The sequence below is a fragment of the Pomacea canaliculata genome, linkage group LG11 (genome assembly GCF_003073045.1).
Source record: "Pomacea canaliculata isolate SZHN2017 linkage group LG11, ASM307304v1, whole genome shotgun sequence".
In the NCBI taxonomy this organism is placed as follows: Eukaryota; Metazoa; Mollusca; class Gastropoda; order Architaenioglossa; family Ampullariidae; genus Pomacea; species Pomacea canaliculata.
The window spans coordinates 21,406,515-21,473,061 of NC_037600.1; the positions used below are offsets into that span (position 1 = coordinate 21,406,515).

The 66,547-nt window shown below is 46.8% G+C and overlaps 3 protein-coding genes across 3 annotated transcripts; 1 reads left to right on the forward strand and 2 right to left on the reverse strand.

Moving 5' to 3' along the window:
- Positions 1 to 21,444: 21,444 nt before the first annotated feature.
- Positions 21,445 to 32,735, reverse strand: LOC112576057. Its single transcript, XM_025258281.1, has 16 exons — positions 32,579 to 32,735; positions 31,070 to 31,359; positions 30,672 to 30,835; positions 30,043 to 30,280; positions 29,663 to 29,768; positions 29,424 to 29,520; positions 27,161 to 27,256; positions 26,369 to 26,504; positions 25,671 to 25,730; positions 24,865 to 25,041; positions 24,132 to 24,270; positions 23,725 to 23,833; positions 23,463 to 23,535; positions 22,892 to 23,035; positions 22,063 to 22,199; positions 21,445 to 21,712 (listed from the first exon to the last, which is right to left on the reverse strand). Exons 1-16 carry the CDS (start codon positions 32,637 to 32,639, stop codon positions 21,490 to 21,492), a joined length of 2,250 nt encoding a protein of 749 aa, XP_025114066.1. The 5' UTR covers positions 32,640 to 32,735; the 3' UTR covers positions 21,445 to 21,489.
- A 3,071-nt stretch (positions 32,736 to 35,806) lies between these two features.
- LOC112576059 (coadhesin-like) lies at positions 35,807 to 39,911 on the forward strand. The gene is made up of 8 exons (XM_025258283.1): positions 35,807 to 36,176; positions 36,464 to 36,544; positions 36,921 to 36,952; positions 37,156 to 37,344; positions 37,921 to 38,112; positions 38,559 to 38,747; positions 38,948 to 39,111; positions 39,628 to 39,911. Exons 1-8 carry the CDS (start codon positions 36,109 to 36,111, stop codon positions 39,793 to 39,795), a joined length of 1,083 nt encoding a protein of 360 aa, XP_025114068.1. The 5' UTR covers positions 35,807 to 36,108; the 3' UTR covers positions 39,796 to 39,911.
- Positions 39,912 to 40,816: 905 nt separating this feature from the next.
- On the reverse strand, positions 40,817 to 50,270 carry LOC112576058 (hemicentin-1-like). Its single transcript, XM_025258282.1, has 10 exons — positions 50,081 to 50,270; positions 48,703 to 48,783; positions 47,752 to 47,783; positions 47,074 to 47,262; positions 45,969 to 46,157; positions 45,267 to 45,455; positions 44,725 to 44,913; positions 43,421 to 43,609; positions 42,563 to 42,748; positions 40,817 to 41,767 (listed from the first exon to the last, which is right to left on the reverse strand). Exons 1-10 carry the CDS (start codon positions 50,143 to 50,145, stop codon positions 41,625 to 41,627), a joined length of 1,452 nt encoding a protein of 483 aa, XP_025114067.1. The 5' UTR covers positions 50,146 to 50,270; the 3' UTR covers positions 40,817 to 41,624.
- Between the last annotated feature and the right edge of the window lie 16,277 nt (positions 50,271 to 66,547).

The window sequence follows — 66,547 nt, forward strand, 5'->3', positions numbered from 1 at the left end:
CAAATCTTCATTCTGGTGTTTGATGATAACACAGTATTGCTGGTAATATAGCCATTGACCTTAAAAATCAACATAACTTGTCCACTTGTAACCAAGCACTTGAAATGTGGAAAAGTCAACTATTACTGAAGTAGCCATGATTGAGCGCCTGTCAGTGGCACACAGAGGCAGGGGCCATAGCCCTGGTGGGCTGGTGGCAATCAAACCTTGTGTTTAAACTTGTTGACAGCCAATTGAAACCATTCCCTGAGACTAGTCTGAAATATGGGCCCTCGGAACACATGTCCGTGTGTGGAGAGCATATTTCTACTCGGGGAGAAGTGAAATGTCGGTCACAAGACTTGAAAGGACCTCATCCATGGTGAGACTCGAGTCCCCTATCGCCACACCCGCCAGTGGCTGGCTATCAAGACTGGAGTCCAGACTACAGACAGAATGTGTTGCTACAGGTGCACGACACAGGCAGGGTGTGCTGGCTACCCGACTGTGCACGGCACTACATTGTACTTTGGTTTGGGTAAGTGTTAGTACATCAGGGTGTACACAATGGGAAGCTCGTCCTTCCTACATGTAACCAACACCGGGGACTACAAACAGGATACCCTGATGTCTGCGGGTACATTGTAGGCTCATCACTTTCACTTGTGCTGATTAATGAAGACCATTTCTCATGTTGTGAAGTGCCCTTAACCTGAGCAAATATGTTTTGATGTGGAGTTGTTAGCACACCCTTACAGTGATGTTCCATCTGATTGGATAAAACCCAATGACAGAGAGTCTCGCACCCACTACAACACTTATGGCTGGATATCATTGCACGTCTGCTCCACGTCTGATTTAACCATTTGGAGGGGTATGCTTGAGGGGGATGTCCTGGTACCCTTATGTCACAGAGGAATGCAGGGTCAGGGGTTATGTCTCTGTCTCTGACCACGTGTCAAACGCCTGACAATCAAACTTACAAATAGGAACCTTTGGTATCTCGGCAACGAAGGATACCCGGCAAGCAATGAACAATGGACTTACAGTTGTATACTAGGGTCTTGACAAGCTGTCCATCACTAGAGTGGATAGCCACAGACTACCTCCTACCAATACTGCTGCTGCTCCACAAGGTGGTCAGTCCTCTTGACTACCCGAGTACACCATGACCTCATAGAAAAGGTCAAGTCCGGGTGGAAGATGCCACATGCTCTCTCCCAGTGTCTTAAACAGAACTCGTGTGGTCACATCGGTGACAGATTTTTTGTGTACACAACATTTTAATTTAATATTTTGCTGTTAAATAAGTTTATGTTAACACTTTTGATTCGAATGCACATCACCCAACGATGTGAGCCTGAAATGTTTACCTGAAAATATAGAAACACTTACCACAGTATACTGAAGGTCTTGTGGCTGATACCCACGACAACCAGAATGCTGTCAGGTGGACACACCACAGGTAGAAGGACGAGGGAACAGAGATGACTGTGGATGTGTTGATGTTGTAGTTGTGTGTGGCTGTCACACTTGCTGTAGGTATGTCTGTGCATTCAGGTGTGCACTTGTCACTTCATTAACTTGTTTACTGTTTAATCTGCGGTTATAACCTATGACATTGCTCACACTACGACATTTTCACACTGCAATGGCATGACTGGAATGGTTAGCCTGTGTGGGAAGCTCGGGGTGTAGTTGTAGGAGTCAGCGGCCTAACAATACAACTTAGAGTCCCTCGGATGCTTGAGAAGACCGACATGTCCTCAGTAATCTCCACATGGAATAATGATTCTAGAATGTCCCAGACGCTGCTTACGCAGGTGGAAACAACTGTTAGTACTCGCTGACAATTATTTATTAAAACTCAAGACCTCTACACATTGGAACATGGCTTGGTCCTGCTCAGAACTGAACACACTCCCCCAAACCTGTTTGTCTGTGCTTCTAGAAACGAGTCGCTAGCAGGAAGCCAGGAGGTCCAGGGGAGACCCTGAGGGCCACACGCTGAATTTGCATAATAATGAATAAAGAATTGTCATTGTCATTCGCCGGGTCCCTGACGGTGGGCGGGGCCAGGTGTGGCCCAGGGACAGGGAGGTGGACTGAGAGAACACCAGCCCCGCGTGCTACAACAACACAGTTCACCTGCAGGGGGGAGGATGTCATGACGACTGTGTTGACAGCAGACGACACTCCCTACGACTGCTGCAGTGCAGGACTGTTACAACTGTCATCAGTGACACCAGCAGTTCCAGCTGAACAACTTGAGCGAGTCAAACAGCAACAAGAGCGAGCAACATGTGTCAGGGAAAAGTTCACATAGGTCACAGGTCGCAACGTGTCAGCAAGGGACGCAACCTGTAAAACACCTGACATCTACACTGTTCATATACACGTGTACATCACACACACATACACACATGCATACACATACACACACATACACATACACATACATACACACACACACATACACATACACACTGACAATTCCTCTGTGAAGGAGCAGCTGGACTGCAGCCTCTGTAAGACAGAGTTTTTGTTATTTCATATAGTCGCTTCATGTTTCCCTGTCTAGCTGCTGTCTCTGCTTCCTCTGTCAGTTCATGGATGAAGCGTCTCTTGTCCTCTCTGACAGAACTCTGCACTTGGCGGTTGGCTTCCCAATATTCAGCTCTGACATCTTCCTTCCTTAGAAGGTCTTGACACTGGTTGAGCTTATCTTTAAGTCCCTTCCTTGATGCAGTTTTCATCTCTGGAGTCGTCCATTCCTTGTGTTTTCTTTCCCTCTTTCCTAGAACATCTGTAAAAAGTGTACAGGTTGTCTTCCAAATTCTCTTGAGCGTTGACCAGTGTTCTTCCACTGATTCTTCTGTCAGTCCTGAAAGGGCCCTATACTTATTCCTGACTTCACAGTTATAAATTTCCCTTGTTTCTTTCTTCTTGAGATTTTGAGTATTGAACTTGTGGTGTGGTCTGCCTACTAGATCAGTGAATGACTTCAGTTTAATCTTGAAGACCTCCACTAGGAGCTGGTGCTCTGAAAGCAACATCTGCACCTCTCCTCACTCAGGCATCTTGAAGATTCCGTCTCCACTTTCGTGCAAGTGCTATATGGTCAATCTTGTTTTCTGTCTGGCCATCAGGGGAAGTCCAAGTTGTCTTGTGTATATTCTTGTGTGGGAACGCAGTGCCACCTATGACATGGTCGTTGAAATCGCAGAAGTCTGTGAAGAGCTCCCCGTTTTCATTGCAGGTGCCGACGCCATGCCTTCCCGTGTTGGTGTTATCATCTCCCACTTTGGCATTTAGCTTATTTAGGTCTCCCATAATGATCTTCAGATCTCTTCTTGGTGTATGGTCAAGCACAGACTGCAGGGAGCTGTAGAAGTCTTCTTTTTCTTCTTCCTCTGCTTCATTTGTTGGGGCATAGCATTGGATGATGGCGATTTTCCTTCCATTGGCGTTGAATCTTGCTGACATGAGTCGTGGTGAGACTGGTTAATTGTGAGTAGAATAAGGAATAAAGAAATAGTATAGACTATAGACTATAGACTATAGACTACAGAGGAACTAAAGAACACTTTACAGTCTGCGTTTGTGTTATTTCAAGTATCAACGGCCAGCCGTTACGATACTCACTGTGCTACTACCTCGAGTATACACATCGTAGTTAGGTTTTTGTGTCATTTTGTCATTTGTCATTTTGTTTTTGTCGGGAAAGGGTCTGACCACGTGCAGTCGGCAACGGTAAGACAGCGAGGGAGAGGACATGGACTCCCCCCTCAATGAAAGTTGGTCCCTTTTACGACCCAAGTAGGTCAGGGGGCGACCTTTGAATGCTTTGACTCATTTCTAATCTTAGACATCACCTGGATATCACGTAAACATCACGTAAACATCACGTAAACATCACGTAAACATCATCGAGACAGCACGGCGCTCTAGGGCAATAAACGGGTACATGTCTTGTGGACTGCACCTCGGCCATGACATAGCAAGGGTTTACTGTCTCCTGAAATAACAAACGTCTGCGTCCTGTGGTCTTACTTTAGCGACAACACCGACACCTGACTCTCAAAGGTCACATGACCTAACTGTAGCCTGGTGAGTTCCCTTAATGACATGACATGAGCAAAGGTCAGCAGTGTCAATGAGTGCGCGGCTGTTAATGAGGTCAGTGACGCAGCTCGCTCACATACACAGGTGAGAGGTGGTGCAGGTGACTGGTGGTGTGTGGTGCTGTCAGCCTCTCGTTTCTCACGTGACAGTCACGAGACGTCATGGGTCTCCCCAGGAATCGATGACAGGAGCAGCCGCGCCCTCTGGTGGCTGCTTGTTTACACCCTGAGAGTCGAACCCTGGCGCTGGTCCCCCCCATGACGTCGCCAGGCCAGCCAAGGGCGGCTATTGATTTCCGGGGTGGAGTCAGTGCGAGACGAGGGCAGTAAAACAGTTAACGACGTTACATCGCCATTATTATCCCACACGTCTCTGCATGAACACACAAGTGAGAGATCAATATTTTCACAACAAAATACTGACATGGAAAAGTCTGGAATATTCTGAGGGACTGATTATAAGTCTGAAATCCTTGAGCAGTGCTGTGTGTGTGTGTGTGGCCAACTATAGTACCTGACATAACCAATACCAACTGGTCATGGAAAGAGAGACTAAATAAATAAATAAACAGGACAAAAGTCATCAGTCAGTCAGTCGTCCCATGACGGGTGCCTGTGGTTGGGGGATCACGTGGACAGACTAGCAGCTGACAGGCCGCCATCTTGTCTACTGTGGTCAGCAGGTTGTGTACACCACGACCTCCAGTCTTGGACCTTCGTCAGTCAGTTCTTCCTCTCACCACCCGGTGTGCACCACCCTCCAGGGTACCTTGAAGGACAGCCTTCCACAAGGGGTCGTGCCGGGTCACGTGACCAAAGAGCAGCTTCCGTCGTCTGACTGTTGACAGTAGAGGTTGCTGGTGTCCTGCCAGTGCGGCCATCTTGTTTCCTACAAAATCGTTGGGTGGGTGTTGTCGGTGTTGTCGGTGTTGTCGGTGTGAGACCCGCAGCAGCCTCCTCCGACACGTGTCCGCGATTACCTGGAGTTTACTCTCCGTGTCGGCGAGCAGAGTCCACGTGTCACACCTGTAGAGCAATCGCTAGTGCGAGGGACTTGCACATAGTCTACTGTATACTCCACCTGAGGGCATGGCTGCCCCAGACTCTGTGCCATGTCGCCACAGTCGCTGTTGTTGTCGCGATCCTGATGTGGATATCTGCCGTCCTCAGAGACGGTGGCTCCCTAGTACTTGAAGCTGCTTGTCTCAGAGCTGTATCACTTATATATGTCTACGTCACCACTTACTTGTAATCACAAAAGTACCTACCAGTAATTTACAGTGTTGTTGTTGTTGTTGTTGTTGTTGTTGTGAACTAATCACAGTTGTGATACTGACTGCCGGCATCAGCGCTGGTGTCACCTGACAGGTGTTGCTCACATGGCGGTGTGTCGTCGTCGCTGTTGGTGTCAGACCCTAGTCCATACCACAAGCCAGGGTTTGAGTTATGTCAGCAGGCTGACCACAAACTACAGAGCTGACATTTTGTATTCCCTGTCCACCAGCTGCCAGTGCGTGTGTAGTTCACATTACCATTCACATTTCACAATTCTGTCCGCCATGCCTATCTACAAACGACTTTACAGCCGGTCACGTGACATTCCTGACATTTCCATCAAGTGCAGAGATGTCAGGAGAGCTGTCCAGACTCTCCTGGGCCGAGATGACCCTCTTTGGTCGGGATGGGCATCTGTCCATAAATATGAAAAATGTTCTGTTTTCCCGCATGGTGGCGCCTGTATTGGGGCTTCACCACCATTTGATAGATTGGCTTTATAAGATGTAAGTCTTTCTTGTTCTGAATGAAACATCATTGTATCTCTCTGGGTTACCACTAAAGTCTCCTGTATTACACTTCTGTAATGCGCTCTGGTTGTCATGGTAGCGCCCTTGACCCTCTTCAGGGAGTTCCAGTTTCTCTGTACAACTCATTCTCAAAACACATCGCCGTCAGTCATCGTCACTCCGTTGGCAGTTCTGTCAATCTTGTCAAACAGTGAGTACCGACATCGGCAGCAAGAGAAACTACAGACGCTACAGGAGGTGGAAGTCGCCGGGTCGAAAACGGCCATTTCACAGGACAAAATCTCGCAATACGGAGAAGTATGAGACGGTAGACAAGAAATGTGAACAGATTGGGTGTGAGTAGACTGTGAGTAGACTGTGAGTAGTGTGAGTAGACTGCACATTGGTGTGAGTAGACTGCACATTGGTGTGAGTAGACTGGGTGTGAGTAGACTGTGAGTAGTGTGAGTAGCCTGCACATTGGTGTGAGTAGACTGTGAGTAGTGTGAGTAGACTGCACATTGGTGTGAGTGGACCTCGTCAAACTGTGACTGCACACAGGACGAGATGCTGCAGTCATGTTTCAGGAGGAAGCAAAGGGCTGACTGCCCATCACACAGGACAAAACTTCTCTAATCTCAGGTGTCATGTCCCCGTCTAAAGCAGACGTACCCGGAAATTAAATTAGAAGGTCTATGGAAAATAGTATAAATAGTCAAAGTAAGGCTATGTACGTGTAGGGTTTAAGTGTGGGCGAGGGATGTTCATGTTGGCACGAACGGGTAACCGTATGGGAGAGGTTCAGGTGCGCGGACATGCTCCTTGCGTGGGAGTGTTCTCATGCGTGAAGGGTGTTCAATAATAATGAGGAGGAGGAGGAGGAGGAGGAGGAGGAGGAGGAGGAGGAGGAGGAGGATTGATATAAAACCTTTCCAAAGATTTGCTCAGATCGCTTTACTCGGATCATACAGAGACTACATCACTGACACCTTGCATCCATCTTCACATATAACGGTGTTGGAGGGTGCTCCAGTGTGTGGGAGGGAGGTCAAGTCTGTGGGGAAGGGAAGGGGTTGCTCAGGTTGAAATGGGTTCAGGAAGGTTCAAAATGAGAAAAATGAGAGTAAAACAATGATGGAAGAAGAGAGGTAGTTTTCCGAAGCCATGTGATAGCAGGAGAAAAAGGTGTAAGTGGTTCACCATGTCTACAGGTCAAGCTTCTCTCCCTTGTCCTTCTTTACCTACTCTGAGAAATCACCTGAACATTTTTACCTTAAAAAAATCACCTTCCGCTTCCCCGTCGAGCGAGCTACCTACAGACTACAGTTGCCTCTCCTTGTAGACAGGAGATAGAGTGGGGTAGGTGTTCCATCCCAGGCCCTCGCCTCATATTAGTTTCACATATTGACACAACCTGGTGCTAGTGAGATTACATGACACTAATCTCATATTAGTCACATTACATCACACAACCTCACACCAGTCACATACACCGACACCACCATTGTACTACAGACACGTTGCCACGAACCATCAGTTGATGGAGTGTCCATCATGTATACTATGTCCATCATGTATGACACAACCCTCCAAGCCACGTGACATCAGTAAGGGAGGTAAGAAAGTCCTCTACAGACATCAGTAGCCAACCGGTCGCCGGCTGCTGTGTCCCACAGGGAGTGAAAAGGTCACCGACCTCCAGAGAGACAAACAACGCGAGGGGTGTGGTCACGTGTGTCTAGGGGGGGGGTCTCTAGTGTGTGTCCACCGTGACGAGGAACAAAGCCACTGGTGACGTCGACCTCCATGGTGGAGGTGCCAAGATGTAAACCACGACCTCAGCTGTCATACAGTTCGCCAAAAGATGCTGATGCTGGTGTTGGTGGCGATGTCAGCGACTACCACAGCAGCTGTCCGAGCGGCCCCTGACACGTCACACGGTGTGACGCACAGCCTGACAACGTCACCTTATCAATCATGTAAGCAAGTAAATATGTACACGTGACCTTTGGCTCTGTCCTGCGTGTGCGTCGGCGCATGCTCACGTGTGGGCCTTTCTATTTATAGATAGATATAGATAGAGATAGAGATAGATATAGATAGATAGAGATATAGATAGATATAGATAGAGATATAGATAGAGATATAGATATATAGATAGAGATAGACATAGAGATATCGATATAGATATAGATAGAGATATAGATAGATATAGATATAGATATAGATATAGATATAGATATAGATATAGATATAGATATAGATATAGATACGTATTGTGTGTGGAAGTTAGTACACGTAGTACACGTACGTATACGTCAGGTAAAGAGCATAAAACTAATTGCTAAGTTTTTGTCAACATCTGTCAGGATTGATAGTCATACGTTTGATACGAAACATATTCTCTCAATTCCTAAATTAGTGACTTTTGGTAAAGTTGTTGGTGAAGACGTGGGATTGCACACACCAGTGAACACACACACACACACACCAATGAACACACACCAGTGGACAACACACTCGCTAGTGAACAGCGCACACCACAGGGTAACACACAGGACAGTTTCCATCCACTTACTTACGCACAGACTGTCAAAGACATGAGTAACTCTGACTCACGAGTCATGAAGACTACACGCTGACAGACACGCGCTGATGGCAATGAGAACAATCATCAATCATTGAGGTACATAACGAGCTACACCAATCACTGAGCTACACCAATCACTGAGCTACACCAATCACTGAGCTACATCAATCATCAAGGTACAACTCTAAACGACTTTCAGCGACCCTGACTATACAAGAATGCAAGCCTACAATTTGTTGCCACATTTTCTAAAAGTTGTGCAAACCATTTAATACGACACAAAAATAATAAAAATTCTTTAAAAATTCTAGAATCCAATCAGTTCCGCCGATCTCTCTCTCACTCACACACCCCACCTTGTTGCGTATAATGTTATAATGTTATAATGTAATAATGTAATAATGTGATTACCGTGCTGAATACGATATTTGTTTATACCATGGATGTATTTCTTTCTTTCATTCCCTGTAAAGGGCCCTCAAAGGTCAGGATCCTCTAGAAGCCCCACAAAGATGGAGTCTGGTGATGAAGACCAGTTTAACAGCCGCACTTCACGCCTGTCCTTTGTTTGCTGTTCCCACTGGCGCCATGACAGTTGATCTCACAGCTGCACGCGGGGTCACTGGGTGCGTGTGCACCCCGGCGTGTGACGATGGACAGAGTTGTGACCGCTGCCGCCTGCACCTCGTGAGCCAGTCACACTCGCCATGAGTAGACAGGATGTCCTGCCACCCTGACTCCTTAGTTGAGTGGTTGGGCTGATGAAGCTCAACCTACCGTGGACTTAGATTGTGTCTGGGAGGTCTCCTCGCCTAGCGCCCCGACTAAGGCATCTATGTCGTCGTCGTCGTCGTCGTCGTCGTCGTCGTCGTCGTCTTCGTCCTTGGGCTTGTTTGTACATACGATGTATTCTAGTTTTTGTGAGGATTAAGTTGTCGATTGAAATCCTCCATTACTTCCCTTTTGAACTGGATTGTCTGTGACTTTCTGCTTGTGTCCTTTTGTAACGGCCACGTGAGATGGAGGGTGTCGTTGACTAACGGTCTTCATGTCCTGCCGCCTGCCTGCCTGATCTGTAGCATCCCAACGGCCATTTGTTAACACTTGTTTACTCGATGTCATGCTCCATGCTCTAACTTCTTTGCTTGAAGGCCTTGATGATGATGTGATTGAACAACAACGATTATGTCAAGACACAGTCTGTTATCGTTGATTAGAGTGATCTCCCTTTTGCTGAGTACAGAGAGAGAAATTTCTTTTCCATCTTCTTCTTGGCAAGATGTCCTGCTGTGTTCTTCCTGAGAGAACCTGTCTATCACCGCATTGTATGTATTATTATTATTACTATCATTGTTGTTTTTGTTGTTTCTTTGTGAGACAGAACAAGAAGACAAGCAATTATTTATGTTTCCTTATCCACTCCATCTTACGGATGAGCTGACTCAGTGGTTGTAGAGGACATGAATGTTTGCCATCCCAAGCATAATGAAGTTGGACATTGTTCGCATCAAGTTTGTCTGAAGCAAGACTTTCACGTTGTACAGGACAAATTCATCTGCAGTCAGTCATCTCCACTGTTTAGTCATTAACGACCTGAGTGTCAACGTTTGACGAGAGATACGACAACCACGACACTCACAGCACATGAAGTAGCGCTGAATAATAATAATAATAATAATAATACTACTAATAATAATAATAATAATAATAATAATAATAATAATAATAATAATAATAATAATAATAATAATAATAATAATAATTTCACATTTTCTGCTTTGTTATTAATGTTGTTAATGCTGTAAGTGGCACACGCCAATGTTATTCATCGGACGTTGATAAACACGGTATCAAAGCAAAGCCATGACACAATCATCAACAGTCGACCCTCCGTAAGTTGCAATTCCCCCCTAACTCCAATTCTCAGCATCGACTGGTTGGTTTCCATGACAGCAATGGCCATCAACTTCCGTAGCTGCAGTCGGCCACAAACTTCCACAACTCAAACAGTTGAAGTCGGTCACATGGTGAAACCCTGTGAAAATACGTGGGAAAGTGTAAAATGCTGTACCCCTCCCCCATCCACCCTGCTCTCCCACAGGGTACGGGTGTCTGTCAAAGAATGACAAGAAAACAACATTTGGTTGAAACCAAACGTCCACAGTCAAAAGATTTCATTCTTCGACGATCTTCCTTAACTCGAACCTTCCGTAACTCGCTATTTAATTTTTTTTTTCACAATCAGTCCCTTGAAGCCTGGACTTGCAGAAGTTGGACTTCAACAGGAAACAGAATGTGGGGCTGACACAGAACAGCATCGCACTCAATGTGCTCCTCGTGCTTTAAATAGCAAACAGAAATAATACACAACCTGTTCACAGGGAAATGGATACTAAGCATCAAAGCAAAACCAAAACTGAGGATTCAGACATGGAACCATTTCTGTGGAGTCACGGTCACTGGGTTAGATGTTGCAATAACACCGACAAAGGAATACAAGGGATGAGGGAGAAAGACAGAAAGAACGAAATCCACTAAACAGAAAGCAGTACAAGTATTCTACAGTCATGCTGTATTTTTAGTTTGAATATTTTCTTTTCCTTTTGCTGGAATCTTCCGAGTGTACGAACTATTAACCGCTAGTAACCCCTCGCCCCAGCGGCGGTGAGTGGTTCACTGGGCCCAGTGTGAGACAAACATGGCGACGTGTCGACTGAACCTCGTGTCTCCGCCACGTGACTTTGACGATCATTTTATCATTTGACATCTCGTGACGACTCGGCCAGAGGGCACACAGCTTTGTCCTTCTTGTTTTTAGAAAGCTGCGTTGATGATGTGAAAGTTTGTGGAGGCTGTAGACGTCACGAGCCTACCTGCCGGTAAGTGCACAACGACAAAATAGTTGTTTGTCTTGCCCACCTGATGTCATCACATGTTGTCCTGATTATTAGTTCATTCCACTTGTCTCTAAGTGCACCATCGACAGAGCGCTGCAGTCAAACATTGTGTTCGCTCAATGTCCTGCATCTCTACCCGGAATACATGTGACACGGGTACCTAGCCCTCTAGTGCCGACAAACACCCAACACTTGCCTTCAAAGAATACTGAGAGAACACTAGTACCCGAGACAAGACTAGAGACATTAGTGAGGACAATGTGAGTACTGCACTAGACACTCTCCATGGCAACATTTCTCCTTGTTCTCAAAGTGGTGATGTCATGAGTCATGACGTCACTACACGGTTACTCGCCGGCAGGGTGTGCATGCAACACGTGACACGTGACACGTGTAGACGGCGTGATGACAGCACTGCACACTGGTGTAGGAGTAGCGGGCCTCGCGTACCCGGCGCGACACCTAGCGGCCACCAAGCACACGGGTGTAAGGTACAGACAAGCGGGTGCACAGCCACCCTGCACGCGACAGCACATTTCTCACAACAAAACCTCACCTTTGACATGAAACTCGCTGCTCGACGATGCACCGCCACAACTTCGTCTTCAGAGACAGGCCGCCACATTGAATTGGGCTACGTCACTTCTCTCGCTACGTCATGACAGCACGCGCCCGTGACGACTACTGACGTCATACACTCTCCCGGTTGACTCAGTGGTATACGACGGTCGTCTTTCACATCACTTACTCGTCTACATCAGTTCATCCTCGTCTACATCACTTCATCTTCATTTACATCACTTCATCTTCATCTACATCAGTTCACTCTTCGTCTACATCACTTCATCCTCATTTACATCACTTCATCCTCTTCTACATTACTTGCTCCTCATTTCATCACTTCATCTACATAGTTTACTCCTCATCTACATCAGTTCATCCTCAGCCACATCCCGTCAGTAAGTTTACAAACTGTCAGTTTGGATGTTGCAAACCTCCCGCAGGACACACAGACTGAAGCACGGACACACACGTACACACACGTACACACACGTGAGCAGTGCGCCACCCGAGCTGACAGACGCACTAACGGCGACAGACTTGTCAGCTGCTCTGCGCGTGCTTCTCTGTTTCCTGTTTCCTGTTGCTCTCACTTTCTCTTCCTTCGTTCGCTGGCCATGACGGGCGGGTGGGTGGGAGTGGAAAGGTCGCTCTGTCGCTCTGTCGCTCCGCCCCCTAGTGTCGGTTGATCTCTGTGCGCCCAGTCGCTCCACGGTTTCCTTGACAATAGCCTCCACCCAACCTCGACAACGTTTGCTCAGGAGTTTCAGCCGCCAAACCCAGTGAAGGGTGTAATGTATGCGACTTCTGTGAATGGCGGAGACAACACTGGCTGTCTGTATTGCTCGATGTTTAACCCTTACACACATCACATCAACTCTGCGGTGAGCGAGGTACCCGAGCGTACACACCACCTCTGAGTGAACCGCCACCCGTTCGATCGGATTCTGTGGCGCGTGAAGCCAAGCAGCATGGCGGACGCCCGGGGACTGTCCAACAACAACAACAACAACAACAACAACAACAACAACAACAACAACAACAACAACAACAACATACCGGGGTGGGCCTGGGTTGTCCAACTGTCGGGCACAGACGCACCCCGTGTCTTACTTTGCTCACTCACCTTCATGTTTATTCACGAGGGGCTTACATCTCAGACCTGCTAATCTCCCTTGTATTCACTTCCATGGACAACTTCCTGTAGGACGGAAGCAGGAGTATCACAAAGAAACGTCACTTCCGCTTCGTCTAACTTTTCAGACCTTCAGTGTGCCACGTGTGTCGCCTTTGGTGACAGTGTGGTGACAGTGGACTGTTTAATATGCACATAATATATATAATAGTAACAGGTGTGTGTGTGTGTGTACGTGTACGTGTGCACAGACGTCGGTCCCCTACTAAGTACCTGTAGTGTGTGGAGGACACCTGGAGCTCTAGGCCCCCCCAGGGAGGAGGCTGTAGAAGTACAGAGTACCCTCCATGTCCACGCCTACCTCAGAGAAGAGACTGCATGGCGGACAAGGTATGGAAAGAACACAGAACTGACAGCTGCTGAGTAAACATTCACACAACACCTGGCAACCTGCGGGTAGCTAACAGACTAACAGACTACCACTAACAGACGACCACCAACAGACGGAAACTACTACAGTGATAGACTACTGCTGACAAACTAAGCTGTAGTCGGGCGTCAGCACATACACACACACAAACACACACACATATATATATATACATACACACATACACACACACACACAGTCAGAATGATGACATTCCCACAAGGCTCCGCATGACATTAAAAACTACCTGACAACTTGTTTGAATGTCTTCTCGCTAGGTCCCAAGATGCACTGCAAGGACCAGACAGGAAGTGACGAGCGTCACGAGCAACCTCTGAGCCAGCGTGAACGCCGTGGTGTGAACATTACTGATGTTGAGTCCACGACTTACATGTCATTACCTTTATATGTCATTACATGTCATTACTTTTACACGTCATTACCTTTACGTGTCATTACCTTTACGTGTCATTACCTTTACGTGTCATTACCTTTACACGTCATTACCTTTACGTGTCATTACCTTTACACGTCATTACCTTTATATGTCATTACCTTTACACGTCATTACCTTTCTCCTGGCAGCAACAGGAGCTGGCAAGCTGCGAATATCAAATGACAGGAACATTGCGGGACCGCAACACACGGGTATGTTCAACGGTTGGTGACTGTCAGTGTCAGTGTCAGTGTCAGTGTCAGTGTCACGTCACAACAGTGCTGCCACCACAGACAACTCTTGAGATAATCGCGTGCGCGTGATCCGAGGCGAGCAAAGTAGATTAGCAGAACACTTTGCTTCCACACAACCACAGAGCCAACCCGGGTAGCCAGCTCGCTGGCTGGGTGGATGGAGCCGGGTGCATCCCGTACCCGGATACCGCTTGCCGTGCAGCCATTGCCACCCGCCGACAAGAAACAAGGGGTGTCGGCAAGAACAAAGGCGGGCAGGCAGCGACCTTGAAATGTTGACGCATGCGCAGGCTGGTAATACACAATGGGTGTCATGATTGTCATCCAACTCTGAGTGACTCAATGGACGAGCTTCCTACTCCAGGACGTGCTGGCAACCGGTGGTCACGTGACACGGACGTGTACAGCTGTTGTCAGGTCTGTCAAGTGGTCTATCGATCAACAACAGCAATAGAGTGGAAGAAAAATAGAATAAAACGAAATAGAAGACAAATTTATTGATTCTCCAAGTGCTGTTTCAGGTAAGTGGCTCCATGGCTGAGCAACGTTCACCCCGCCCTCTACTTCATGCAGGAAGACTCCGCCCACAAACACACATCACTAACCCCACCCCCACCCCAGCTACCCAGCTTTGAGTGAACACTCGCCATCCATTGTGTGAACGAGAGAATACAAACACCTCGCACATACACAGTCCAATCAACAACAACAACAACAACAACGACAACGACAACGACAATGACAAGGTGATGTTGATGGTTGAACAGAGCTGCCGACAGTCGTGAGAACAAATGGAAGCGGGTGGCCTCTAGCTGCTGTGCAGGACTGTCAAAGGCAGTCTTGTGGTTCAAAACCTGCTTCTTCTCCGCCCCCGACACTTGAGTGCTCTCCCCTGTTGCTTCCAACTGTCTCAACGTTTGAAACTTTGGTGTCGTGTCGACCCCTCCAGTCCCGCCTCCTCCGTCATCCCCCGTCCACATCATCCATGTTACCCCTGTGTCACTGTGTGATGTATTGCCAACAGTCGGTGCTCCTCCTCCTCCTCCTCTTCCTTCTCCTCCTCATCATCATCCTCATCATCATCACCACCACTCTACCAGTACCTGGACTCTGTCGAAGTACAATACAAGGGACTCATCACAACAAGCTGTTGTTATCTACCACCTATACACCTCAGGTATACTGACGTTTGACTCTGAAGCACCTGTGGCCAGCCCCAGACAGGTGAGGACAAGCTTCCTGCAGTGGAGGACATTCAGAGCATCTGTACCGAGCAGTGGAGGACATTCAGAGCATCTGTACCGAGCAGTGGAGGACATTCAGAGCATCTGTACCGAGCAGCGGCTCCTACGCGCATGCGTGTCCTGTGCTCTCTCAGCGCCGTGTCTTGTGGGGCACACCCGGGTGCCACCCGACATCGTGTTGCCGCTTGCACCTGACGGCCAATGTCACGGTGCTCATGCGCACACCTTGACATCACCGGGTCACAACCGCCTGATGACGTCACACAGGTCACACAGCAGGTCAAACAAGCGACAACAGCGAAGGTCCTGAAGCTTGAGACAGATGTTGACAGGTGTTGCAGTGGCCGTTGTGAGCTCTACAGGTGTAGACAAACAATAAACATGTACGGCTCCACAACACGTAATTAGCAGAGCATACTTCCACTGATGACTGCTTTCCATGCTCAGCTGTCTGTGTCTGCAGCTGTCTGTGTCTGCAGCTGTCTGTGTCTGCAGCTGTCTGTGTCTGCAGCTGTCTGTCTGCACGCCCTCTCATGGAGCCAGTGTTCACTCAAGCATGACAGCAGCGGCAGGTGTCGGTGGACACGCGCAGTAAAAGCTGTGACAAGACATGAACACATGTGTCCCCACATCCATCACATTTGTACCTAGAACAGCTACACACGTAAGTCAGCCTTACCTTGACGAGGTGGTCAACAGCAAGTAGCAGAACACAAAGGTAGCGCGGTAACCAGGGTAACCAAGGTAGAGGAGAGGAGAGCCTGGCTGCTGCTAGCATCAGACGGAGTGGGCCAGCTCCTACTTAGCAACTCATCCTCGTCAGTCCTCGGCGTGAAGGGCATCAGGGATCTGTGGCGGCGGCCAACTGACAACCGGATGCGGCCAACCTGGCCGAGCAGGAAATTCCCTGGGGAACAGAGGACGATACAGGAGACTGACTGCTCGTCACACACTGTCACTTGTGTCATTACATGTGTGTTGTTGTTGTTGTTGTTGTTGTTGTTGTTGTGTACTACACACACAGCAAACATTTGTCAGCAAACACTTTCCAAACAGCGCACCCCTTCGGCTCGCTTGGTGTGTGTGAGGCTGGGTGGGCTGCAGGGTGGAGGTGGCAAGACAGAAGGTCCCTGGTGATGTCCTCCACTAGGTACCCACCAGTTAATTACCACCCAGCTGCGGACCGGCGCCAGATGGCGAGGAAGGCGTTGGTCACATCAGTGGATTCAGTTAAAAACAACCTGAGTGTATTAACCAAAACTATTAATTATCGCCTCTCTTAAGTACCTGTGTGAGAAGGTAGGAGACGAAGAAAAAATGAGACAAGAAGAGAAGTAGGCTGTGACTTCACGCCATCGACACCTGCCATCAGCTTCACGTTGGTACAAAAAGGATTTATGTCCCTTGGCTTACTGGTACCCGGGGGCCGCCCTGCTCGGATACACGGGGGGCTGCACCGCGATTACCGGAGAAAGAGAGGATGTATAGACGAAATAAAAGAGAAAGTAGTGGCAGGAGGGAGAGACTTCGAGTGATTCATCGTCTCCAGGAAACTATTCGTGGAATGTAAATCCAACTCTCATCCCCCCATTTCATGGACACTGAAAAGGTAAAGACCAGGACGTCACCTCAGCCCTCCGCCAGATATTATTACCCGGCTACAATTCTGAATTTTGTTTGTTTGTTTATTTGTTTACCCACTTCATCACAACCTGACTTAAACCGAGGAGCTTGGGGAGACCAGGTGTCAGAGTGAAACGTCCTGTGTGGATGCTGCACGTGACGAGGGCATCGCGTGCACCGAGTGTTCAACACAACACCGCAACACACCAACAACCAGAGAGACAAAGAGGAGAAGAGTGTATAAAACCGTTTTTAGCTAAAAGCTGTCATTAAACAACAACAGAGAGCTTGAGATCCACCCACCGCGACGGGTACGGTTACGGCACGGACGGCGCCATGGAAACGTGTGCTCTACGTCATCGGGTGGGGGAGGCCACGTGACACGGCGCGACATGTCGGAGCGCTGCTACAGTCGGGGTCACGTGTCGGGGTCACGAGGTCAGATTAATGATGTCTCGGACATTCAGATTAGCGCTGGTACTAATTACATGTCACTATACATTCTGTGACAAGACCGATCTGCTGAATATCTCAACAAGTAACAACAACAACAACAACAACAACAACAACAACAACAACAACAACAACAACAACAACATCTGTACAGCGACACTGCACTCAAGTCTACATGCTAGTCGCCGCCTACAATGCTCCTCTTCATTGTTTGTTCTTACTTATGTTGTTGTTTACTTCTTCAGTTCACTTGAAAGTCGTAACCATTCTAGTTTTAATTCGTATTTAAATAGAATTATTTAAACTAAGAAAACATCCGATGTTTATATCAGTCCATAGATACGTATGTTCAATTTTTATAGTTTTATTGTGTTTTTTATATTTTATGTTATTACTATTATTTTCCTATTGAGTACTTTGTGTTATGTTTATATTTGAAGCCGCCAGAGGGCGTTTGAGTATCTGGGTTAACGGGATCTTGGTGAACAGGCCATGTGACCTCAGTTTGTAACAATGTCTGGCGGTGCTGCTCTGACACTTCATGTCGACTGTCAACTGCCAACTACCAACTGTCAAGTGCCAACTGCTAACTGTCAACTGCCAACTGTCAACTGCCAACTGCCAACTGTCAAGTGCCAACTGCCAACTGCCAAGTGCCAGCTTCTGACGACGACGAACGGGTACCCTCGGGTATCGCCTGTCGACACGGCGATCTTCACTCTGTGACCGCTTACCCTCGCTCACCCCCTCGGTGATTGCTGCAACCCTGGTGTCAGTGAGTGCACTACTCGCACATCACAGCGAACGTCACGTCTACTCTTTGTTGCTGAGAAAATATTTTTCCAATATCAAGAATTCTAGCCAAAATTTAGAATTTCAAATTATTGTTTTCATCCTTACAAACACAATAATAAATAAAATATGGAGGACATTGTCTAGACAAGCAATCTCTCTTGCCTGCCACCGCGCCACCTGTCGGACTCAGCTCAGTGGAGCGTGTCTGCCTCTCTGTTGCTGTGGGTGCAGGAGGATTTCCTGACGGCTGCTGCTTGTCCAGTGGTGTCCCTGGTGTGTATGAGGCGTGTGAGTGTCCACATCACCGGAGTGCTTACGTCAACGTCACGTGATCAACAAGTTTTTTTTTTTGTTTTTTTTTTTTTGAAGGCGAAGGTCTTCTCGTCTTATTTATTTCTTTCAGCGCAAAGAGACTTCTACGAGACCGAGACGAGAGTCGGGAGGGACAGCCTTGGGAGCAAGGAGGAACGTTTGGGTGAGACAGAGACCACGTCAGGGGCGAGTCAGGACTGTCGGTCGTCATCACCGGCGGCAACTCGACCAGAGCTTGGACGTCACCGACACAACACACTCTTTCTGGGCGAGCTGTACGTGAGGGCGGGGCCCCCTCCTCTCCCTCGCTTGCCTTACTCCCCCACCCGCTATGTAGTCGGGTACCCAGTCTCATATCTGCGGCAGCAGGTCACCTGTCGGCGAGAAAACTAAACAGGAGGGGAGAGAAGAATGTCTTGGAGAAGCCCTTCGACGTCACACCAGCTACTCCCGAGGTCCATACTCCTCTACACAGTTCAGTGGCACCACCTGAGAGTCAGAACCGCGGGTATTCAACCCACGTGTATGTACCCGTCTCACAGCTCGAGTGATGAGTCTGTGCGTCACTTAATCCACACCAGACGTAACGTTGTCTTACGTCACTCGGGCCACCACAGACGTCACGTGTGTAGTGAAAACAAACAAGTCCCTGTACTCCACTTGTCTTACCCCACAACTGGCTACCGGCCTTACCCCGGAGGTCGAGAGAATGCAGTCTTGCCACAAGCTGGGAGCAAGCCGCTACACAGACCCACCTTGACCTTTGACCTCTTTTGTGCGCCGTCTTCACTATGCACGTCACCATGGAGACCGACACAGCTGTCAGCTGTGGATGACAAAGTGTCAGTCAGGGTGAGGGGTGACAGGGAAGATGACAGTGAGTTGTGGGGCGCATGTCACCGTTGGCTATTTATAGCAAGAGTACGACTTATTTAAACTGAGGATTACTGCACCACCCCCCGCTTACCTCCGCCCGTCACCCCCACCCTTACTTCCTGTCGCTCTGTATTTCTTGAGTACGTAGTCGTGTCTGTGATGTATGTCAGTCCTCGCTACTCGCTGTTGCCGTCGCCGCTAAACTCTGTTTGTCTGTGTGTCCGTGCGTGCGTGTGTATGTGTCTGTGTCTGTGTGTGTAAGTGCATGTGTATGTGTGCGTACGTGTGTGTCTGTGTGTGAGTGAGTGTGTGTGTGAGAGTGTGTCCGTGTGTGTGTGAAAGCTGTGGAGAGTGAGATTGCACAAAGTAAATGACTGCTGACTGCGGGACACAACTCCTGACGAAGATACAAGAAAGGCCAAGAGGACGGACAAGCGGGTGGCAGCCCCACCACCAGCACCCGGTACTCACAGCCGTTGGTCAAAATCTCAAGTCGCCCACCCCGGGTGTTCACGTCTACCCTTGTACAACATATTGCACACACTACCCAGATGTTAACACCTACAAAACATGTTCAAAACAAGAGATGAAAGCCTTCGTGTAGGAAACGATTCATTAATTACTTATTCTATAAATAGCCGGAGGCAATGAGCACGTGATGTCATCGGAGCTAATGAAACAGGTGAGCAGAGCTCAGACCAACTGTATTTATGTCTGTTATGTCGGCTTTGGTAGCCAGGCTGACAGAGAAAGACAGAGGAGGAGGAATGGGGTGAAAGGTGAAAGGTGATGAGGCAAGTGAATGCACGTCACGCCCTCACCTGTCGGCAAGAACAAAAAGTTCTCTGTGTTGCTGCGCGGCGCCGCTCGTGATTGAGTTTCGTGGAACAATAAACTTCATGTTGACGAAACACTCTCAGCTCGCGCAGAAATCAACCCAGGACTACCCGGGTACCCGCTTAGTGAGTAACATAACACATAATGTGGAGTTTTAACAGGGGAGACGACGCTACGCCCTCCGCTAGGAACCGTAACTCTGCTGGCTGCTGTGACGTCAGCGTCGTTGTTACCGTTCTTGATGGCCTCGTAGTCTCCTGTAGGAGGGGGAGGGCACCATTGCTATAAATAAACTTCTCAGCACCTTCCCAGGTCTTGTAATCATTACACGTGATTATTATTTTGCGCTTTGTTGTTGTTGACAGGAAGTGACCAGCAGATGGCGACGTCTGATGAGCTTGCGACTTGCATGACGGACAGGTAGTCGCTCACCTGTGGCTGTGACCTGAGGTCGTCACCCGCGGAGGTTCACTGAGTACAGTTCGCTGAGGTTAGTGTTAGCGTTAGTGACATCACAGCTGTTCTCAGCTGCAACACACGTTTCGGTCTTAGTGTCAGTCGGGCATTTGTTTGTTTGTACACAAGTGGGAGGAGCTACACGATGTAGTGTACATGTCTTATTTACCTCTGTCATGGCGGCTAAGCGGGCAAAGCAAACGTTTGACGGTTACAGAGGCCAAGACTAACCCACTGAGCTACCAGGAATGCTGTGGCATGATGGTGCTTCTTCAATTTGAAATTTGTTTGTTGTTTCATTTTTACTGTTTCCTGCTTCCTCTTTGTACTTTGTAAACATGAGAAAGACAGGAATGTCGTCGCTGGTCCGCCACAAACATCCTCATCCTCAGCCTGTCTAATCAACCGGAACCTAGGCACGATATAACGCCACGCACACACATACACACACACTCACAAACCCAGCATGATGATGACACACACAGTGATGATGACACACACACAGTGATGATGACACACACACACAGTGATGATGACACACACACAGTGATGATGACACACACACGCACAGTGTGATGACACACACACACAGTGTGATGACACACAGACACACACAGAGTGATGATGACACACACACACACAGTGATGATGACACACACACACGCAGCATCAAGTTTAATCCTCCAAGACCGGCGAGCGGCTCTCAGCACGACCTGGAGTTGAGGCTGATGATGGCGCTGCCGGTGGCGCCGATGACGCAGTCCACGGACACAACTTCCGACGCCTGTAAGAAGGTGAAGGTCACCCGCTCTCTAGCAGCGCCACGGACGTGGACAGTGACGTCAGCCCCCACAGTTATTGACGTCACCCGCTGAGGTGAGACCGGAACCAGTTTGGTCAGTTCTCCCAGCAGCAGTGTGGGCGGACTGTTGGACACACAGGTCAGTACATCAGCCAGTTGTACACACCTGTGACGTACTGTTTGTCACGCAGACAGGTGTGTCGTCAGCTTTGTGTGCGTGTGTGTGTGTGTGAACGTGTGTGTCTGAGTGTATGCACGTGTGTCTGTGAGCGTGTCAGTGCAGTTGTGAGCGCATGTGTGTGTGCATGTGTGTGTGCGTGTGTGTGCATTCGTGAGCGCGTGTGTGCATACGTGTGAGTGTTGGAGTGTGCTCATGAGTAACTCAGGCAATGAGTCAGTGAGTGAGTGCTATTTCCTAACGCAGATTTATCTCCCCTTGTGTGTGCTGCGGTATCGTCCCCTGCAGAGAGTTACCTGAGCTTGAGGACGGGAGCCACGTAGTAGATGCACGGCTCAGACCTGTTGCAGCCGGAAATGACGAGCGGCTTGTCAGACCGGAAGTCAGCCATGTCCGACACGTTGTTGGCGGAGAAAACCTTGCTCGTCAGGATCTGCATCAGGAAATGGCCGTTAGAACACGCGGTCAGCGCCACACGCCCGGATGTCCAGCTCTCGTCGACTTCAGTCATCTACCGTCATCAATCGTCATCAACTGTCATTAACTGTCCGGCACTACGTACAGGCATGACCCCCACAGGTCACCACAGTCTACGTGTCTACAGAGTCAAAGGTCGCCTGAACCAAAATCTGCTTTTGTGTTTGTTGTCCGTTGTGTTTATCGTCTTGAAACACTGTTGACACGTTTAGACGGGTATCCAAGCAGACCACGCGTTGTACCCGGCTATGGACACCATTTCTACAAGACTTGAGCCTCACTTTATGACCTCTCCTCCCGTTGTCACGCCATCCCCCCGCCTGTCGCCTCACCGGAGTAGTTTTTCCTCTTTTTTACCCAGGGTAGTATTCTACCCGCAGTTGTCGCCAGGGTCTCACACGGACTGTACTCACCTACCCAGCGGCGGTTTGTCAATTGTTTCTGACCAACGGTGATAAGCAAAACGGTTTTGACACTTTATATTATGTAACTCATGACACATGTGACTACAGTGGTTATCCCATGACATCATGTGACTCCACTATATAACCCATGACACATGTGACGTTGCCATACCACAGTGACGTCCACTATACACAGTGACGCGCATATATACAGGTAAATACAAGGAGCCTGCCAGTGTCGCACCTGCCCAAAGCCAGCCGCCTCAGGTGTGAGGCTGTAGGAGCCGGTGATGTCCGGTGCGAAGATAATGCCAAAGAAGATGTTGGAAATGGCGGTGAAGGTCGTCCACACGTCACCGTTAACCCCACTGCTGCTGCCAAAGGCGCTCTGCACAGACAGACATTGATGGTGTCTGGTGACTTCACACTATGGAGGACAACACAGAGGCCCAGCTGTGACAACAGATGTCATATACACAGAGTCCCAAGACGAGATCTGAACCCCGAGCCGCTGACTGAGAGTGTCAGCAAATATTTCTAATAACTATCACATCATCTCTATTATCTACAACACATTTTACATCTACAACATCTCTAACAGACATCACCACAGAGCTCAGACTCCTCGCTAGGTTGAGATGCTGCTGTCATCGTTCAGACCCTCGTCTCTGTCATCTTGACTGTCGAGGTGTGTCGTGTCCTGTACAGTCAAGCTGCACTCACTCGTTCACTGTCATCGTGTACATCACCCAAGTGTATGACGAAGTCATCGTGTCATGACATGCATCGGACACACTTCACTGTCATCAACTCACTGTGTAAATCTGGTCATCAATGGCTGTGGCTGGCTTGGACGGCTTGAGGATCAAACCCTCGGCATTGCAGCATCTGCAACAGTCAGCGTGTCATTGACCTCTGGTGATGAGGTGACCTTAGTCAAACATCCGGTGTGTGATCAACAAACACATCCACATCAACAAACGGATTTTAACCACATGACGAATGAACGAAAGACATTTTTCAAGTGAACACCAGCTGCTGTCGTCTGTGGAGGCTATTGCCGCTGACGTCACTAACCGCTGAAGCAGGGGGACGTCGGTGCCACCAACCATGTCGCTGGGCCCCACGGGCCCCGTGCTGAACACCGCCACCGCCAGCTGCAGCAGGTTGTGAGGCTCCGTGCCACCTGGCGGTGCACACAGGTGAGAAAGCGTTAACATGTCACAAGTACAAACAATTGTTCAACTGTCTCTACTCACTGACAGTGAATATACACGGCGCTGTCTCTACTCACTGACAGTGACACACACAGACGAAAGTGTCACACACACACGTCACTGTCTCTACTCACTGACAGTGTCACACACACACACACACACACACACACACACACACACACACACACACACACACACACACACACACACACACACACACACACACACACGTCACTGTCTCTACTCACTGACACTGCTGACACTCACCATATGGATTCCCAGGCTGTACAGTCGTCGTCCAGAACGTGTCCTTAAACGGCGCGAGCCCCATGGCGTGAGCAAATATTGAGGACACTCCGATTTTCCATTGGTCAGAGCCCGGGTGATAATCGTTACTCACCCTCACCTTGGCAACACAAACATGTGACGTCATGAACAGGCAGATACTGTATTGTTGTTGTTGTTTATCAGGTAGCTAGGTGTCAGGGACACACAGACTAGCGACACGTAATGTAAACAAGAGAAAGACAACAACTCAAGCTCAGCTCAGCTCACGGTGAGCCGGGACTCAGCACGTCACCCCACATCTCAATGCATTGCAATAACCGGAAACTCACAATCGTCACGTGTGTGACGACACAGGGTTACATGTCCACGAAACACTTCGACACCTCAAGAACCTGCAGCCTCCACTTGACTCCATGAAGACTTTCTGTGAGCTTGAGCAGGCAACTGCCTCATCGCCGCCTGCAGTCCTCTCACAAATACAAGCAACACCGACAACAGAACAAGAGAGAGAGATAAAGATAGAGAGAAGACAGGAACAGCAGCTGGAAAACCGACAAAACGTTGACGAGACAGTGCGAGACAGTGCGAGAGGAAGCAACTCGTCCTGAGCTGCTGACCCCTGAGTACCGAGCTGACTGCAGCAGTTGATGTGTTTGTGTCTGTGTAACACCTGCTGCTGTACACGGGAGGTGCGGCCACGTGACCTGTGTACCTGTGTGACGGCAGGGTTGTGCAGACTCTGCATGACGTGGCGACTGTTGGCCATGCAGTACTGGATGGTCAGCCTGTAGTCCAGCGCCGCGGTCCCCATCTGATTCAGCCACCTGGACCCCAGGTCGATGTCCGTCAGTAAGGCCTCCACACCTGCGAACTCCACGTTCAGCCAGTCCTGCAACACCAGCACACACACGTCACAGCCAGTCTTGCAACACCAGCACACACACGTCACAGCCAGTCCTGCAACACCAGCACACACGTCACACACACGTCACAGCCAGTCCTGCAACACCAGCACACACGTCACAGCCAGTCCTGCAACACCAGCACACACGTCACAGCCAGTCCTGCAACACCAGCACACACACACGTCACACACACGTCACAGCCAGTCCTGCAACACCAGCACACACGTCACAGCCACCCAACCACTCCACTCGCCTGCGCTGTTTATCATCATGCATGGATTCAAATTCAAATTCTCATGACAACAAGACAACTAATCTCTAAATTGTCAAATCCGATTTACTGACAGATAGAAGGGAAGACGACTATTTAAACAAAACTTGTAACAGAAGTAAGGAAGAATGAAGTTAAGAAAAGATGGAGCGAATAGAGAAATCGAGAACTGCGCACAGAGAGACGAGAGAGAGAGATGAACAACAGACAAAACAAACAAAACCTAACAGACGCAGGCAGGTCAAGAAGACAGCACAAAAGTAGACAACTGACAGACATCAGAAGTGAGGTCAAGATAACAGCAAGATAGGCCTGGCTAAGGTCAAAGGTCACACTTCTCACCTGTTCGTACGTGTACAGGCCCCACCTGGTGGCGTTGGCGAACAAGTCGTTCCAGAAAGTCTGAAAAGGTCAGAATACAAAATGAGAGAAGCTCGGTGTCCTGCAATGAGTCGCTGTGTGACCTGAGATACTTAGTAGCAGGACTCTATCGACAGGTGTGTCTACCTTGTGTCCACGTCATCACCGGCACAACAGCAGGCTAGTCATCAGGCTAGTCACCTGGCTAGTCACCTGGCTAGTCACCTGGCTAGTCACCTGGCTAGTCACCAGGCTAATGACTGACAGGAGGGCGCCGACACCAAACTTTCTTTGCGTAGTAGTCAATAAATTCTACTTGCATCTTAGTCATCAATTATATTTGACTATAAGTCAGTAAAACACACAAACATTAGTGCAACATCCTGCAAGTACAAGACAAACAAATAATTGAAGTAGAGACTATACCTGAATGGCAAATTTTCAAAATAAATGAATCAACAAATTGATATATTTTGTAAGTATTTTGACTCACTAGACAAGCAGATAGAGAATAAAATAAAACGAGAAGAAGATCGAGACAAATGGACCTCAGCACGTGACGTGCACACAAAGCCTCGTCACTGTCATCCTCACGTACAGCTGTCACGTGACGTGCACACGATTCATGAACTGTTTGTGTGAAGACTTTGGCATGTGACATGAGTGTCTGTGTGTCACACCTGGTCGTCGGGAACCGCCTTGAAGGTCTCCACCACAAAGTTGTAGTTGCCGCCGTTGTGCCTGGCGTAGGTGGTGTCGCTGGCCCAGTAACGGTTGTGAGCGGACACCGGAAGTGCAGTTTTCTGGTGAACATACCTGAGCAACACAAAGTGATTTACTCACCGCTGTGCTCTGGTGTCTCAGTGTCTCAGTGTCTCAGTGTCAACTCGTCATTAAGCAAGGTACTGCTGCTACACACTCAGTGACGACTTGTATTGGCAAGTGTCAGGCGACATCTCTGACAGGCTAAGCTTTGAAAATGATGATTGATGTTATCCTGTCACAGACAGCGTGTCATCGTCACACAAGTCACGTGTGGTTTGTTGTCACACGGTCTGACTGTCGGTTGCTGTCTCCTAACCCATCAGCACTTAGAGGATATATTGGAACTGGCACTGGTCAGTACACACTGACATTACAGACACTGGCACTGGTCAATACACACTGACATTACAGACACTGGCACTGGTCAGTACACACTGACACTACAGACACTGGCACTGGTCAGTACACACTGACACTACAGACACTGGCACTGGTCAGTACACACTGACACTACAGACACTGGCACTGGTCAGTACACACTGACACTACAGACACTGACACTGGTCAGTACACACTGACACTACAGACACTGACACTGACATTGGTCAGTACACACTGACACTACTGACACTGACACTGGTCAGTACACACTGACATACAGACACTGGCACTGGCCAGTATTAAGGACATGTCACACAGCCACTCACTCAAAGCCGTCGGGGAAAACGTCAGGTCGTGACTCCCAGGTCTTGACGCCATCTTGAATGCTCTTGTAGTACCACCACGAGTCGTACTGCAGGTACCTGGCGCCACACACCGACAGAATGTTTACAAACAAACATGTTGACACGCGTCTTGATGAGGTGAGGTGAGGTGGGGTGATGTGGGATGAGGTTGGGGAGGTAGGGTGAGGTGAGAGAGGTGGGATGAGGTGAGGGCGTCCTCAGTGACACGTTCACTCCTGTCCACCTCTATCTAAAGCAGGGTAGGGAGCCTGTTGACCTGCACGCGCCATTTCGATGTTTATAGCACGGTCTGCGCGCCATACACAGGTAACAAGTTGAAGAGGATGCTGTGTGGTCCAGGTGTAGCTTCGCCACAGTTTGCTGAGCACTTGTACATCGTGTGCAATACCAGCCTACATTGCTGTGAGTCACTACACGCCCCCTGTTGGCAAGAAGGTGCGAGAGCATGCGCAGTGAGCCATGTTGGATGTTTGCGGCTGACAGCAGCGTGACGTCACAGATGTCGTGGGTCGACACGTGCAGCATGTGGCCAACATTGGCTTCACACATGGATGAGTTGACTGTCACAGGTTCGCCCTGTATCCTCCATCAGAAGTGATCCTCCATCACCCAGCAGCTGCACCCTGAATACTACCCTGGGTAGTCACGCCCCACTGACTCTCGCCCCACTGCCCCCGGTCTCTTGTGAAACCCCTCCACCTCCCTCCGTGTGTGGAAAAGCGCGATACACAACCTATTGTTGTTGCTGTTGCTGTTGTTGTCGTCATCCCTCACTTTTATTATTATTATTGTCGATAGCTTCCTGGGCGACAGTTGTTGCTGAAGTCACGCGCATGCGTGTCTGTCTTGTGCATCCGTCCTGTCTCGAGTCCTTGCCGTCCCCCACAGCCTGTCTGTTGTTACTGTTGGCATTCACTGGTATACATGTTTACTAGAAGTAAGCTAGTACGTGTAAATGTTTACTACAAGTAAGCTAGTACGTGTAAATGTTTACTACAAGTAAGCTAGTACGTGTAAATGTTTACTACAAGTAAGCTAGTACGTGTAAATGTTTACTAGAAGTAGGCTAGCACGTGTAAATGTTTACTACAAGTAAGCTAGCACGTGTAAATGTTTGCTACAAGTAAGCTAGTACGTGTAAATGTTTACTAGAAGTAAGCTAGTACGTGTAAATGTTTACTACAAGCAAGCTAGTACGTGTAAATGTTTACTACAAGTAAGCTAGTACGTGTAAATGTTTACTACAAGTAAGCTAGTACGTGTAAATGTTTACTACAAGTAAGCTAGTACGTGTAAATGTTTACTACAAGTAAGCTAGTACGTGTAAATGTTTACTACAAGCAAGCTAGTACGTGTAAATGTTTACTACAAGTAAGCTAGTACGTGTAAATGTTTACTACAAGTAAGCTACCACAGTTACTGAGGTTTGCGATGACCCTGGCGGCTGAAGCCAGTGATCTCGCGGCCGGACATCCACCCACCCACCATCCTCAGCTCCATGTACAACCGGAAGTGTAGTGTCAGTCCAGTGTGTCGACATCATCATCACTGCACACTGGACCCCGGTACTGAGCGTTCACATGCTGCTGAGCGCACTGACAGAAGTGAACGTGTCACTACAACTGAACACACCACTGACACTAATGAACTTGAAGGATGACAGGCATCTGATGAATTATTATAATAATAAATGTAAACTGTGTAAAGTCCACTCACACTCCCACAGACAAGAGCGAGACACGGACACACGAGGGACAGGAGAACAAAGATAACATGAAGAAAGGAAGAATAAACAACCTGCTAATGAAGAACACAATCAAACACAGACAACACAGAGAAAAACCCAGCAACAACTGAGAGAAACAGGAGACAGACGAGCAGGAGGGTGGGACAGAGGACCAGCGGGTGGGACAGGGCGGGACTAGGGGTCATGCTTACTACGTCACCTGATCTCTGGTGTGTCTACAGCCTTGACCTTTTCATGGGGTCACTGCGTCCCACAAGTCAATGTAATGTTTATTGTTGAGCTCGTCTTGTCAACTCATGGACCGTCTATTGAGTAACATGTCTTCTCTACTCAATGTAGTGTTTACTGTCTGTCATGTCTTCTCTACTCAAGTTTACTATCATGTCTTCTCTACTGCATGTAGTGTTTACTGTCTTCTCTACTCAATGCAGTGTTTATACTGTCTGTCATGGGAGACAACGTGACTACGACGCTCACCGGTAGGGGACGTTACTCTGCAGGCTGTAGGCTCGCACATCAAGCATGGTGTCCTGGTAAGTCTTGTTGGGCTCCGTGTTGTAGTAGTAGTAGGCGCCTGTAACGTGCACACACCGGCAGCTGTCACAACTGTGACATCACATGCAACATCATGCTCGTCACTCATCGCCAGTCTTTCATCTTTCATCGAATGGTCAGCTGCTGACTACACGCCAGGTGACAGGTGAGCAACTACCTACCGTTGTCAGTCCAGTAGCCCAGGTAGTTGATGGTGAGGTCATTGCTCACGAACTCGTCTGTCCGGCGGTACAGGAAGCGCAGCAGCTCGCCCCACCCCTGGAAGGCCTGCAACCAGCCACAGACACGTCACCCACGTGACAGGCAGCTGCTGGGTGCGCGCGGAGCATCGCGGGAAAATAGCAAAAATATAGTTACCATAGCTACATAGCTATCAGCAATGATATAGTTACCAGATGGCTGATAAACAGAAAGTCAGCTCCTGGTAAACCTCAAGGTGGATGGTTTACAGGAGCAAACCGAAATGCGATATTTACAAAGTGAGAAGTGTCTTGTTTATCAGCAAAGTAAACATAGTAAATATTTGTGTGTCGTCACCTACCCTGTTGACCCCAGCGTCACCGAAGTAAAGGATGGTGTCTAGGGAGTACCCGGGGGGAACAGTGTCCACTTCCCCCATGATGCCGTAGGACAAGCTGTTGGTGGCTCTGCTGTGACTGTTGGAGGCGGCCATGAAGTTGCTGGAGGGCGAGATGACGAGGGTGGCGCCACTGCCGTCAAAGAGAGCGATGGGTCCCCCCACCACGCCGTCCGCTATGATGAAGGTTTTGGTGGTGAACCTGGAACATGGAGGGAACAGGGGACATGTTCAGACAGGGGCACGGCAGACAAAAACCTCATCCTGCATGATGCAGGGTATGGACAGGAGTAAGGTGTGACGGGGCTGGTATCCTATAAGACATGTATCCTGGTGGTAATACACGCAGATATCGTGGGGAAGGAGGGAAGATAACTGGTGTTACCCGCCGAGCCAGCAAGTCAGGCTGTAGCAGGTTAAACAGAATACACATGTAGAGAAAGAAAAGTGTTCCCGAGACGGGATGTGAACTCAGGTAAGGCAGTCCTCTCTGTATCGGTGATATCCATGTATCGGAGGGACAAGACAAGGAGACAGAGGTAGCAGCCATCAGTGATGTCAAGCCTGCAAGCACTGACTGTCTCCAGACACACCTGCCAAAAGATTTCTCCGTGTCGCCACACATCATCCCACCGTAGGCCAGGTAACCAAGCGACGAGTTCGCCGAGTCCTCGGTGTTGACCGAGAACGATGGGAAACCGGAAATGACATCATTGACGCCGGATGCCTTCGTACGATTGGCTCCGTTAGGGTAGACCTGAAACAAGACAGGAGTAAAGGCTTAGGGCTGGGGTTCAACAAGTTCATGAACTGAGGCAGTGAAAGCCAGACTTGGAAAACCATGGAAACAAATGTAAGGAGAGTAGGAGCAGCTCACATACCTTGGAGACAACACCCTGGACGCGACACTACCTGGAGATAACAGGTGATCAACGACAGCAAGAGAAGAGGGTTTACCGAGAGAAGACAGCAACAGGTGAATGTGACTTACCTGCGAGAAGACGATGACGGGAAGCAGCTCGTAAGTCCTGATGGAGGCGTGGATCTCGTTGCCACCCGCCTGATAGACGAAGGTGGTTGTCTGGTAAGTACCCAGGGTATCTATGCCGCTGCTGCCTGTCGTCATGTTTAGTTTCAGGTTTTTACCTGCCGTAAACACCTGGCCATCCACCCGGAAGAAAGTCGGGGCGTTGCGTAACCAGGTGTTGTTGTTGATTTTGATGGAGTAGCTGCCATTAGTCACGATGTCTACGACTAGCGAGTCTGACGGCGCAGCAAACACTGCAACAAAAACACATTTACTGAGTCGCTGAGTCCCTCAACCAACTGACTGACGGACTGACTGACAGACTGACTGACGGACTGACTGACGGACTGACTGACAGACTGACTGACGGACTGACTGACGGACTGACTGACGGACTGACTGACTGACTGACTGACCCTAGTTTAACTGATTTACTAGTCTCTGCCCTAAATGTTCCAGTGTGTCTGTCTTACGAACAACGAGAGTAAATGAGTAAATGAGGTCGGGGGTCAGACATCGGTCCTTTTGTCGACCAACACTGAGCCTGTAATGGCAGCAGACAATCTCTCTCTCTGTTTCTCTCTTTCTCTCTATTTCTCTCAGTGTGTGTTTGTCTCTCACTCTGTCTCTCTCTCTCCTTTCCTTTGAACCACTCAAGCTTGTGTCGTGGAATATTGTGAGAGGAAAGCGCTTAGTGCGGACACAAGACAACAACTATTTGTGTCGCACTAAGGGAGATAAATGTGCAGTTGCTGCTGACTTGACCACAGTTATGTCCCTTTGGGCTGATCACATGACAGCCCGTGTTTCTATTTTAGGACAAGAGCGTCACAGTGAACAGAGCCGGCAGTCGGCAACAGGGAGTGGACACTATACTGGTGTTCACATGTCAACACACACAGACAGACAGATAGACACACACACACATACACAGATAGACACACACAGACACACAGACAGATAGACACACAGACAGATAGACACACACACAGACACACAGACAGATAGACACACAGACAGACACACAGACAGATAGACACACAGACAGATAGACACACACACAGACACACAGACAGATAGACACACACACAGACACACAGACAGATAGACACACACACAAACACACAGACAGACAGACACACAGACAGATAGACACACACAAACACACAGATAGACACACACACAAACACACAGACAGACACACACACAGACAGACACACACACAAACACACAGATAGACACACACATACACAGACAGATAGACACACATACAGAAAGAGAGACACACACAAACACACAGACACACGCAGACACACACACTCACACACACACACATACAGACACACAGACAGTGGAGTGGAGAAAGAGAGAGTTGTTGTGCAGTGTACACCCAAGTGTCAGTACACATGAAGCACAGAATGCAGGTGCATCTAGCTCTGACCAAGGGGAAGACAAGATGACGGACACACTTACCTGCAGTCACAGCCCACAGGCCGAGGGCGCAGACGACACTGACAGCTGTAGGAGGCGACATCTTGCTTGTGGAGTGACGTCGTCAGGCTCGTGCGGGAAAAGACGAGAAGTCAACAGGTCGCCGCGCACCAATGGAAGGTAAATATGAAATAGACAAGTGCTGTGACGACCCCAGTGTGACGTACCATCACAGTACACCAGGACTCACACCACACCTGTGGCACTCTCAGCCAGATAACCGGGGTAGGTCACGACACGACACCACTGACCCTGACCTCAAGATACACGTGCAGATACAAGTGTAGACAGGTGTACATGGAGGTGTAGACAGGTGTACATGGAAGTGTAGACACAAGTACATACAAGTGTATCTCAGCGCCTCAGTCGTGTGAAGGGACGTCACTCGCTGGCAGACTAAAGGCATTTCGTACTTCCGGTTGGGTGATTTCCCATCAACATGACTTGTGCTGACTTAATTAACATCCCAGATATTACAAACCGTTGTACAAATAAATGTAAGAAAACAATTTGTAAGCACGTTAGTTCTTTAGCCTGAGTTATCTCTCCTTGAAATAAAGGCTGACACGCAGGTGACATTGTGCAAGGGAGACAAAGCCGATACCACAACCAGGGGCACACATCAACACTGGAGGACATGAATGATCCTTCTCACACCAGTCCGCTGATTATGGGATTAAAAATAAGAAGAGAAAGAAGTCATTTGAAGCATCAGTCTGTCTTGACCTCAAGACCAGGCCGCACAAGACATCCACGGATTTGTAAGGACAACATCTGACAATGGCTTCTCACAGCCTGCGACAGCAACACAAAGTCAGAAAATAACAGGACAGTGTTGTCATGAGATTACTGACTGTTAATTAGCTCGTCAGAAGTCTTGTATGAGTCCGTCTCAGGATAAAGCTGAAACATTTTATAAACTACAGATTGTCAGGTAAAAGTGGGGAAAGCTACATGTGTACTGTGTGTGGAGCTGTGTGTGGAGCTGTGTGTATGCAGCTGTGTGTAAGGAGCTGTGTGTATGCAGCTGTGTGTAAGGAGCTGTGTGTATGCAGCTGTGTGTATGGAGCTGTGTGTATGGAGCTGTGTCTATGGAGTGACGTGTAAGCTCTTGGAGACATCAAAGGAACTGACAGGTAGCTGGGTGCCAAGCAGACGATGTCACCAGCTGCGCACATGAAAGAAAACCAAAATAAAACCAAAGACAGTTTGTGAAGGTCCAGACGTGTGCCACGTATTCAACTCTTGTGAAACAAGGAAACCTTACTGAGATAGGAGTAAGTATTGAAAATAAACTCTGGCCTCGTAGCAATGAAAGCATGACAGGCATACCTGTACACCTCCACTAAAACTCATTACATAACAAATAACTTAGCAGCAGTAGTAATACAACCATGCGTTTGTACTTCTGTCCCCTCATTGTCATCAGCAATACATGTCGTCTGTACATTACAGTTACACGTACAGTTACATTACAGTTACATTACAGTTACAGTTACATGCACAGAGCATGTACAGTTGTTTACAACCAACACCAGTCAAAGCTACTGGTGTTGCAACAGCCGCAGACATCAGCCACAGCAGCTTGTAGCTTGTGTGTATGTACACTTGCTCACATCCAATGTCATCGCCAGCTGACTGTGGAGAGGTGAGTCATGGCTTGGAGCCTTTCTACTCACGGCAGTTCTACTCATGACAGTTTTGCTCATGACAGCCACAATCACTGACATTTCCGCCACACAGTCACAACGTGTCAACACTTGTTTCACCAACCAACACAGGAATATGCTAGTCCATCAACACGAACACGCTCACACACACACACACACGACGCGCACACTAAGTCTGTCTGTCCGGACCTGCGTCCTGCTCTCACCTCACTGATGCTGGAGAGACGAAAAGAAAAAGTCGAATTAAAAGAGTAAAAAAGGATGAACTAGAAAGGGAAGAGTGGAGACATAAAATATCAGTCAGCGAGCTAGAAGTGGCAGCCACGCCGTGTGAAGTGCACTCAGCGCTGGTGTTGGGGGGGGGGGAGAGGTCAAAGGTCTACAAGCCATCACAAATCACAGGGAAGGTCGCTGGCTACTGAAGTCCCCATTGGTGGTCTTTGAAGTGAGAGCAGTGGCGCCCCCTGCCTCGTGCTGTGAGCCAATGGGAGGTAATAAACACGTCAGCTCTTGGTGGCCTGACGTCCCCAGCGACACCTACACCTACACTACCGACACCACTGGTGCACAGCCTCATCAAGCGAGGCAGTGGGCGGATGCTAACCAGCGGCCACAGCTGCACAGCGGAAGTGACATCAGCACCGGCAGGTGACGCTGAGGCAGCTTTCCTCGCTGTCAGAATCGTTGAGGGTATCGAGTAGTTTCCACAGAGTCTGTCCACGTGTCCAGGCTGGGAACTGAAAGTTCTTGTCCTTGGCGCAAACTGCGACTGACAGACAGGGCCGCCGAGAGCCAGCTCGGGCCCCGGGACAGACGACCTCTCCGGGCCCCTTGTACTTGTAATCGTAAATTATTTTCCCAGTATATAATGTATGTTTACAATTCGAATCTCAATATTTACACTCAAACTCAACTAATGCTTGGGTGTTCTGTCCTTAGACCTTTCTTTAAAAGAAAAAGAAAAGGAGAAGAAGAAAAAAAAATCCACTGACCAAGGCCGGGCCCCCTTGACAGCCGCGGGCCCGGGTACACCAGACCCCCTGTCCCCCCCTCTCGTCAGGCCTGCTGACAGACTTGTGAGCGGCAGACTGTGATGTCGGCATACTGTGATGTCAGCATCTATTCACCGTGACGTAGGCTTAGGGACGGAGGGGATGGGGGACTCCATGGTGACGATGAAAGACGTGGTACTCGCACATTATGGAAAACAACGGAGCTATGAACTTACACAAGTACACACACACGCACACACCGACGCACACACAGCATGACAACGCACGCGCACACACACACATTGTCTCATTCGTTCTGTGTGTCCGTTTGTTTCTCTACCTTTCTTCTACTCACATCTCACGCATTGGCCCGAGGGTGGAGGGGAACAAAAAGATGCTCTCGCCCTCTGACACTGGTCCCCCTCCTGCTCCCCACGCGACTGTCTGGTTTCTGTGGTCAAAGGTTGGGGAGGAAGCAGCTTGATGTCATTCCATGGTCCACAGGCAATGGCGGGGAAGAGGTTGTGCCCAATAAACACTGGAGGCAGGTGAACTGACCTGTCTAAGACCTTTGATGTTGAAGACCAAATTGAAACTATAAACTAGTGGGGAACCAAAGGCTGATTTTTTTCTCTACCTTTCATCTAGGTACCTCCCTGTCGGCTTTCTTCGCGGACAATGACCGCCCACCAGCTGTCGGACCAATCATCACATCAGGGACATCAGAGCCCCGGATGTTGTCAAGACAGTTCACGACAGGTTTCACGGGTACAAATAGAGAGCAAGCATCGCACTTCCTCCAGTTGCTGCTGTTGTTCTCAAGCACTTTCATCGCCAGATAACAACGTCGATGGCCGCCTCTGTCGTCCTCGTGTTTGTCGGTGTTGTGGCCACCGGCGGCGCCAGCACGACACTCAGGTGACACAGGCTCTCGTGTGACTGTTGCTCGTGTCATCACTTCTGTCACTGCTTCCACACTGACTATCAATGAATGTTTATCAGTGTCGTACTCATGCCATTCGTGAAAACAGGTTTTGTACCGAATACAGCCATCACTAGTGACCGCGTGTGGTTGGCTGCTTGTCTGTGACTGAAATAAATATAAACTTTGAGAAAATATTCGCGAGCAATAAATGAAATGACAGTTTCTAATGTGTTTGTAAAGCTGTGGAGGATGACAAGCTCATCACCGGCTGTTGTTACAGGTGTTCCTACCCCTGCACCAAGAGTGTGGCCTACACCTCCACCTGCGGGCTGTTCAAACTGTGGAACTGCAGACGGCACAGGTAGGAGTTCACTCGGTGTGTGACCTTTGACTTGCACAACTGATGATGTCATCTCACGGGAAAGGTCCCCTGACTCACATCATGTCACACCATTATCGATATCACATCTATCAATGCTCACATTACCTCCACACTCACATAGTCTGATACAAAGTAGAGTGCAGGTGAGCGTGGACTCTGTGTGTGTTTGTGTCAGTGTGTGTGTGTCTGTGTGTGTGGACTGTGTGCGTCTGTGTGAAAGAGAGAGAAGCAAAAGGACAAGTAACATCACAGGTAACATCACAGGTAACATCACAGGTAACATCACAGGTAACATCACAGGTAACATCACAAACAATAACAAGCTCTAGCCCCTGCCTCATTGTGGATGTTTCAGGACGGAGCCGGATGTGTGTTACCGCACTGGTGGTGAGCTTGCAATCTTCTGTCCGTCTACAGACCTCACGATCTCCTCCCTTTGTAACCTCCACAACTCTTCTGTCCATCCTTCCTCTTCGCGTTTGCAGCACAAGTTTGACATGCATACCTGTCATGGTGTGTGTGGGGTGTGTGTGGGGTGGGTGGGTAGATGAGCGGGTGCATGTGATTGTCATTATTCCAACTTCTTTCAGTGAACGGCGGCTGGAGCAGCTGGTCAACTCTTCGGGAGGGAGAGTGTTCCGCTACCTGCGGAGGTGGGATCCGGGTGCGGACATCCACCCGATCTTGTAGCAACCCATACCCCACCTACTGCGGCGTCACGTGTCCTGGGAGCGCCACGAGGAATGAACAAGTGGCTTGCAACACCCATTGTTGTCCAGGTGTGGTGTCGGGTACAGGGAGCCACAACTACCCTGAGTAATAAGGAAGATGTTTATAGACATTGTTTGTTGTATGATTAGTACGTGTATACATCTAGTGTCTTGTATAATTAGTACATGTTTACATCTAGTGTCTTGTTGTATAATTAGTACGTGTATACATCTAGTGTCTTGTTGTATGTTTAGTATACATGTACATCTAGTGTCTTGTTGTGTAATTAGTATACATCTAGTGTCCAACAAACAAGTCTTTCACTGCTACGACCATTTCTGGTTGTGGGAAATGGCCTCCCATGTTGGTTGTCTTGTGTCTGAACATTGGTGTGGTGGTCAGTCTGTCTGTGGTCATCTCGCTGTGTGTGCGTGTCTGTGTGTGTGATGAACAGATGTGAACATCAGGTACAAACTCGCCATCATGGTGGAGGGTAATGTAGGAACTATTGTCTGTTGACGAGGAATGAGACTTGCGATGGTCAACGATCTTCCTGACGAGTGGGGCACCCTGGGTATGTCATGTCTGTGAGTTGAGGGAGCAGCAGCGAGGTGAGGTTAAGTGAGGTTCAATGTCTGGGTCAGGTGATGAGCACTGGTCCAGCTGGGCAGCTGTGGGGAACAGCAGCTGCAGTGTGACGTGCGGCGGGGGACTGCAGAAAGTGACGTACACGAGAGAGTGTAACGTACTGGCCTCAACCTGCGGACCACGAAACTGCACGGGAAACGTCACGATGATCCAGCAGCGAGCGTGTAACACACACACCTGCCCCACAGGTAAGTACCCGACATGACACTGGCATTGTTGGTGACATGACACTGGCACTGGTGGTGCTTACACCAGCTGTGTGACGTGCTCACATATCTGTGTCCGGCAAGTTTTTATCATGTTTGTAAGAAAGACTGAGGACAAGACATGTCTACGTCACAGCCAGTGCCACCTCGGTCACAATAGTCACGCGCACTGAAGAAACATCACAGAGCCTCCAAACTGTGAGTGTGTCCAGTCTCTGGGGCTGAACACTCGCCTTAGTGGGTATCGCGGGTGTCGGTAGCACTGCCTCTAGCTCCGGGGTAAGCAGTGTCTGTGACATCAACTCCGGGGTAAGCAGTGTCTGTGACATCAACTCCGGGGTAAGCAGTGTCTGTGACATCAACTCCGGGGTAAGCAGTGTCTGTGACATCAACTCCGGGGTAAGCAGTTGAACCTCTGGTGTCGCCAGGTGGCCAGTGGGGGAGGTGGGGAGCCTGGCGAGCTGTTGACGAGTGCAGCGCCCTCTGTGGAGGAGGGGAGATCAGGCGGCGGAGAGAGCGACAGTGTGACAACCCTCCCCCGGAGGAAGGCGGGGAAGATTGCCATGGCAACCACACGGAAATCATGGCTGTACCCTGCAACGTACACAGATGTCCAGGTAAGTCATGTTGTACCCCAGGGTGTGATTTGTGCCTCGTGTCTGGAGTAAGCTTGGGTGGCGGGTGTCGCGGTGGCCGTAACACTGCCTTCAACGAGGCTTTGCGCTCCGAGGGAAGAAAAAATCCCCGAGACTGTCCGAGCCCTGTAATCGTTCTTTGCCTCGCCCCTGTTGTCATCTCTCGCCTTTACTTTCTGCAGGTCGTTGTCAAACTGGAGATTTCATCGCCCACACCAACAACAACCAACGCTACTACCGCTGCGACAACGGCGTGGCCAGACTTGCGGTGTGTGACAACGGGACGACGTGGGATCAAAGGTCACACACCTGTCGTGACAAGCAGCAACAGCGAACTACCCCCCTGGTATGCTCGTCACCCTCCCTCGCCCTCCTGTCACGTGTCTATTCAGTGTTTATTATCTTCTTTATTACTGTAAAACACACCGAGTGCCACTCCCAGCATCAATACACAATGTGTGGCCACCCCACAACATCACATTTTACAGAAGCGGGTAATTAATTGATAATTATATCGATACACCTGATAAATAACATTAGCTCCTATCACGAGTATAAGTATAAAAACCGTTATAAGATAAATGTTTGTTGTTAGGTGGTAGAGAACTGAGTAGAATGACATGACGAGGTTAACAGAACCTAAACAAAGGCTAAAGGTCAATAGTTCGCAGGGTAAGTAGATGATCACAATGCGCTACTCCATGTAATCAAATTATGAAAAGTATACTGTAGATATGTTCGGGTTCTGGCGGAGTGTTGTCGGGGTGGCCGAGTAGTAGCAGGTCCTCGGGTAGATAAATACACGAGACAAGTCAGTGCCATCAGCGGATGACGAGGTGAGCTGTGTCACGTGACCCGACAGGTGGACGGAGGGCTGTGTGACGACAGTGTGCTGTACCTGCCCCACCAAGACTGCACCAAGTTCATCCTGTGTGTCCACGGCACCGCCGCTGAGATCAGCTGCCCCGAGGGCACGCGCTACAACGACGCCATCAACGCCTGCGACGTGCAGGACAACGTCCAGTGCTAGCAACCGTCCGACGACATCCTCAGCCTCCTCCTCCGTCAGGCCATCCAACGGGATGCTCTTCATTAAACTCCGAATCCTTTAGAGATATTGCCAGCAAATTTCTTCTGAATAAAGAAAACTCTGTGTGATATGTTGTTAATATTGTTTTTGTGAGTTTCCGAGACTTTACTAAAGTTGTCGACCTCTAAATCCTCCTTTCTCAAGGAAGAGAGAAATGGTTTGAACTTTGACATCAAACAAGGGTCCAGTTGTGTAACTGGGTATAATCATGTCAGGTTCAGAATAACACGCGATCGTCTGCATCGTAGCTACATGTACTTTGTATTTCACACATGTTGCTGCCTGATGTGTCACAACATCTGATGGTGTCAAGCCGAGAGGGCGACAAACGAGTGTTTTAGCCACTACACCGCCGGCCGCCACCTGCGTCTAAACTAAAATAAAATATTTTGACAAAAACTAAAGTGGGAAGACAACCCTGCGAGCCTCTCTGGTGTGGGACAAGAAGAAGGTGAAAGTATCATGAAGGATGCTTACATTCGGGTGGTTGATGACATGATGACATGTCCCTAGTGGGACAGTGACAGTTGACTTGTCCAGGTGTGACAGCGCAGAACTCAAACCTTTCATTTGATCATTTGATCATTTCTTCTTTTGTCTGTCTCTTGAAAACTAATGTTAAGAGCAGTTCGCTAACTTAGGCTAAAGGACGAATAATACTCCACTCCACTCCAGGCAAAGAGAAATAATTCGGGAGACAGGTAGGCAGGTCAGCGGACAGGTGTGAAGGTAGCATGAACCAACGATTCTGACATTTCACACCTAGGGTGGGAGTGTCCTCTGTGAACTGTAAATCACTCTCGATTTTCAAAATCGTGTCAAAATTGTATTTTTAACATTTTGTGAATATTGAATTTTTGTATGTTTAAAACAGCGAGGCTGTCACACATTTCGCACAGTAAACACAGCTGCTAGAGAATGACAGAAAACCTCATTCCTGAAACACAACACAACAAGCAGCTGCTGATAATTCAAAGTTTATTCGCATTCGTCTGCTAGCAAAGCCACAGTGAGAGAAATTTCAGACAAAGTAGTTGTTTTGTAAAAAAATTACAGTTTTGTAATGGATCACCCACTCTACTCAGTGCCACCAGCAAAGTCACAACAACTTCTCAGCTTGATTAGTTGTAATGGTGATCACAATATTTGCACGCTTCCGGTGTCATTATAACAATCTTATCACTGAAAAGACGGGGAGTGGGTCTGAAGGGCGGTTATTTGCATTTCATGGAGATTTTTAAGATTTTTCAAACCCTGATTTTCGATTAGTCAGACACGATTGAATCGTCTTTCGATTGGTTGGATAATCATTGACGTCACTGATTTGTGATTGGCTATAGCTGGTCTGCTATTTCAGCTTACAGATAAAATACTCAGGTCATCTTGTTTCAGATGGTTAGACTAGCGATCATTAAAGATGACGAGAGCAGGACAGACTGTGTGATGATGTACATGACTGTACGTTCGTACAGCACAGCTCCTACAGGAGAGCACGGTGGCAGGGAGGAGAGCAAAGGATGGCAAAGCAGCAGACGAGATGTAAGGACGCGACAATTTGTATTTCAATGACCTGCTGTTCACAGGATTGTAAATATGGAACTTGTAAACTAAACACACAATACAAACAATAAAATCCAGAGAAAAAGCAGAAAAGGAAGAAAAGGACGAGTCCTAGTGTTGATCCAGTGACGTCACGGGCAAGCACCTGCCGGCACCAGTAATGTACGCAGGTGTTGGTCTGGCGGTGCACCCACCTGTTGCTAGGCAACCTACACACAGGTGCTGTTCTGCTGACTCCAGACGTGACCCACACCACAGCTCGTGAGCACGGCCACGCCGTTGTCGCAAAGGTAGTAGAGGTGGTCGTTGGTGGGTTGGGGGATGGAAGTGACGTTGTTTTCTGGACACCGATCTGAGGATGAGCACGAGTCAGGGTTAGCTTCTGCTTCAGTCAATCTCGGACACGATGATGTGATCACACAGACACAGAGAGAGAGACACACACACACATAGATACACACACATAGACACGCATACACACACACATATAGACAGATACACACACAGACACACACAGACACACATAGACAGACACACAGACACACACACACAGACACACATAGGCAGGCACACACTCACACACACGCACACGCACACACACACACATAGACACACACAGATACACACAGACACACATAGGCAGGTGTAGCGAATCGAAACCTCCGGGCGTATCTAAACGTATGGGTATAGTCTGCGCATGCGCACGAAGCGAAACTTCACTACCGCCTGGTAGTTAACTTGAAATAAAAGTAAAGGACGAAACATTACAGGACATACGAAATAAAATGGCATTGCAAAAGCAAAATTATGCAACTCACAATATGCTTTGAGCTGGTTATTGATAAAATAAACCCAAGAAAATATTTACTAATCCATCGGATGTTTATTTATCAAAAACCAGATCAAAGCATATTAAGAGTTGTATAATTTTGCTTTTGCAATGCCATTTTATTTAGTATGTCCTGTAATGTTTCATCCTTTACTTTTATTTCAAGTAAAACTACCAGGCGGTGGTGAAGTTTCGCTTCATGCGCATGCGCAGACTATACCCATACGTTTAGATACGCCCGGAGGTTTCGATTCACTACACAGGCACACACTCACACACACACACATAAATTAAGCAACACAGACATCTTTGTCTCACCTCCGCAGTCCCCATCGTTGCAGACGACAGTCTCTGTTTCCTTGACAACCCCAATGCAGTCACCATAAGCAGGGTCGGAGTTATCGCACTTGCCTTCTCTCGTCCGTTGCAGATGACCGCCACCACAGAGGGCGCTGCACTCACCGACGTCGCTCCACATCCCCCACTCTCTCTTGCCGCCGGCCACTTCAACAACACCACAGCCGGCAGGTATACTTAGCTATAGCGTTAGCTATAGTTAGCTAGACTTAGCTATGGTTTGCTATACTTAGCTATAGTTAGCTATGTTTAGCTATGGTTTGCTCTGTTTAGCTATTCTTTGCTCTGTTTAGCTATAGTTAGTATAGTTAGCTATACATCCAAAAGACAAATGACATCTGTTCAAACTGTTGTTGGCTGTCATTTACTCAGAGCCTGTATCTGTGGCTCTGCTGCTCAGTGGCGACACTGACGGTCCTCTCTGTGAGCAGCGTTGGTACAGACAGACAAGCAGATGAAAGCAGAGCGATGTCAACTGTCAACAGATGTTCACTGACTCTCTGTGCATAGCTGAGTTAGACAGCAACGACCTTAGTTCAAAGAATGTGACATCTACCCATTTCCTCCAGATGTTAATTAAGCCTGAGTGTTAATGACAGTGTTAATGACAGATGAATGATAGGTGTAATTAGAGTGTTGATGACAGGGTGTATTAGAGTGTTGATGACAGGTGTAATTAGAGTGTTGGTGGCAGGTGTAATTAGAGTGATGATGACAGGTGTAATTAGAGTGATGATGACAGGTGTAATTAGAGTGTTGATGACAGGTGTAATTAGAGTGTTGATGACAGGTGTATGTAGACAGCTGTTTGTCATGTACCCAGACAAGGCGGCGCGACGCACGCGGCGATCCTGGTCCTCTTCTTGCCTCCCGTACAGGTGTTTCCTCCAAACTGAGGAGCGGGGTTGTCGCAGGTTCGTCTGTAGGTGACGTTCATCACACCTGCCCCGCACGTCACTGAACAAGTTCCATTTGTGTCCACATGCCACGAGGACCAGCCGCCATTGACTGCACAAAGATGGACATGAAGACAGGGCGTGTGTCTGTGTCTGTGTGTCTGTGTGTCTCTGTGTCTGTGTCTGTGTCTGTGTGTCTGTGTCTGAGCATTATACCCTCCTCATGCCGTAGGAGATTATCGCCCACCTTGTGAGCCCACACTCGCTAATCGGTTTATGTAAATTTTCCTACACGTAGACGAGTGAAGAATACTGAGAGCTGAAAGTAATTTAGTTTGTCATTTTTAAAGTCCTTGGTATGGAAAAAAACGCAGTCAGCATGCCACGACCTGGACAGAGATCAGCAATCTTGCATTTCTTGAAAGCACGCGCCAGGCCACCAGTGCACGTGACCACCTACCCGTCTTCTGTGGCTCGTGAAGGACAGACCGCCATGCTCATCCCAACCTGCTCGTTGCTGGCACTCATACCGTCTTCCTCTCCACCCTGCCAGTCCAGCTACTAGGCTACAGCAGATCAGTCGTGCGTGTCAGTCTGTAACGGTCCTGCTGAAAGATGTGGAGGGGATTGTCAGTGGGAGGCTGTCTGTTGACGAGTGTTACAGAGTCCAGGGTATTGGCAGCTACAAGGGTGGGTGTCTAGTCCAGTTCCGTCTCCTGTACACAGGAGTGAGTGTGAGTGTGTGCTGCAAGTATTTGTGAAGAGATCATTAGACTGTGTGATGTAATTTAAAATAATTGCAAAAGTAGACCACAACAAGGCTTTCTGTTTGTAGTCACCATGAAAATGTCCACGAAAGTGCAAGCCAGACTCGTGTGGAGCCTGTTGACTGTACAGACACTGCGTCGTGTGATGTAAGGGAGAGCAGCGAGTAACGCCATAATTTGTGTTACAGCAGTTTCCTCCCTTTCATATCAACGGCGCGACACAAAACTACAATACAGTACATTACAGTACATTACAGTACATTACAGTACAATACAGTACATTACAGTACAATACAGTACATCGACATGTATTGTGAATTCAGCAGGTGACACCTGTTAGTATGCTGCTGACCGGCTGACTGTGTGTTGTAAATACAAATGTTTTCTACCTACAACTGACTGTAAATAAACATTGTGTATCACGTGATGCTAGTAAAGACTAGTTGACCACGTGACTTACTGGGACATGGTGACGTGTTGCAGGACTCGGTTATCACTTTGATGTCGTCACCAGCGCAGTCCTGGCCGCCATATTGGGGTTCGGGGCTGTCGCAGTGACGTTTGTTTGTGACGTTTTTCTGCCCTCCTCCACACGTCACAGAACACCGCCCGCTGTCCTCCGCCTTCCACGTGGACCAGCCGCCATCAACTAGTCAAGACAGACAGAGCCGACTGAAGAAAAGTATTTTCCCTTTTGTTATGAACTACGCGAGTCGTTCCTCCATATTGCCACCCAGCAAACACGCAAGATTCGGCCAAGATTGGACCAAGCTTGGGCCAAGCTAAAAACATTGGCCCAAGCTTGGACCAAGCTTGGCCGAATCTTGCGTGTTTGCTGGGCAGTTACAACCTAGATAGCTTACTCACTTAGTTTATGTTTCTGTTAGGTGAGTGTTCGTGTTTGTGTTGAGTTAGTGTTGTTTGTTTTTGTTTTGTTTTTCGTTGAGCTTGTGAACGTCATCCTCCAAGACACAGTGTCGACTGTCAGTGTCATCAACTTACCAGGACACTTCTGGGTGTTGCAGGGGACTGTGATGGTGGTAGTGTTGTCCCCCTCACAGTCCTTGCCGCCATACTGCGGGGGAGGATTGTCACAGAAACGGATGTAGGTGACGTTCATTTGTCCGCCTCCACACGTCACAGAGCAGCTGCTGTTGTATTCCTTGTACCAGTCTGACCACCCGCCATCCACTGTAAACAACAGAATATGAACTTCAAAGCCCTGTGTGCGGGTGAGTTTGTGGGTGTGTACGAGTGAGCGCGTGTTTGTTTGTTTGTTTGTTTGTTTCATTGTGTACACGCATGCAATCAACGTAGTGGTCAATAATTGTGATTATATTCAATGGACTAGTCTGCCTGCTCGATTTTCTCTCCAGATTTATGACACTCTCCATCTTTAATGTTTCTTCTCTGATTCCTTGGTGTGTTTGTCTTTTATTTGTTGTCTCTATTGTTGTTTCTCCTTCCATTCTACGTAGTGTGTCCATGTCTCCTCCTTTTCTTAAACGCTGAGAGCATGTCACTTCGTGCGCGTGATTATGCGCTGTATGAATCCCATTATTATTATTATTATTATTATTATTATTATTATTATTATTATCATTATTATTATTATTCAATATGCTGCGTCACACAGTACTACCGTACGTCACAGCTCCACACCTTCACCTCAGGTGCTGCAAAGATCAGCCAAGTGTTGCTCACCTGGACAGAACTGCGTGTTGCACACCTCCTGCACGTCACTAGTGTTGCTGCCCGAGCACGTGGCGCCACCGCATGACGGCGGGGGGTTGCTGCACGTTCGCGCATACGTCACGTTGCGTACCCCGCCCCCGCACGGCGCCGAGCAGTTGCTGACAGTCTGCATCTGCCAGTCCGACCAGCTGCCGTTCACTGGTTGACAGACATTGTGTGAGTGCACACACCTGTGACAGCTCGAGACACTGAGGACAACACGCTAGTCACACACTGTAACATGAGAGCAGCTGTCACACACACACTACATGGTAAGTAGTCTACAGGTAGTCATAATTATAGATATACACACTATACATACACATAAACACCTGACTCTTTGAAGGCTTGGGGGAGGTAAGGCAGCGAGGGAGGGGCGGCGGGCACCACCCACACACAAAGTTGCCCAGAAATAGTGTTGTGTGTCTGACAGATCACGTGACTACCTTTGCCTGCTCTTTGTAACAAATAACTGTAGCTTTGTTGACAATCTATCTTATATCTATAGTGTATCTTATTTACAAACTTAGAACCACTACCGGGTCAAAAGTCATTTCCCTCTCATCTTCTTCAGCAACAGGTCTTGTGGGAGATGTCTGATAATAAGAACTGGTGCGGAAACTAATTATGTTTTGGAAAAAAAACTAAAACTGTGTGCCATGCAGCGTGACACGTGTTCTGTCCGATGTCACAAGTGTAGCAGACAGGTCATGTGTTCTGGGGTCACGTTGTGTGCATTCCACAGCAAGCAACTCAAACCTCAGCTTGTGACTGGACCTGAACCCTCCTGGTCAGCTCTCTGTCTCTCTGTCTCTCTCTGTCTCTGTCTTTCTGTCTCTGTCTTTCTGTCTCTGTCTCTCTCTGTCTCTCTCTTTGTCTCCTGCCTCAGCTCTCTCTCTCTCTGTCTCTGTCTGTCTCTGTCTCTGTCTCTCTCGCCTGCCTTCTCTATGACGTCACACATGACTGCCACCTACCTGCCCTCTTGCCGTGCTTTGTTTACTGTTTACATGTTGCATCAAACATAACGCTCCGGGTGGAATGCAGTGACTACATTGTTACACACTGACGATCATACCCGGACAACAGGCGGCGCTGCAGTTCTCGTGTTCCACCTTGGTGTTAGCGCCAGGACAGGGGGCGCCACAGTAGCTGGGGGCGGGGCTGTTACAAGAGCGCACGAAAGACCGCTGGCGAGTGCCCGGGCCGCAGGTCACAGAACAACTTCCGGTGCCAGAGGTCGACCAGCCAGACCATTCGCCGTGCACTGCAGGGAGTGTTGACAGTCAGCAGACAAGGTAACAACTGGCGTGACGTCATGTTTCAACATTTTAACCAACAACATGGAATGATGAGCACGTGCACCTACATGTGTTCACCAACATAATGTGCTCTCAACATTTGACTTTAATAGGTTAGACAGGGTCACATGTGCAACTCATTTCCGTGATGTCACGACAAGTTCAGGTAAAGCCTAGTGCGTGCTGTAGACACTGTCTATGTCAAAGGTGACACTGTCTATGTCAAAGGTGTGCACAGCTCCTACTCACCTGAGCTGCCCACCCCAGGGCAGGAAGTCGGCGCAAGACATTGTACGGCGTCTTACTTACCTGGCGAGTCACAATGTGATGGTCTACACACCAACGAAAATGTGATCAGCAAAAAATATAACAAATGGTCTACCAGCTAACACTTGTTGTTATCAATGTCTGTTTTTATTTGTTTCTTCTTTTCTTCAGATATTGCAAAATCTTACCCCCAGTATTGTAACACGTTGAACCTTCGGTCCTGCAAAAAAAAAAAAAAAAAGTTGGGATGCAAAAACAAGTGAAGAGGTGAGTCTGTTGCAACATTACAGCTTTTACAGCATTATTCCAGATTTCTCTCTTCCTTTTTTGAGAATAAGGAAACCAGGCAACATTACTGACTTGATGGTAAGAGCTGGTAAAGCTTTTATACTCCAACCCTAATGTGATGGTAACAGTTGCTAATGCTTATATATAAACATATATGATCTCATGGAAACAAAAGATGGTGTAAGACAGAAGAGCTTTTAAGCCTTTGACACATCTGTAACATTCGGTAACACGCTTGTAATACGTCAGTAATATGCATATGAACAGATCACCAGAACAAAAATTACACAACACTTTAAAGACAAAGTGAGAAAACGTCTCTAGCAACGCCTGTAACACACCTGTTACCGTGTGTAACACTTGTAGCTATATAGCTATATATAGCTATAGCTATAGCTCGCCTGTAACAGTCAGTAACACCTGTAACCGTCTATAGCTCGCCTGTTACTGTTTATACCACGCCTGTAACAGTCTGTAACACTTGTAGCCGTCTATAGCTCGCCTGTAACAGTCAGTAGCACGCCTGTAACTGTCTGTAACACCTGTAACCGTCTATAGCACGCCTGTAACAGTCAGTAACACGCCTGTAACTGTCTGTAACACCTGTAACCGTCTATAGCACGCCTGTAACAGTCAGTAACACGCCTGTAACTGTCTGTAACACCTGTAACCGTCTATAGCACGCCTGTAACAGTCAGTAACACGCCTGTAACTGTCTGTAACACCTGTAACCGTCTATAGCACGCCTGTAACAGTCAGTAACACGCCTGTAACTGTCTGTAACACCTGTAACCGTCTATAGCACGCCTGTAACACGCTTTTAAAACGCCAACTAAACACAGTTGTGTTACCTGTAACGGGTGCACGTGCCCCAGTTGAACCACCCGCAGGACTGGGTGTAGCGCACAGTCACGGTGCAGTAGTAGGCACAACTACAACAAGAAGCAGCAGCGGGTGGTGACTACCCGACATGACAGCAAGTAACACACACAACTACTGACCACCATGCAGTACAACAAACACAAGTACAAACTGTCAGGTAGTAGCAAGGGGGGGGAGGACTCGAGGTAAGTAGCAGCCCTTACCCCAGAGGTAAGTAACAGCAGGTGCAAGTACACGTCATATGTTTTCCTTCCTCGCCTGACAAACAACACGAACTAAAACTAAACAAAACTAAGAAAAGGAAGCGAAAGTTTAGTGGCATGATAAATATCGACTGTGAGATGGTGTGACCGATGTGGATATGTGCGTGACTGATGTGAAGTGAGTGTGATCGATGTGATTTGATGTGCATCGATGTGAAGTGTTTTTATTTCGTGCTTTATACGCGATTAAAATTGTTTACACTGACTGATCATAAGTAAATAAAGAGTGGCACACAAAGCCAGGGCTGGAAATACATTTCAAGACAGTCTGCAAACATCAATGACAGCAGCTCTGCCCACCTGGTTATCTACCTGTCAGACCAACTTTGTAGCGGGACTCGTCAGCTGAGTGTTTGTCCACCATTCCACTTTCCTTCCCTCCAACCCCGACTGTCGCTGACTTTCCTTCTCGGACTTCACTCAGATTTTTCCCCAACATTGGAATATTTTAAAGACTTTGTTGGCTGCTAGGGTTAGTTTTGTATCATATCATCGTAATATGTTCTGACCTAAAGCTTGTTGGTTTTGTAGTACATTGTCCAGTTTTAAATCAGAAATTTTTGAATTCGTTGAGTCACATGGAACTTGTCTCTAGTGAACACAAGTGTCTGTCCCCAAACTCTTTCTCTCCTTCTCAGCTGCTCATCTCCCCCTGACCTCATCAATCCATCAATCCCCTTTCCAGTAAGTTCTTCTTTCCAGGTTATTTATTTGTCTTGTTTAATCTTCCTACATTTTCAAGCGGGAAATTTTTTTTATTTTTAATTTTTATTTTTGTAATAAACTTTCTCTTTTCCTGACCTTCAAACGGCGTTGTCTTCATTCTAATTTACATTTACAAAGTTTGTCAGAGACATGGAACAAGATTCAACCCCAGCATAGTGATACTAATAAAATGTTCTCTCATATTCTTCCGCTCCTTCCTCTACAACCTTGTTTATGTTAATTAATATTGCTCATTATTAACAAGCAGGCGTCCAGTGTTGTACACGTGGTGTTTGCAGCTCGTTGATGGGGACAGACAGGTGAGACGAGAGTCCGGTGACAACCTGGAGGTGTGTGTGTGACGGTGACTAGTTCTCACCTGACTGTGGTGCAGCAACTGCGGCCCGCGTACAGCAGCACGACAACGGCAGCCAAGACCTTCATCGTGGTGTGCGACAACGAGTCAGGAGGAGACGAGATGTCGTGCAGCTTGTAACACACCGCCAGGTGTCGCCAGGCGGTCGGTGGTGGCTGAAGCAGACCCTCACTGCAGTAAGCAGCCACAGCCACGACACTTTTATTCTGTTGATGACACGATGATCCCTGTCCTCGTGACACGCTGCTACACACCCCCCGACACCCACATCACCACCAGGCGCTGGTGGGCCAAACAGGGGGGTCAGACAGGGGGGTAGACAGGGTGGTCAGACAGGGGGGTCAGACAAGGGGGTCAGACAGGTGGCCAGACAGGTGGCCACACAGGTGTGGGCGTGCTGCCCTTGTCAATATTGTATTTATTGAAATTTTCTTGAATGTGTTTTCTTTTCTTCACGGACAGGGAAAGATTACTCTTGTCATATTGGCTTTGTGTCCTCCTTGGGAGGATCCAGGATGAATTTTTGAGAAAACTGTCAGAAATCAATACGTTTACAAAAACAAACGTCTAAACAAGTGTAGTCAAAACAAGTGGACCTGACGATCGTCCGCCCAGACATTTAGCGACCTTTCTGGAAAAAGTGGGAAAATATGATACAAGTCATTAGAGTTGTTTCCCCTGTTTCCTGTTTCATCACCAGCTACACAGCAGTACAGTAGTATCTGTACACTTAGTCTGGTGTGTGTGTGTGTGTGTCAGTGTGTCAGTGTGTGTGTGTGTGTGTCAGTGTGTGTGACTGTAGAGAGCGCGGACGAGTGAGAGGTGACGGGTGATCACCTCACAGCATTAGAGGAATAATCTCATTCCTGCACATTGTGATTAATAAATACTATACTGATATATATATATAAATACCTGATAGTCCTACACTTAGTGTCCACCAGCTCTACAGCAAAGTTGATGTCACCCCAGAGAAAACTTGCAACTGTAACAGTTTGTGTGAATAAAAGGATGACTGGTGGAGCGAGTGGTAACGGCAGGTTAGGGATGTAGCTCGTGTTTGAGAGGACAAGTGTCCCTTCCGATAGTGCGACCACCAGGCGACTACATGAGAGGCCAGTGACCAGGAGCGGACACTACTTTCTGTGAGTGAGATGAGAGTCCTCTGGTCGTTGTCTGCATCACCACAGGAAGTAGCCTCGGGGTCATGACCTGTATGCGCATGTGCGGGGAAAGTATGTTCTACTAAGACAATCATAATTTTTGCAAGTTGACTGCGGAAGACATGTTCATGGACTCGTCTAAAGAACCACAAGCTTTGCCCGGGGAAAGTCTGGGTGACAAAGGTGTGTAGTGATCATGACTGATGATGCCTGGCACTTTAGGCTCCTGACAAAGGGAGGAGATACGTGTATAAAGGGGAGGTAACCTTGTGTTTCGTTGTAATGTCTTTAAATTCGTTCAAACCCGTCTGCCCGAGTTTTGCATGTGAAAGAGAGAAATGTAAACACAAACAAAAGCAGTCACCAGTTTGACTGCATCAACCATTGGAAGCCCGTCCACAGATGTTTGTCCTTTGTTGAGGAGCACGTGCGCACCACGTAGTGCAGGATGTGTCACGTGTCTTGCCTCCAGTCACAGCAGCAGCCGCCAGCATGTAGACACACAGCATCCGCACGTGCTGCCTGCAGCCAGGATGTTGGGCCGCTTGACCACTCCAACACTTCACTGCAATGAGTTCAAGGGAAGAGGATTTGATGGAGAAGATGAGAAACGAGGTTCTTCTCTTGACATGTGCTGAGAGAGCGGAGCTGACTGGGGTCGGCATCTCTTCCTCCCTCTCTCTCTCTTCCTCTCACTCGCACAGACACGCGTTCGTGCACACACGTACGTGCATAGAATGTGTGTGTGTTTGTGTGTGTGTGCGTGTGTGTGTGTGTCCTTGTGTATGCATGTGTAAATTCAATGAACACATGGACATGCGCATACAGACACACATGTGTGCGCAAGGAAAGACTGCAAGTCACGTGTGCTGACATTTTATCTGACTGACCTCAAAGTACAGCGAGTTAGTCCTCTGTACAAGAATGTGGTGTTTAAACTCCCTTCATTGTTGTTGTTGTTGTTGTTGTTGTTGTTGTTGCTGACTTGGTGTCCTGTATTTGCCCAGCTCTTGCAGTAAACATGTCAGAAACAGGGTGTGATTACTGATTACCTCCAGCTAATCCCTGGGTGCAGCGAGCTTCAACGTGTCTGTGAGGCACACCCCACCTCCGCGGCTTGTGATTAATAAAATATATTTTTTGTTTAATTTGTTGTGGAGACGAGACTTGTTGCCGTGACACAAGCTTTACTTTAGCTTTTTGATGGGGGTGTCACATGGGCGGTTGGGATGTCACATGGTCGGGTGGGGTGTCACATGGGCGGGTGGGATGTCACATGGGCGGGTGGGATGTCACATGGTCGGGTGGGGGTGTCACATGGGCGGGTGGGGGTGTCACATGGGCGGGTGGGGTGTCACATGGCCGGATGGGGTGGGCTACCGGGTGGAGTGGGGTGAGGTCTGAGTCCCCAAAGTGGCGGTTCCTCTGCTAAGGAGGGTGTGGGTAGCGAGATGTCCACCTGCGATGCCCCGACACCCCGCGAGTGCGATGTCCGCACCTGCCGTTACCTCCTGTTAGCAGAGCTGATAGGACTTTTGTGTGGGTGTGACACGTGACAGCCAGAGCCACCCGACTGTCTTTTCTGAAGTCTGCCCCGCCCACCTTCAGCTCAAGAAAATCTCAGACTAGAAAGTGAAAAGGACGGTTTCCTGAGAACAATCACAGATCCTGTGTATCCTGTGTACCCTGTGTACCCTGCTTACCCTGTTCTGGCAGCCAGAGAGCCACCCGACAGCTTCCCTTACAGTTGGTAAGTCGACAATGGAGTGCTAAAGACGGTTCTAAAGACAAAGTAAACAACTGCCAAACCTCCAGAGTCCCATCGTACCCCCAGTGTATCACCAAGCACATGTCAACTTGACGAGTTTGACGAGTTTGACGGAAGTTGCAGTGAACTGTACGCTCGCCCACAAACACAGGTTTCCTGTGACTGTCACAATAATCTCACCTGCGGCTCCCATGACACCTGCGCAGGTATTCACCATCTTTGTGAAGAAAATTAAGATATTGTATAATGTTTCTGTGGAATTAAAAATCCCAAAGATCCTCAGTGTTAGCAATAGTCTACAAGCTGTAAACAATGGTGTAAATTGTTTGTAAACTTGCAGGGTGTTGACAATGTAAACAATGAGCTGTAAACTGTGTGTACAACAATAAACATTGTGTAATGAGGGTCCAGGTGTGTGTACACACTGTTACACTTATTTGTACCAAAGTTGTGACAATGTTTACAAGCAGTCTAGACAAAATAGTGAGTACAAAAAGTATTAGGAAACGACAATCGTGTCAGTACTACGCAACTACAGATGATAATGATGATAATAATAATAATGTGTAAAGCACTCACACACCTAAGGAGCATGGCCTTAGCGCCTAAGAACAAGAAGAAAACATGGACAGCATGCGAGGGACAGGAAAACAAACAAATAACATATGAGCTATACAGGAATAAACAACAGTACTAAGCAAACAATAAAATCAAATACAGAAAACACAAAGAGGAGTCAAACAACAAGAACAAAGAACTGAGGGTAACATTGCACAAGGAAGGGTGTGACAAAGGACGAGCATTATGGGATAGGGTGTGAGGAGTCATGTTGACGGAATTATCAGTACTAAGGGACTATGTTGACTACAGTATCGCCAACCATAGCATCACTGACATTACAGCACTGCAGCATCATCATCAGTAAGCAGCTGTACTATTACCAGCATTACAGCATGACAACATTAACAAACGGCAGCATTAGCAGTATTAGCAGTATTACCAGTAATAGCAGTATTAGCAGCATTAGCAGCATTAGCAGTAATAGCAGTATAGAGAACTACATTACTAAGACATTACAATATTCATTGTCTAAAGCAATCAGTATGGAGGTTACAGTCTACAGGAAGTGTTTACTAGCTCCTAGCAAACAATGGAGGCGAGTGTGTTTTATCTTATCTAGCGAGGTTGTACTTTGCTTCAATAGGGAGAGAGAATCAGAGACAGAGACACATGTCATAGAGAGACAGAGACACGTGTCATACAGAGACAGAGACACTGACTTCCATGACTACATCCTGTACTGATAGTTTATCTGGAAAGGCATTAAAAGCCTTTGCAGGAGTCAAGAAGTTGTATTTCAGACTAAAGAGCCTTCCAACAGACATAATCTTTAAAATATTTGACACAAAAATAAAACCTATCCTTTTATATGGATCAGAGATTTGGGGTTGGAAGCAATACAATGATATAGAGAAAGTTCAAATAAAACTTTGTAAATTAATTTTAAATGTAGGTAGGGATGTTAAAAATGATATAGCCTTGAGTGAATGTGGAAGGCTTCCTCTTGTGTCTGATTCATATGTAAGAGTTATTCAATACTGGTGCAGAATATTAACGTTGCCAGAACACAGGTACCCAAAACAATGTTACATGTTATATTTACAAGATAAGGCAGGCAGAACCAACTGGGCCTCCCAAGTTAGAATTTTACTATGTAGCTACGGTTTTAGATATGTGTGGGAATGGCAGACAGTTGGTAATCTCCCCTTATTCATCACCACTATAAAAAAAAGAATCAAGGATTGCTCTCTCCAAAAATGGCATGATTCAGTATCTTCTTCTTCTTCTTCAGATTATTGTGATTACCAGCCAGCTTTACTTACAGCAACATATATAGACCAGATATTACGACGTGAACATAGACAGGTCCTGTGTTTGTTGAGAAGTAATTGTTTACCCCTTAATGGAAATACTCGTCACCAAACTAACAACAAACCTGAGTGCAAGCAATGTGATAGTCAAAGTGTGGAAGACCAATAACATTTTCTGTTAATATGCCCTAAATATACAACTCTACGTAAGAGATATATCCCACTCTTTTACCATAAATTCCCCTCTTCCTTTAAGGTTCTACTTTTGTGTAAGAACCTTAAGGGTAAAGTAGCTATTAATGTAGCCCTCTATATAACAGAATGTCTGAAAATGAGGACATCATGACAGTGTACATATAATTACTTAGCACTGAATGTCATTATACTGTTTATCATTTAACTAAAAATCAAATACTACTAAAATGTTGATCATGTACAGCAACATACTGTTAATATGCATGTAACATACAATATAAGAGGTTGATGTGAACCAAATGGTATCTAGAAAATGTACATTACACACGTAAGATCTGTATGACATGTGCATTGCATGAGGTATAGGATGATTGTTACTATTTTTGATGTTGATGTGGGCCACATGGCCTCCTAAAAACTGAACGAATAAAAAAAACAAAAAAAAAAAACACACACACACACACAGACATTCAACACACAGCAAATGGAAGTGTTGTGTAACAAAACGAATGCTTGAGACGATTACTGAGAGATGAATGCTGAATGCAGCAGTGGAGGAATAAGAAAGGTGAGAGCATCTCTCCATCAACAGAAGCAGGACACTGTGGACACACGAAGACAAGATCGTTTCCTGCAAGACTAGCGGCTGCCTTCACCTTTGACCTTTGACCACATACATGGAATGTAGATGCTAATTGCTTCTTAGGGGCCAACATGTGACTAAAGGTCTTCATTACCCACCACCTCACTTTGTAAAGTAACACTGGTTAATGAAATTATAGCAAGTGTATTTTGTTATAATGTCTAATAATGTTCGGCACAACGACCAACTGGTTCCATTGTCATCATCCCCAGCACAACATGTCTGTAATGGTGGACATCATTTTTACAGAATGTGGGAAGTGATTCAGGTACAACATGAAAAGTCAGGGACTACATATGTAGAAGAACTATTTAAAATATAATAATAGTAATACAACATTTGTAAAGCTCATACTCACACTCCTAAGTAGCATGCTGCAAGCGGCTAACAACAAGAACGAGACATGGACAGGAAAACAAACGAATGATATATGAACATTGAAAGACTAAATAACAGTACTAATACGGAATATAAACAAAGACAGAAAACACAAAGAGGAAGCCAATCATATGTCCGTTACTTGCCGGCCATTAAAGCCTTATAACAGGGCACTAAGCACAAACCGTTTATCGGAGCACGACTGCTGAACACAGTCCACTGACAGCAGCTCAACCGCTCCTTCACTCTCTCCCTTCCTCCTTCTTTGTCTCTTGATTAGTCTATCCTGTCGATAGTGTTAGTGCTACTTCCTCTCCCTCATCACTGACCGTCTTTGTCTTCTGTTGTGTACTTCATGTCACCTCGCTCGTGTTTGAGCTGAGTCTTTATACACCTGTGGTGATGATGATGATGATGATCACGATGATGATGATGATGATTATTATTATTATTTGGTCCTTGCGTGCATAGAGTTCGCGTGTGTGTCCGTACGTTCAGGGTGTAAAGTGCGCGAGTGTGTGCGTGTGTGTGATCGCTTGCACGTGTCCGGGGAGAGAGTAGACTTGCCGCATGTCACGTGACTTGACCTGTAATAATACATACAGACAGAAGTGTTGACAACATCAAACACAAATATCAATCTCGAGTGAGTCATCACACTAGAGGCAGAGACCTTGATGTCTCGTAGGCACTCGTGGACCTCTTGCTATGTCCGTGAGGCTCTAGTCACATGAACCAACCACAGAGCCACACGTGTGTCACGTGATTTATGCAGTCACCCTTTCAAAACGATTTGTAATGTGGGCTACAGTCAAAAGCTAAAAATAATGCTGGCAGTTAATCAAACTGGAATGGTTTTCCTTTTAGGGTATGACAGGTTAGGCACAGACTATCTCCCTAAAAGGTCTGACATCTATCGTGGACTCCCCTCCCCCTGTGGGTTAAAGCAGGTGGGCCAATAGAAAACGTGTTTTCTGAGGCTTGTATGGGACAAAACTATTGGTTCTTCCGGATTTAAATTAAAAAGGCTATCAAAGCCAAAATCAACTAAATTTTTCCCCTGTCACCTGTCAGCGTGCGGCAAACAGGAATCCGGGAGAGGGGGGGGGGAGGACGGGGAGAAGGGGGAACCTTGTGATGATCTAGCGAGCAGGACCGGCCATCTACAATTGTAAAGTGCAGAGAAGGGGGGAAGGAAACAAAGGGGAATCCATTGACCTTGCAGCCTCCCTGCTTTGTACTGGTCCTGCCGCCTGACGACAAGCGAGGTCTTAGTAGAAGGGGGAGAAAATAGAAGGAGAAAGAGTCACATCCATTTTCAGTAACAGAACTTTCTCTACTATTCCTAGAAGGACCTGTCACTTCGCGGCAAGTCAGGTGCAAGCTCTCACTGTTGCGGTCTATTCACATTTAAAGTTTGTAGCTGAGTCTACCATCCTAGTTTGAATTTTCCGGATTAAAAAGTCAATGATATAAGGCTACCATATCAATTTGCAAGTTAGTAAATGCCCGAAAACTACGTCTAGTGTTAGAATGAAGGACCCTGCTGCTACACACCGGCTGGCACCATAGCGAGAATACAGAGACACCTGTCTACAAGACAAACTCAGCCTGCGACAACAGCTGTCCTGATGTCCTGTAGTCTGGCACCGCGTACTCTGTATAGTGGCCAGAGGGTAGGGTTAGTGATATTATGCATATAGTAGTATAATAATATGTAGACTGTCACCGCATACTCTGTATAGTGGCCAGAGGGTAGGGTTAGTGATATTGTGTATATAGTATTATAATAATATGTAGACTGTCACCGCATGCTCTGTATAGTAGCCAGAGGGTAGGGTTAGTGATATTATGCATATAGTAGTATAATAATATGTAGACTGTCACCGCATACTCTGTATAGTGGCCAGAGGGTAGGGTTAGTGATATTATGCATATAGTAGTATAATAATATGTAGACTGTCACCGCATACTCTGTATAGTGGCCAGAGGGTAGGGTTAGTGATATTGTGTATATAGTATTATAATAATATGTAGACTGTCACCGCATGCTCTGTATAGTAGCCAGAGGGTAGGGTTAGTGATATTATGTATATAGTATTATAATAATATGTAGACTGTCACCGCATACTCTGTATAGTGACCAGAGGGTAGGGTTAGTGATATTATGTATATAGTAGTATAATAGTATTATAATAATATGTAGACTGTCACCGCATACTCTGTATAGTGACCAGAGGGTAGGGTTAGTGATATTATGTGTATATTATTATAATAATATTATAATGGGTTACGGTTACGGTTAGGATTAGTAATATTTTGTATATACAGTGGAACCTCGGTTAGCGAATATTTCGGATAACGAACTAAAATTTCGTTACAAATGTGTCTCGGATAGCGAACACCACGTGACCAACCAGCACGTTATCATTCGCGCTCGCGACACAGTTACGATCCTTATTGTGGGCATCCTCCTTACTTAGTGATTTGTGCGCTTTAGTTAAAGAAGATAATCCTCAGTCACGGCTCCAAAGAAGATTAAGAGCAATGACTAGTAGTGATTAGTAGTGAGGTAGTGACTGCGATAGTGCGATAGGCGATAGCAGCCTAAACATGTTCAGTGATAATGTGATGTCGTATAACCAAAGAGTTTTACAAAAAGACAGAAGCAACAGACACTGCACAAGTTTTTTCATTCAACCTCAAACCACAGAAAAGGGAAGTCATCCCTATTTTACAGAGTTAAGTGCTCATGGAGGGGGAATCCAAACAGTCATTCCACTATTTCCTCCCCACACCTCCATCCACCCGCGCCGTCAAAACAAGTTTTCTGATGTTTAAATGCTTTCGTTAATGTTTTTATGTTTATTTAACTCCATTTATGTTGTATTATAACTGTTCTCACTAAAACCTACCTATATAGCCTGTAACTTTCAAATATTAGCGAGTCAACAGGGGCTGGGAACCAATCAAATCTATTTCCTTTATTTCTTATGGGAAAAATTGTTTCGGATAACGAAGAACTTTCCAGAACGGACTGTGTTCGTTAACCGAGGTTGCACTGTAGTATTATAATAATATTATAATGTGTAGTCTGTAACCGCATACTCAGTATTCAATGATCTACACTAACAAGGGATTTAACTCTCAGTAAATGTTAACAATAAATGTGAATTTTGTATTGATGAACTCGAGCTGTTTCTGACAACTATTGGTTAGGGGAGACAATCACAAGCTGCGACGTACAAAGGAACGTGAAGATGTAGGGGAGACAATACAGATGTCATCATCTGAGTCATCATCAACACGGTCCATGCAGACGACGACTTTATTTACAGACCACGAGCAGCCCGTCCATTCGTCACCCACACCACGTGACAGCGGACTGTGGCCACGTCCTCGATGATATCCTCCTTCATCACCCGCACTGGGATACCCGATCCTTCAGCGCCCTCACATACCCGAGTTGTCACTGACGCGCCCCCCACACACCATCAACACATCTCGCAGGCAGTTGGGGGGTGGGGTGGTTCTTGTGCCGCCGACTATAGGGGGACGGTTGTTGTTGTCGTCGTGACATCGTCTGTTGAAAGCGAAATCTCAAAAATTGAGCGTACACACTGACAAACACAAGGATTAAAAACAACGACGACACATCGTTGTAATTAAAAGTTACAGACACACGTGGCTAACACACTATCTTCTTCACAAGACTGTTTCTAACGTGTTTATTTATCACACAGGTAGGTAGTCACACACACGTTGCCCCGGATACAAGTGACGTCACGACACCCGCTCATCACGACCGTTACACTACGTCACGCTCCAACAGGTTTCCAGGACAACAACAAAACGTCGTGCTGCATGGAGCGAACACAAGAATACAATTTCTTCACTCGATGGTTCTATTCATTTTCTTTCTTTCACGGGAAACAAAGTTCGGACGTAGAAATTCAGGGGCAGTAACTCCCCAGTTCATTACATTGTGAAATTGCCTCCCCTGCATGAACTGTAAGAGTTGACAGTGTTTTTCCCGCTGTCGTCTCTCATTCTTACCAAGACATAAGAAGGACAATGTAGAGAAAGTATCAATATGGTTGGCTATTTTCATTGTGCAGAGCAGGAGAAAAAAAAATCATAAACAGACAAATATCCTCCATAAACACACAGACAAACACACAAACACACACAAACACACAGACAAAAACACAGACAAACACACACACAAACACACACACAAACACACACAAACACACACACACACACAAACACACACAAACACACACAAGTACTTCATGCATGGGAGCGTCGTGTGTTTGGATCATGTGTATGTAGTGTATGTAGTGTATGTAGTGTATGTGTGTGTTTAGTCATTCAGTGTGTATCATCACTCAGCGGTCTGGACAATGTACAAAGGCATATACTGTGGGAAAAATTGATTAGCCATGGCATAGGCGGGAAAGTGGTAAACATAATAAAAGATATTTACCATAAGGCAAAGTCCTGTGTTAAAACACAGTATGGACTATCCTCTTTCTTCACCTGTAATGTTGGAGTGCGGCAGGGAGAAAACCTGTCGCCTGTACTTTTCTCATTGTTTTTAAACGACTTAAAAGAATTTCTTTCTCAGTATGTGGATGGACTGGTGTTACCTCACACCCTAGCTAATGAACATGTTTTTTGCAATGCTAGTCATTATCTGTACTTATTCCTGCTTTTGTATGCTGATGATACTGTTATACTTGCTGAAACTGCCAGCGATATACAGAAAGCATTAGATGCTTTAAATGTTTACTGCAAACAATATGGCCTTCAACTAAATACTGAAAATAAACAAACTATGATATTCTCACGTGGAAAGGTTAGAAAAGTTCCACATCTTTCCTTCAATGGAAAAACAATTGAAGTGGTATGGGAGTATAAGTACCTAGGAACAGTTTTTAATTATAACAACAAATTTAATAAAGCTATAAAATGACAGTGTGTACTGGCAAACAAAGCTATGTTTTCATTGATTAAGAAATGTAGAAAACTAGACTTGCCTTTAGACACTCAAATTAACCTATTTGACAGTTGTATAAAACCTATTTGTTGTATGAAGTGAAATTTGGGCTTTTGAATCTCTTGATATGTGTGATAGGATGCAACTGAGATTTTTGAAAATGTTATTAAATGTGACAACTAGCACGCCAACATGTATGGTGTTGGGTGAACTGGGCACTTTTCTGTGTCAATTTTTGCAAAATTAGTTACTGTGTTTTTGGTATAGATTACACATGGAACATAACTCTGGAACCCCTAAACTATCTGTTCTCTTGTTTCATCTGTGCAATTCTCTAGCTGATAGCCCACTATGTAAACCTTCCTGGTTAGCTATGTACGTTCACTATTAGATTCCTTAGGTCTTTCCTCTTTTTGGAAATTTGGCTGTAGTTTTTCTCCCTTTAATTTTAAAAACATTGTAATGCAGCGTCTAAAGGATCAATTTATTCAAAAATGGAAACAAGAAATATACACAAATGAGATTTGCACCGCTTACCGCATGTTTAAAGAATATTTCAGTTTTGAGAACTATTTAATAGACCTGCCACCGGCTCTGAAATTAAACTTAATAAAATTTAGATAAAACTGTCATAAACTCCCTATTCAGCAATTAAGATATAGCGGTATACCGAGATATTTAAGAACATGTCCATTGTGTAATCTAGATGAGGTAGGCGATGAATTTCATTATTTGTTTGTGTACACACCCTTTTTTAACTGCCTCACGGAAAGCGCTACTTCCGGTATATTTTGTGCATCATCTAAATGAATTTAAATTTCACCAGCTAATGAATGTTAAATCCAAGCGTATACTTATTAACTTAAGCAAATTTATCCAAAAGTATTTTCATTGCTTAATAATTATATATCTTTATATACATACATAGTGCCATGCATCTATTTACATATATTTGCTATTGTCACCACCTGTTTGAGCTTGTTACTGAGATAACATTATCATTGTGTTTTTTATAACTGTGATGTTATGGCTAAAAATGCCCCGGGCTTATAAGCCATTAAATAAAAATGTTCAAAATGTTCAAATGTTCAAATGAGAAGACGCAATACATACAGCATGTGAGTGAATTCTTGTCACGCTGACCAGTGCACTTTGACCTCACGTGGTGGTCTGATTGTTCGGTGCTGTGTCTGTTGACACCTGGCTGGCTGCCTGACCTCAAAGACTTGTTGACAGACAAGTCATGCATCTGTGTGGTATGTGAGTGAATTCTTGTCACGCTGCCAATGCACGTGGTGGTGGGATGTCGGTCCTGTTGTCTGTTGAACCTTGCTCGCTGCCTGACCTCAAAGACTTGTTGACAGACAGGTCATGCACCTGTACATGTACCAGCAAGTTGATTTTAAAAATGACAAATGAAATATTTATGTAAGGTTTGGTGTGAACGAACGAATGAATATTAATTTAACGTACAAAAAAGTATGTTGTCCTGTATGTTCATTATTTTAACATGGCTCCTCTTGTGATAACAATGTAATATAATAAAGAGAGTAAATAAGATGTGTACACAAGCAATGTCTGTAAATGTCTAATAACTGTCATACTAAGCTGCCGTACAGTTTGAGTTTCACACCTGAGATACCTGGCTACACAACAACACCACAATTGTGTAAACTACAGAAGTAAGATGAGTTTCATGAGATGTTCTGTGTCCTCACCCACAGCAGCTGCCAGAGCTCTGTGTCTCAGACACTTGGACCCATTGTCATATCCTGACTGTACCCTGTCTTAGTGTCTTTGTGTGTGTGAGAGAGTAACTGAGGGAAGAAATGTGTTTTTATACATTTGTGAGCGTGCTTCTCTATATAGTGTGTCTGTGTGTCCGTACCTTGCGTTTGCTGGGATGTAAGCAATATGTATTCAAGCTCATGTTTGGTGTGTCTGTGTCAAGCTTCATGATGTGTGTTTGTGTGTTTTGTGTGTTTGTTTGTGTGATTTTAGTCGTCAGTACGTGGAGAACGGAATCACTCCGGTATTTTCTGTTGGCAGGTGCCAGTCCATTGCGTTCTCCGTGATGAAGTTTCATTGTCGTCCACGTCTGTTGACACCTGACCCGCTGCCTGACCTCACTGACCTGTTGACACGTGAGCTTCATGCATTGGAGCCTCCTGTACTTCATGTATGTGTGTGTGGGGGGAGGGGCTTGAATCCTGATGTTGTGAGCATCGCTGCCTTCATTCCTGTACTTGATGTTTGTATGGAGGAGGAGCTTGCATCCTGATGTTGTGAGCATCGCTGCTGTCGTTCCTGTACTTCATGTATGTGTGTGTGTGGGGGAGGGGCTTGCATGCTCATGTTGCCAGCATCGCTGCTGTCGTTGGTTCTTCACTCTCTCCTGGTATATCTCTCTCTCCACACGTGCAGACTACCAGCAGTTGTCAACCTCTCCTCGTCTCAGACGCTGCTTTCCTCGGGATATCCTGCCACTAACAGCTTTCTCACAGAGACCATCTCTGGGTGAGTTATTTTAATCATGTTGTGTTCAATCTGCAGGTTAATTATTGTACTCACATTGTTTTGATGTAAATGTCAGTTATTTTAGTAACTGTCTCTCGATCTCAAGGTGAATTTACTTAGTCCGCAGGTTTTATGTGAAAGGATTTAATTTTAGAGACTCTATTCGTCGACCTGAAGACATTTTTGTCATTTATGTTTGACTGATGGGTGAGATATTTAACTCAGTGTGTTTAAAGTAAAGTAAGTTATTTCTGTCATCAAGCTTCTCCAAATATTAAGTTCGGTTAGTACATGTACACGCATATCCGTCAAGGTCGTTTGTTTACCTGAGCAAATGGAAATAGTTACAAGAGGTCGCCAGCAAGTCATCCACACTGAAACCTCATGTAGACTGTCAGGTGTGGAGATGGCACTGTTACTACTGTAATTGATGTTAGTTGGAGATGCTCATCCTGCTGTAAAGACAAAGGTCGCAGCCACCCGACCTTGTCAAGCACGCTGACATGGAGGTCTTTGTGCCTACTTGACTATTTATTAATTTACTGTTTTCTGTCCAAACTTGCCTCTCTGTCCTCTCTGTACTTGACACGAGTGCCGTGGCCAGTTAGCACCAGTCACCAATACATGGGAGAAGCAGCTTTACTGGGTTCAGGTCTCGTCTCGGGTCGCGGCTCTTTTCTGCAATGTGTCGTTAGTTTTGCCGCCACGTGGTCTTAGCTGCTGCCTCGGCGTAAACCGCTTTGCCCTCTCACACCTGACAACATCGATGACAGGTAGGAACGTCGAAGACGCTTGGTGAGATATCAAAACAGTCCAGATCATCAAGAGTCACGTATCTAAATGCTCTGAATATTTTCCTCATTTTCATGCCGCAGTCAGCAGCTGTTGAAGGGGGAGATAAGAGGTTGTTAGTCAGGACATTCAGCTCACGTGACAAGAATCCTTTGTCCAACATCACCACGTGCTGTATTGTTTGTTGTGTTTACTTCATGATCTGACCCCACCTGCGCTGTAGGTCATGGTCATTGGAGATTCAGCCACTGTGCATCATCCATATTAGTTTGTCATCGTCTATCTACACACGAGTCGGTCAGTTCCAGGATAATCTGTAATAAATATGTAATAAATAACCTGATTGAAGAGCTCTCTGCTCCTTTCTGCTCGTGTTGTGACGGCTTTTGTGGACTCTACCTGTTGGACTGAGCTGCGAAGATAAAATGTATTCTTTTCTGTACTTGTTTTATTCCACCTAGTAATGTTTTGATTATTTATTACTAGTCAACTTATTGTTTGCTTCTTGTCCTCGTATGCTGTACCATGTTTCCTTCTTGTTGTTAGTCACCGAGAGCATGGTCCTTAGGAGTGTTCGAACTATTCATTGACTAATTGTGATAATAGTTTGGAGTATTTTTGTTATTTCCAAACCACTGAAGCTCGTCTGTGTTGAAAGAAGAAGGAAGGCGACAGGTCGTTAGGGTGGTTGGTGAGGATGTAGGAATCCACCAGCAGCAAGGAGCAGCAGCCTAGTCTTCTCGTTTGTTGCTCGGGATACAGTGTAATCTTAGATTGCAAAGAAACAAATCAATAGAGAGAAGAAAACATAAGATATAAAAATCATACTGCCGAGCAACTAGCAACCCAGAGTACGACCCATCTCTTTACGTGGTTCCTCATTATTTCCTTCACAGATGATCTCCCCTCTAGTCGTTACACGTCAGAGCAGAGAGTGCCCGTTGTCTGACGCAACGCACGGGCATCACGGAAGATGACAGCAGCGATTACGTAATATGAATCAACAGTTGTCAGCGCCATCTATAGACTCTCTCGACAGTTTCTAGATAAATTAGCCTTTTATAACTATGTCTTAGATATCTTTTGTGTTTTTTTCAGCATCTGTACACAACACGTCAAGTGGCACGTAGCAGTGGCTGTCTAGCAGAAAATAACCAAGATTGAATTACACTGAAGTTTTCTTAATTCAGATCTTTTTCTCAGCAGCTGCCTAACTTCTCTCTCTCTCCAATGCACAAGAGTCACACCACTGTCCAGGCCCGCTTTATTCTCCCTCCCTCGAACATTCTAGCACCATACATTCTATTTCGTCGATAAGAACATTTTTGAACATCGATTACATTGCTTGAAATCAGTTTCCTCCCTCGCACAAGACCATTCTATCTTTACCATGCTGCCGATGCTTGAACATTCTGTACTATAGATGCCAATCTACAACCAAGACATTATACTCGTACACTCGAGTCTGCCATTTACCGGCGAAAAAAAAAAATGTTTCCTTTCGATTTCCATTCGAAAGACAGAAACTCAACTAATCCAAATAATCCATCTGAAAATCTGTCACTATATACATCAAGTTCGTACATAACCAGTATTACACCTTCATGTACATCAATTCATACAACATTTCAGCACTACCCTTAAAATGCTACTGTCAATAAAGTTATTATAGAAAGGATCCACCGACACAACAGTTCCATTAAGGTAGCTAAACAACCTGTAAACACTCCATTACTTCGTTTATGGCCGCCATACAGACTGTATCACCCTGGTGGGAGCTTTTGACTAGAGCTGTAAAAGTCTTGCCATCTCCTGTCTGAACCATGCAACACTCGAGCCCTGTCCGATGATTCTCACTAGCCATCGGTGGATTGAAGTTCAGTCTGTCCCCGGTCGGCGGATTCTTCCGAGCGTAGGAGTGCGTTGTGCTCTCACTTCGTTCTCTGTAACTCTCTCTCATTCTTCCAGTTGTCTATCCTTCTCTAGCGTGTTTCTTAGTATCGCTGCTGGGTAAATCTGGTGCCTTGGCCTCAACTCAAACCCACTCATGCTCCTGAAGCACCATTCTCATCTTCATCTCCCCATATCGTGATAGTGTGACTGCTACTTCGTTTGCCGTTGCGTGGATGTTGTTTCCTGGT

Bases quoted from the DNA above. Each gene is read 5' to 3' on its own strand.
- LOC112576057 (XM_025258281.1), bottom strand. From the start codon at position 32,639: ATGTCGCCTCCTACAGCTGTCAGTGTCGTCTGCGCCCTCGGCCTGTGG. The intron at 29,521-29,662 runs GTAGGTAGTTGC...TGCACGTTACAG, and splicing joins GGGCTACTGGACTGACAACG to GCGCCTACTACTACTACAAC. The intron at 23,834-24,131 runs GTGAGTGTCAGC...GTGCACCGCCAG, and splicing joins ACAGCCTGGGAATCCATATG to GTGGCACGGAGCCTCACAAC.
- LOC112576059 (XM_025258283.1), top strand. From the start codon at position 36,109: ATGGCCGCCTCTGTCGTCCTCGTGTTTGTCGGTGTTGTGGCCACCGGC. The intron at 38,113-38,558 runs GTAAGTACCCGA...TGGTGTCGCCAG, and splicing joins CACACACACCTGCCCCACAG to GTGGCCAGTGGGGGAGGTGG. The intron at 38,748-38,947 runs GTAAGTCATGTT...TACTTTCTGCAG, and splicing joins CAACGTACACAGATGTCCAG to GTCGTTGTCAAACTGGAGAT.
- LOC112576058 (XM_025258282.1), bottom strand. From the start codon at position 50,145: ATGAAGGTCTTGGCTGCCGTTGTCGTGCTGCTGTACGCGGGCCGCAGT. The intron at 47,784-48,702 runs GTAACACAACTG...TTTTTTTTGCAG, and splicing joins GGCACGTGCACCCGTTACAG to GACCGAAGGTTCAACGTGTT. The intron at 44,914-45,266 runs GTAAGTTGATGA...TGTCTTGACTAG, and splicing joins CAACACCCAGAAGTGTCCTG to TTGATGGCGGCTGGTCCACG.